Source organism: Myodes glareolus, chromosome 8 (assembly GCF_982192425.1).
Source record: "Myodes glareolus chromosome 8, mMyoGla1.1, whole genome shotgun sequence".
In the NCBI taxonomy this organism is placed as follows: Eukaryota; Metazoa; Chordata; class Mammalia; order Rodentia; family Cricetidae; genus Myodes; species Myodes glareolus.
The window spans coordinates 47,832,751-47,904,839 of NC_142033.1; the positions used below are offsets into that span (position 1 = coordinate 47,832,751).

Below are 72,089 nucleotides of genomic sequence, written 5' to 3' on the forward strand. Positions count from 1 at the left end.
TCTCTCTATATATCTACCTACCTACCTACCTGCCTATCTATCTTTACTTCTCTCTCCTCCGTTAAGAATTTTATAATCCTATGTGCCATTTTACTCAGTTTTATTATCCACTTTCCTATTGTCCAAAAACATTTAGAACCCAAAAATTATAAAAAAAAAAATTTATAGTGAATGTATACTTGCTTTTTCTCACTTTTTAAAAGCAGATGATGAGTTTTATTAGTTGTTTTTATGCATGGAATATACCTTATCATGTATCCAGAATGGTATAGATACAGAAAGTTTGGAAATGATAGTAACAAATAAATTATAGTTGGTGTTGGGCATAAGAAAGGGGAATTGTTTAGCATTTAGAGAATGTGAACTGATGGCAATTTGACAGCAACAAATCTTGCTATCTTGATAAGTATGTCCAAAGTTGCCACTATGTTAGCATTCACAACCGATTTCTGACAATTAGTCATCGGTCCCTTTTACTTAAACTTATGGAATCAAAACTGACCCATCCCAAGGAATTCACTAAAGTATATGACTGGTATTTCATTGTTTAGGATAATGTACATCTGTTATCTACTATAAAATTTTGATTTTACAATTATATACATTTGAAAATGCAGACACATTTGCATATTATATATAGACAATATGCATATAAAATATAGTATTCTTCAAGTCACATATTAAGGACTTTATCACTTTCAATATTTGTACAATGGCTTTCTGTGCTCAGTGATCTTAAGGCCCAGGAAACATTCAGTGTGTAAGGTCATTCTTAAGGCTCATCTCTGTTGTACAACTGTGGAAGTACATACTGAAAACAAAAGGTTGATATTTAGTATTCAGCTGTCCTTCTTTTTGATAAATAAGCTTAAACCCAAAGAGATTAACTCCACTGATTTCACTGTGCCCTGTAGCCTTGAAAGTATACAGAAGATGCCAAACGCTTGACTATCAGATAAAAACATGCTCTTGTTTTCTATAGTGGAGCAGTAGAGTGGCAATAGTTTTTGTGATGAAATCCCTGACCTACTTCAATATTTACGTTTTATCCTGCTGAGAGAATAATTCAGCTTAGTTGAATAACTACCGTAGAGGACAGCATAATTTATAAGGATTTCTAGGTTTATATCTTTAAGTAGGTAAAACATACATGCACACACACACACACACACAAAAAGCTTCATTGAGATGATCATAATTAATACCTCAATTAAATACAAATCAAAAGAAAAGAGAAAGAAATTCAGATCAATTATAACTCCAGGAAACATTCCAAGTAGATAAAAATGTGAGAAGCTTCTTGATAAAGAAAAGGGTTAAAAATGTAATTGACTAGACTGAATTAAACCAGTCATGCACAGAAGAAAAAAGGAGGTAAGAGAAAGGTCAATATAAGATTATAATGAAAATTAAAAATAAAGCTAAGTCAGTGCAATAGTGTTAATAATTTAAGTGGAAACAATTATTTGGTCTTGCACCAAATGATGTCCTCTGATTTTAAGCATCGTCCCACTTTGGAGTTAACTGTGTGCTATAATGAAGGTGTCAACAACTAGCTGTTGGTACTTTGCTTCTCTGTTTTGATCAGATAATTTGCATTCCGTTTTTAAAACTTCAATGTTTCCTTTTACGTTTTTCTTTTTTATGTATTTTGCATCTTTTTTAACCTTCAAAGTTATTATTAGTGATAATAAAATATATTGCAATTTTCTTGTCATAAGACAATAAAAGCTGTGATTTCTTTCATATCAATAATCACACATTACAATCCCTGTTCCATATGTGAGCAATTATACTACATTAGCACCATAAATACCACTGTACAGTTAAAAAAAGGTACTACTTAAGAATAGCAAGCTCATCCCAATTCACATAAAAAATGTGAAGCCTGCCTCATTCCATGCAATTCCTTTAACCTCATCTGTTTTTGTGGCTAATGCTCATCTTTGCACTAGCTAAAACCTTATAAAACTTCACTAGGTTCTGTCTGTTTTTACCTGTTAAAGACTTAATTGTTTATTTTGTCTCTTCTTAGGGAAATGAAGCATCCACACCCTAACAATCTTCTGAAGTAAGCATGGGATGAACATGTTTTTCTCAGAAATCAAGAGAGCATATCCTCCTATAGCGTTTCTAGTGAAGGATGTAAGACGCTATAATAGAATTGGAGCGCTTGCTTAATAGTCACAGTTTGTATAAATGAGAGTCATATGTCAACTAAAAAGAAAAAAAAAGATATTTCAATGACTTTGAAGAAAATATTCAGGAGTTTATATGTGTTTCCTAAAAGAGTTTTTAGTAATCATACCAAGGTAATATCTTCATTATTTTTAATTATTTGTCAAGTATTTATAAAAATTACAGTATATTGTTTATTAGCTTAAACTCTACGTTTTTCTATGTCTACTCAATAATCACCTCAATCAGCCATAAAAGGACATACTTTGAACAGTTCACAAAATGTCAAGCAAAATGACACTGAGAGCTCTTTCGGAATTCCACACTGATAACATGGGTCCTTTAAATTAGTGTTGAAAAGATTACACAATTAACAGATTTGTAAAATGCACACTTAATTTATTCTTAAGGCAAACTTTCTCAAAATAAAGAACTTTATTTTTTTTAAATTAATAGACTCTATAAAATATCCACCCAGATTAAGATCAGATTGATCAATTTCTCACTTCAAGCCTGCCCCCACACGGTAGTGTGTAAATGGAAATAAAGAACATCCTTGAAATGCAAAAGTATAGATATTTACTAAAAGCTAAGAGTTTCGTTTAGTTAATCTTCGGTTGCTGTGATGAAGTACTAAAATCAAAGGCAAATTTCAACAAAAAAAAAGAGCTTGTTTTAATTTAAAGTTCCAGAAGAAATCAAATCCATCATGATGGGAAAGACAGGGGAATGTGCAAGGAGGGAAGAGCAACAATAGCAGGAAGCAGGCTATAACGTTTTTGGTTACACAGGAAGCAGAGAGTGAGATCAGGAAATGGTGTAAGGCCTCTATTCAAGCCACAGTAGTGCACTTCCTCCAACAAGGTTCTGCTCTAATCATATCACACACCGAGGACCTTGTGCTCTGATTTATGAACACTATGAGAACACTTCTGATCTAAACCACCACAACATATATACACTTCTCATGCATATGATCAAAATAATTTATAATTTTTTGCACTCACTGAGGGAAAGAGTTAATCACCTTAGCACATTCTAATATCATTTTTCCATGAAAGTCAACCCTTTTCAGTTACTTGTTGTTCCAAATACTTAGGGAAAACTTCAAAACAGAAAAAAATAAAAAAAATCAAAAAGCACAAACTTCTTGTTATATTGTAGACGCACAACCAATTCTTACAGTAAAATGAAGAATTTCCAATTCTTGTCTTGGTAAAATACTTTCAATATTGTTTCAGACTTATTCAATAAATCTCTAACTATGTATTCTAGGATGTCTTTAAGCATATGAATAGAGGAATCTTCCAACTATTAATATAATTTTAAATTATACATTGTTATATGCCCATATATCATAAAAATTATATTTAAAATTCAGATAGAAAAATTTGTAAAAGAATTGCCCTAATAATTAGTAAGTATATTTGCCACTGTCACTTTCCATTCCCTACATACATAAATTCATAGAACCTCAAATATTTAATAGAACACCTTTTCTATAAGAATATAAAGTATGCTCGTTCAGTCCTTGTCCAGCTGGCCTTGGTGAGCTCTCATTCGATCAGTCCCCTTGTATCAGTGGGTGAACGTATCCGTCGCGATCCTGACTTCCTTTGTCATGTTATCCTCCTTCTGCTCTTCATTTGGACCTTGGGGGCTCAGTCCAGTGCTCCAATGTGGGACTGTGTCTCTATCTCCATCCATCGTCGGTTGAAGGTTCCCTCTGGTTCTGCCTTGCTTGCTCACATTCTCCCTCCCTGTGCTTCTCATTTGGACCTTGGGAGTTAAGTCCAGTGTTCCAATATGTGTCTCTATCTCTGTCTCCATCCATCACCAGATGAAGGTTCTATGGTGACATGCAAAATATTCATCAGTATGGTTATGGACCAAGGCCAGTTCAGGCACTCTTTCCTCTGCTGCCCAGGGAACAATCTGGGAACCTCTCTTTGGGCCTGGGAACTCCTCCAGAATCAAGTCTCTTGCAAACCCTAAAATGGCTCCGTTAGTTGAGATATATACTTCCCTGCTCCCATAACCATTCTTCCTCCCTCCCCCCATCCCATTCCCCCAAGCCATCCCCAATCCTCCCCCTCTCCCCTCTCCCTAACCATCTCCCCTTACTTCCACTCCTCCAACCCCCCCAGCCCCCCACCCCCCATGCACCCAAGTTTGCCTGGCAATCTTGTCTACTTCCAATCTCCAGGAGAATAACTATATGATTTTCTTCATGTTCACCTTCTTATTTAGCTTCTCTAGGATCATGAATTATAGGCTCAAAGACCTTTAACTATGGCTAGAATCCACTTATGAGTGAGTACATACCATATTCCTCTTTTTGGGTCTGGGTTACCTCACTCAGTAAAGCGTTTTCTATTTCCATCCATTTGCATGCAAAATTCAAGGTGTCATTGTTTTTTACCGCTAAGTAAAACTCTAATGTGTATATGTTCCACACCTTCTTTAACCATTCTTCTATTGAGGGGCACCTAGGTTGTTTCCAGGTTCTGGCTATTACAAATAGTGCAGCTATGAACATAGTTGAACAAATGCTTTTGTAGTATGTTAGGACATCTCTTGGGTATATTCCCAAGAGTGGAATTGCTGGGTCCTGAGGGAGGTTGACTCCCAGTTTCCTGAGAAACCGCCACACTGATTTCCACAGTGACTGCACAAGTTTGCATTCCCACCAACAATGGATGAGTGTTCCCCTCACTCCACATCCTCTCCAGCATAGACTATCATTGGTGTTTTTGAGTTTGGCTATTCTGACAGGTGTAAGATGGTATCTCAAAGTAGTTTTGATTTGCATTTCCCTGATCGCTAAGGAGGTTGAGCATGACCTTAAGTGTCTTTTGGCCATTCGAAGTTCATCTGTTGTAATTCTCTGTTCAGTTCAGTACCCCATTTTTTAGTTGGGTTTATTAGAGTTTTAGTGTCTAGTTTCTTGAGTTCTTTGTATATTTTGGAGATCAGACCTTTGTCTGATGAGGGGTTTGTGAAGATCCTCTCCCAGTCGGAAGGTAGCCTTTTTGTCTTATTGACAGTGTCCTTTGCTTTACAGAAGCTTCTCAGTTTCAGTAGATCCCATTTATTCATTGATTCTCTTATCAGATTCTCTGAATGTGGCTGACATGGGAGCTGACTGAGAAGCCATTGACAATGGCACTGGGTCTTGTTTCGTCTGCATGGACTGGCTTTTTGGGATCCTGGTCTGTTTGGATGCTCACCTTCCTGGACCTGGAGGGAGGGGGAAGGAACTTGGACTTCCCACAGTGCAGGAAACCTTGACTGCTCTTGGGACTGGAGAGGGAGGAGGAGAGGAAGTGGGGGGAGCGGGAGGGTATCGGGAGAAGGATAGGAAGTGGAAATTCTTATAAATAAATAAATAAATAAATAAATAAATAAGAAAAAGAGAATATAAAGTATGGTTTTTTTATCACACCTAGCATGCTCATATGATTAAGATTCTGCCATTGAAATTTCAGCCAATATTTTATGTTGCTTTTATAGAAAAATGTTAAAGATAGAGACATATTTTAAAATGAACTTTTCCTAATGGTTTAATATTATAGTCATCTAACAGAATTGACAATGGCAATTTGATTTTCTAGAATGAAGTACAAAGAAAAACCTTCATATTATCTATTCAAAAGATTAAAATGCGTTTTATTCTTATGGAGAATAATACAATGGGAGTTTTGCAGTAAGGGAAATATTTGACTCTGAAAAATTAGGAAAGTAGAAATTTAAAGTCAGGAAATCACAAGGAGGTCAGTGATTGGATGATTACTAAAGGGAAACTTTTTTATGGGGTCAAAGGGGTTTATAGCTAAACATATGCGATCAAATTGTTGATGAAGGTAGGTTATAGAAGGCAAGAATGAAGAATCTCAAAAAATGGTAAGTAAGAGTAATTAGGTGTCAAAAACTATTTTACTAAATTTGTACATTCTAGAAGGTGACACAGGCACCCCAATGTCTATAAGAAGAAAGTTCAGAGGCAAATGATAGAATGTGCTCGAGGAAACAATATTCTTGAGTTATCATGTTATTTTTTGCCAATCAGCGGTTCTATAGAGAGTGAAATTTAAAAAAAAAATTAATGATCAAAACCCACAGTCTTAAGGGGCTGTGACCTAGGAAAATCATTATCAGTTCTCCAGATAGATAAAAGAGGAAGAGATATAGTATTGGTAAATTGGTACAAAATGCTACTTTTATGAAACCATAGAACATATCTGCCATAGTACCAATAATATTATTTTATGGTTTTCACCATATGTAAAAAAATCACATCATAATCAATATAGTAATTTAAATAGCTACCTTGTGTCTCCTCTGTCCTAATCTAAGGTGTTTTTTTTTTCTTTTTGTCTGGAATAGTCAGTAAAGAGATAATTATAGAGGTTTAGAGAGCAGGAAAACATCTTTGTATTTGGGGAAATTGGTAGTTAAGTGTTTAGGACTGTATGATTAAGAATAGGATGTTCTGCTGAAATGTTGTAATTTGTTCTCTACAGTAAGTTTGTTTATAACATAGGTAAATATATCAAGGAGACTAAATAACTAACAATTTTTAGACATAGCTGATGGAGTAAACATACTTAAACCAGGGTCAAAGGTTACTCAAAGATTCTTCAACTATAAGTGATTGAATCAAATTAATTTAACTTTCACTAAATCATCATCTCATATGTTTAAGTCTGGTGAGACATGTATAGAGAATTAATTACCTATATGTGAAGAAAAATGGAAATAAAATAAAAACATTCGTGAATTGACTGAGTTCTGCTGATTAATCTGTGTCCACACATCAGTACAGAGAGCAAATTACGAATGTTGAGGAAAGATCAGAATGTTTGATATCCATTTCAAAGAATTTCAAAGAAAATTCTCTTAAGGAAAATATATAATTAGCCTAGAATTTATTAGTATGTAAAAGCTGATAAAAAAGAATTTACCTCTCATGAAGATTCTTCGATATTAATGGCCTAGCAAGTGTTTTCCTTGATCTGAAACCTTACAGTGTTGTAAATTTTTTCCTTTTTTTACTTTTATTGAAAACAGCTTTCTTTTCAAATGATATATCCTAATTATGGTTTTCCCCTCAGTTTGATCCTCTCACTTTCTCCCCACCTTCTCCAATAAAGATCCACCCTTGTTCTGCCTCTCCTTATAAAACAAACATGCTTCTAAGAGGTAATGTGGCAAGAAAATATGATAAAATGAGATGAAACAAAACTAATAAGGTAGAACAGGAGGAAATAAGCAAATAGAAAGAAATGAAAAGAGCACTGCCTGAAGGAGTATGAGACATCAACAAATGGAGACGCACACATTCATACACTCAGGAAGCCAATAAAAATTTTTAAGTGAAAGCTGTAATATATATGCAAAGTTTCTGTGAATATACACACATACACAAATATATATGCATATGTATGTTATATATTTTTATATGTGCATACATGTGTTTACATATGTGCATATATACATATATATAGAGAGAGATATACATTTATTAAAGGACATGGTGTGACATTGTAAGAAACCTGCAGTGATACACTGAGTTCATTTTGTTCGTCATCTAGTGCTGGGCATGCAGTAATTCTTTAGAGTAGTTTTTTTCCCAGTGAGACTCTCTTGAAGAACACTAAGTTTTCAATTACATGCAGTTATCAATTGGAAATAGATAGTGGGTTAGGAATGTGGGAATGTGTCACCTATTCTTTCAGCTCTAGAATATCTTTGGGTTCAGACCCGTGCAATCCCTGTGTATGTGCCCCAATCTCTGTGTGTTCATGTGTGTATCAATCACGTTCAGTTATAGGACCTTGTTTCCTTTGTGTCCACCATCATCATCTCTCGCTTTTCTTTTGCCGAGTTCCCTGAGCCCTAGGAGAGGCATTTTAGGTCTGAGTGTTCCGAAGTCCAATTCTCTGAATAATATCTGACTGTAGATCTCTATATTTGTTCTCATCTGTTGCAGGAGGAAGCTGCTCTGTGAAAGCAGAGCAGGGCACTGATCTATGAATATAGATTAGGATTCTTTATTTGTTTTTATGCAAAGTCCCTGGGCTTTCTATTCTCAGACTATTGAACACGAAAGTAGCTATGGTTTCTATCTCCTAGAGTGTTTCCTAAGAAAAAGCAGATATTGATTACTCCCTAAAATTATATGACACCTTTGCATTACCATATCCTTAGTTTGGACAACAGTGTAGACATTTTGTTACTGGCTTGGTGTTTCCATTTCTTTTTTGGAACCCCACAGAGTACCTTCCTATAAAGAAGATTCTAGAACATGGAACATGGGAATAAAGGCTGTAAGTAGGACCAGATTGACTTTATCATGTTCAATGAATTGTGTAGGTGTTGTTTTCAGCAGTGGTAGCATGTCATCAGTTTGTGGAGAGCAATATTTAATCTTAGCAACAGAATGTACTGTTTGGAAGTTCCCATGGATCATTTTGGACAATTCCTCAGAGATAACTTATTCCAGGTACTGGAAATTTCATTAGTTGACTAGAGATAACCAGTTCAGATTCTGTATCCCCATTATCTGGTAATTTCTTTATATTCTCATTATTTATGTATAAGGTTTATGAAACATCTTATGTATTAGACTTTTGTACGTCAATGACCCTTAATTTTATTTCTTACTCACCATTTTTTTTTCTTTCCTCATACTACTTGATCCTCTTGTTCCAATACATTTGCCATCCAATCATAACTATCCATTCTATTTCTTGTTTCCAGGAAGATCTCTCTCCCTCATTAAAATTTCTCACACTATGCCTAAACACTGTAGTTCTACAGAGAGAGGCTTGGTTATCAGTAATAAATAGGTAATATTCACATCTAAGTGAATAATGCTCTCTTTGTCCTTCTAGGTCTGGGTTATAATAATTTAGGGTGATTTTTTTTCTAGTTCCATTCTGTCTCAGTTAGGCTTACTATAGCTGTGGTAGAAGACCATTGCCAAAGACAACTTGAGGAGGAAAGGGTATATTGTACATCCATTTTTATTCAGTTATAGAAAGTATTTAATGTCCTAACGCATTTTTGTCTAGAACCATTTTTCATTTATTAGTGGGTTTTTCAGTTTCCATTAGTTTGTAAGTTTTCTGTTGTTTCTCTGTTGTTGATATACGTCTTTCCTCAGTGGTGGTCAGAAATGATAAAGGGTGTTATTTCAACATTTTTGCAATTTTTGAGACTTGCTCTGTGATCAGAGTATATAGTCAATTGTAGCAAGTTCCATGTTGTGATGAGAAGAAAGTATACTGTTTGGTGTTTGGGTGAAATGTTCTGTTAATATCTTTTAGATCCATTAATGTAGCATGAGGGCTGGCTTGTTGGGGTATCCATTCCCACCCAGTACCCCACAGCCGGCAAGTCCCAGAGAAAATAAATCACACAGAGATCTCTATAAGTTATAAAGCTGATTGGCCCATTAGGTCAGGCTTCTTGTTAACTCTTATAACTTATGCTACCCCATTATCCTTATCTACATTAGCCACATGGCTCCGTACCTTTCTCAGCTGGGCAAGTTACATGCTGCCTCTTCGATGGTCTGCTGCAAGAGTGCAGAGGGAGCTTCCTGCAGTCTCTTTGCTCCACCTCTACTTCCTGTCTGACTTTCCCGCCTATACTGCCTGCCTGGCCAATCAGCGTTTTATTAAAATATGATTGAAAGAATACAGATAATTCTCCCGCACCATTTCTCTCTTTTTTTTTTTTTAAACAAAGGAAAATACCCATAGTCCATTTGCTGGGAATGTGGGCATAGTATTTCAGACTACTTCCTGCTTGTTGGGGGCGCTGATAATCTTATGGGAACCTAAAGAAAATTTAGAGTTATAATCAAGTCCTGACTGAAGTATCCTGGGAGTCTTGATCATCTCAGGCAGGAGTCTTGAATCTGTTCTGGATGTAGAACTCTGTCATCTGGGCCATCTGTTCCTATCGGAGATTTCTCAGGTGGTCTTCCTTTTTCGAACCTGATTTTTCTTACCTCAGAATGAATCCACAGCCTCTCATTTTCTGTGGAAACAAAAGCAATATCTCTTCTCCAAAGTAATATACCTTTTGACTTCAGTTTTGAAGCTAAAGTATTTTCAAAATACCTATCTTAGGTTAGTTCAGCAGCATTTATAAACAAGAGTCTTTTAGCAGCTGTTGCTCCTTCCTCAGCCTTAAAACAATTCTAAGAGAGCATAATAGCATACAGTATTAAGATTCTCTGTGTATTTTTCATCTTTATGTGACTTTATTTTAACTTCTATTTCTTTTATTTTTACTTTTAACTTTTGGCTTTTTGAGACAGGTTCTCTGTATATATCTTTGTCCTGGAATAACTCTGTAGACCAGGCTGTCCTTGAACTCACAGAGATCCACTGTCTCTGCCTCCCCAGTGCTGGGATTAAAGGCACGTGCTACCACACCACACCTTGAACTCAGAGATCTGTCTGTCTCTACCTCCCAGGAATTGGGTTTAAAGGTGTGTGCTACCACACCTTAAAGTCACAGAGGTCAATCTACCTCTGCCCCTTGAAGTCACAGAGGTCAACATACCTCTGACTCTCAGGCATTGGGATTAAAGGTGTGTACCACCACACCCTATTTCTCCCTTTTTTTCTTTTTTATTTTTAATGACTTTAACCTTTAGCCTGCATATATTTTTAACACACTGTAAACCATTTAGAGGTTTTCTTCGTCTTTGAATCTCTCTTTACTGTATATCTCTCTTTTTCTGACCACATGAGTCTTTAAAAGGTAGGACTAAAGCCATGGCTTTGTCAGTTAGACCTAGCCCATTCCTTAGTTTTCCAGGCTCATGGCTGAGATACCAGTCAGAGCTGTGTTCACTGCCACAACTCTATGACGTTTCAAGGTCCTTGCTAGCAAGCAAGTTGCAGCATTCTACTCACAGACCACACTCAGTCGGACTGCCTGCCTGAAAGAGTCAGAGATTGCGTTGGCAGGACAGCCCAGAAAGCCAGCATTTTAAAACAGCGCAGCTTTTTTCCTACTACGGCTGAAAACCGAAAAACATGCGTTCAACGTTTCATCAACACCGTTTAAGTGCTTCGCGGCAGGACCTCTTAAAAGAACTGCAAGGCTTTGCAGCTAAAGCTGAGTCAGGAAGCCTCTCTTAGATGAGAGTACTTGCTTGCCTCTAGCAAGCAGAGCAGACCTGAGAAATTGCTGCTATCAAGAAAATATGCTTTATTCTATTCTTTCCCAAACTTTCTCAGGCTTTCTGTGGATGCAGTTATCCACGTGGACGCCATATGTAACATGACGGCTGGCTTGTTAGGGTATCTGTCCCGCCCAGTACCCCAGAACCGGCAAGTCCCAGAGAATCAATCACACAGAGATCTCTATAAGTTATAAAGCTGATTGGCCCATTAGGTCAGGTTTCTTGTTAACTCTTATAACTTATGTTACCCCATTATCCTTATCTACATTAGCCACATGGCTCCGTACCTTTCTCAGCTGGGCAAGTTACATGCTGCCTCTTCGGTGGTCTGCACAGGAGTGCGGAGGGAGCTTCCTGCAGTCTCTTTGCTCCACCTCTACTTCCTGTCTGGCTTTCCAGCCTATACTGCTTGCCGGGCCAATCAGTGTTTTATTAAAATATGATTGAAAGAATACAGATAATTCTCCCGCACCACATTTGTTTTATAATGTGAGTTAGCTCTAGTATTTCTTTGTTTACTTTTCATTTGGATAACCCTTCTGTTGATGAAAGTGTGATATTTCCATCTCCCACTATCAATATGTGAGGAAGAATATATAATTCTATCTGTAGTATCATTTCTTTAATGAACTCTGATGCCCTTTTATTTGTTGCATAAATGGTACAAATTACAATGTGCATATGGTAGGTTATTCTTTTGATGACTGTTAAAGCCTGTCTTTCCCCATCTCTTTTGATTATGCTGAGTTTGAAGTTTAATTTGTCAGATATTAAAATTGTTCTATTATCTTGCTTCTTAGGTCCATTTTCTTCTAATACCTTTTTCCATCTTTTTACACTGGGATAATATCTATCCTTAATTCTCAGATATGTTTCTTGCACACAGTAGAAGGATGAATCCGTTTTTGCATCCTTTTTGTTGCAGAGAGCAGTGTTTATTGACTCCTGTTATTTTGCTGATGTGGTATGTGTGTACATGTGCATGCATATGTGTTTCTCCAATGATTCGTTAGTAGGGAATATATATATTTTCCGTGGACTTCTCTGGTTTTTAGGAGATTGTGGTTTTCTACCCTCTAAAAATGTCTTTTTATCTGGTAGGAAATATTTCTGATATCCTGTTAGATGTGGTCGCTGTGGATTACAGATAAAATATGTTTCTAGTTAAACTGATACATAAGAATGTGGATGAAATAGGACAGGTGTTGATGGTGTACACATGAGAGAAGAAAGCAGGTAGTCTGCCAGAATCCACTTAGTGGTCAGGAAATGGGGCTTGTAGTGAGGAGGGACTGCAGTGGGTGGTTGGTTACAGCTTTGGGGTGAGACAGAGAATTGGATTCAGAGGGATAGAGGCAGAGATAAAGATACGCAGTTATTCTACTTGTTTCACTGGCCAAAGTGACCTGTGTGTTCCCAAGGGAGATCAGCTAGAGATAAGGTTGGAATAGCGAAATAAATGGGGAGTAATGCTGGAGGAGAAGATCAGAATGGCCGGACCACTGGAAAAGAGGGTAGAGAGGAGGGAGAGAACACAGCAGGTAGTCTGTTACAGAGATGAGGATGATACTAGGGAACTAGAAATGAAAGAAAGGAGGGAGAATTGAACATCTGCATTAGACTACATGTTTCCCTGGCAAAAGAGGTCTGTGGGTTCATGGGTGTAATGTAGCCTCATTGCTTGAGAACCATTACTATAACATAAGAACCGGGGTTCTGGCAGTATGAATGCTTGAAAAACCCGAAAACCAATAATGGAGTATAATAATTTAGCAGTTTTGTAAAAAAGTTTTGTAAATTTTATAAAAATTTAGCAGCTTTGTAAAAATCTTTTATTTTTCTAGTTGGCACAAGAGATCACTAGTTTTTTGTTAGAGATAACATATTTTCTGATCTGATCATTTTCTAAATCATCATCCTCAGAAACAGTGAGATAGCTCAAGAATAAATGAAGATCCTACCAAGTCTGAAGGCCTAAGTTTGATCTCTGTGATGTACACTGCAGAGAGAACTGACTCCTGTCATTGTCCTGTATTTTCCATGTGGATGAATCTATATTCACCAGTATAAAAACAAAAACACTCTCACCACATCTCTTAAACATAGTGCTTGAAGTTCTAGCAAAAGCAATAAGATATTTATTTTTAAATGAAGAAAAGGTTAGGATGTTCCATTAACAGACCAGGATTTAGGGCTGTACCGACCAACATGGGTCTGTTCAGATGTTTATGACCAGTGTTTATAATACTCCAAATTTTTAAACGTGAGCTTTAACCTTCTGCATTAAAGATTTTAAGACATACTCTAATGGAAGTCTGTTAGAGATTCTTTATGACCAGACTCTCACTCAGACAAGTCCAAATAAGTCTTCTTAACTGCTTGTTTATCAAAATGTCCAAATATCTCAACTCAATGTACTTTGATAGCCTTTTATGTGCCCAGCACAATAAGTTGTAGAGAATAAACTTAAATGTTCTTCTGGCAATTTTCAGTTTTAGAATTCCAACACGTGTACAGGTGAAGCATCAGTTAATCTATTGGACAAGTGAGCCCGACTGGCAGGATAGCAGAGAAGCCTTTGAGCATGCACCCTTAGCAAGTAAATGGTATAGTTCCAGTCTGCAGAAATAGACTATTAAATGTGAGCGAGAAGAAAATAAACTAAAAGTGGACAATGGAATGAGTAAAGGAGAAGACTATTTAAGAGTGCTTTCTAGTTTTTCTTGCTGTTGTTGTTGTTCTTGTTGTTTTTTAATTTAAAGTATAGTCCGTAGTTTTAGCCAAACTGCTGTTTGAATGAAGACACAGTGTTCAAAGAATATGTGCATTGCTGATACCAAATATCAGTTGAAGAGTTTCGAAGATAGCCCCAAGGTATGCTGTTTTCCTAAAATGAAAAAAAAAGAAAACACTGAAAATTCACATATTAACCATTGCTTGTTACAAAGGCTTTCTAGCATCAAAAGCAGAGAATTTATAGGACCATATAACCAATAGTGGAAGGATTCTATACAAAAGGCTTCCATTGTTTTTAGCACATATTTGAATTGTAGACTTGATGCCTAGAGTATATACTGTATGGAAAAACAGAGGAACCATTTTATCTTGTTTGTCCAATATCTTTCCCCTGAAATTTCATGTTTTATAACTGATTCTATGGTTGCACACTTGGATGACTTCTTGCTCTAATTTTCACCTACCTGAATATTGAGGTGATATTACAGTGTCCACAAGGAATCACCCTCTCAAAATAAACTAGAACACATCGTATCATAGATTCTTTGTAGAAAGCTAAGACTCTATTATTGCCCAGGGAATATGCCATTCTCATATTTAATGTTTCAAGAACAAGGTGGACACCAAACTTTTCTCTTGACAAGATGAAATTCTTTTTCAGTGTTTAGCTAGCTCATATGCTCCTGAGAAGATTCCTCACATAGTACCTTAGATGATCCAGGGGCACTGAACTGCTGGGAAGTTTTGTTAAGAGTGAAAAAGGGAAAACTTAGAAATTCCTGGACCTAATGTTTTGAGTAAATTCAATCAAATAAGAGAAGAGTCACAGGCACATAGACTAATTACAGATAAGATTACAGTGCCTCAACCAAGTTACAGTGAAGAAAAGAACAGGCACTTATAGACATTGTGAAGGGTACTGATCGAGTAAATATGTGTATGCATTATTTTTAAGTACTGTTGTATATTTGTCAAAATGAAATTGCCATAATTTAAGGAGTATAGTAAAAGTGGTATTGGTATTCAAAAAATATTAAATATAAGCACCCCAAAAAAGATTCCTAGGCCTATTTGTAGCATAAACAGATTATTGTGATTACCTTTATTTATTAGAGTCTGTGGAAGTTTGAATATGAATGGTCTCCATGGGCTCATAGAGTTGAATGTTAAGTCACCACAGAGTTTAACTGTTTGAGAAAGATTAGATAAATTAGGAAGTTTGGCCTTGTTGGAGAAAGCATATTACTAAAATAGGAATTTTACTTTTTAAGAGGTCATACCAGGACACGTTTCTATCTCTGTCTCTGTCTCTGTCTTTCACTCCTCTCCCTCTCTTCCTCCCTCCCATTCTTCTTGTCTCTTTCCTCCCCCCACTCTCTCTGCCTTGCCTTCCAGATCAGGATGGAAAGTTCTTTCGCTAAGGTTTTAGCTCCCTGCCTCTGTTTCCCAACACATTCTAATGGATTACCAGTGTAAAACTGTTAGCAAGATCCTAGTTAAGTGCTTTTGTTTTAAAAGTTGCCTTGGTCATTGTGTCTCTTCATAACAATAAAACAGTCACAAAATGCTGCTCATTTGAATTTAGACATTATACATTTTAATGTTATCTATTTTTTTAGGTGTCATATCAAACAAATTCAAGGACATGATGTAGATTTTAGGAAAGCAGAGAAAGAAAATTGCCAAGATTGTAGGTTTTTGGAAGCATAATTTTGTCATTTGGCTTAACCTCCCTACTTTATCCTAACCCTAACACTAGAGAAACATATTATCTTTAGTTTGTCCCCAGAGAGGTTGAGTCTTAAAGGTTGCATTATTATGTGACAATTTGTAAATTGGTTTCAATTTAGTGGTCAATTAATGAATGATTCAAATAAGTGAAGGAAGGATGAGAAGTGCTGTCCTCTGCTTACATCTGTTTTGTCATACAGGTACTGTTTCTGTCAATAATCTCATCTCTGGTAAAGCATAGTTCTTTTTATTTTTATTTTTATTTGTAAAACAATCTTATTGTACATACCAATCCCAGTTCCCTCTCTCCCCCTCCCTTCCTCCCTTCCTCTCTTCCTCCCTCCCACTCCCAACCAAACTTCTCCCCACCCCATCCACTCCTCAGAGAGGAAAAAGGTCTTCCATGAAGAGTCAACATAAAAGAGTCAAATGTCTCAACACTTGAGGCAGGACAAAGGCCCTCCTCCTCTTCTGTGTCTAGGCTGAGCAAGAAATTCCTCCACAGGGAATGGTCTCCCAAAAATCCAATCATCTACTGGGGATAAATCCTGGTCCCACTGCCAGGAACCCTTTAAATAGACAAAGCCATACAACTATCACCCATATTCAAAGGGCCTAGTTTCGTCTTATAATATTTCCCCAGCTATCAGTCCTGGCTCTAGTTAGCTGTTTCTTTGGGTATTCCCATCAGGGTCTCGGCTCCTTTGTTCATAATATTGAATTGAAAAATAACTAGTTGTTACTGTTGATTTAATTTTAATAACTACCGAGTGTAGGACTGGCCATTTCACCATCTATAGTTAGGTACCTTTATTATGCAAAATATAAATTCTCCTTCTATGGAAGATTCATTTTATGTGACTCTGACAAAGATTAGCCATTTTCACTGTATTCCAAGGAAAGAGAATAGCAATTGACTAAGACATGCACCAATGGGTCACTTGTTAAATCTCCAGTATAACTGCAGATATTGGATATGAAAAGAATTTCATAAGATAACAAGAATACCTGGGAGACACATGGTGGGCAAGCAGGAGACAGAGGCATGGATAGACATGACATACAAAGTGAGGCTGAATATTTATTCGGGGGTTATGGAGAGGGAAGGGAGAAGGGGGGCAGAGAAAGAGGAAGAAGAGGAGAAAGAGACAGAGAAGGGGGAAGCAGAGAAGTGGGGAGAAAGGCAGAAGTGAAGCTGCCTCCCCAAGAGAAAGATGGAAAAAAGAGGGTGCTCAGGACAGAAACTGAAGATCAGTGGATGGGGGAGGGAGTGGGCGTGGCTTGTCTCTTAAAGAGACAGAACAACCATTGCATTCACATCCCTAAACCTTTGCAAATAGTGACCCCAGGTAGGCAAGAAATACTCAAGTGCCCAAGAATATGAATGTGGCATGAGTCATCATGCAAAAATCTATCCCAACTTAAACTATCTTAAAGATCTGTTAGGCCTACTCCACGTGGTCACTTTTAATCAAGATGGTGGTGAAACCATGTGGCATCCTTTTTTGTTTTTAATAATAAAATGACAATCCAAAATCCAAACTGGAATTCTGCCTTATGGTTTCTTTAAAATTATTCATTCATAGATTTTAAGTTACCAGTTCCCAGTGTTACTAGTTTACATTTAACCTGTTTTATTTAATTTTAATGATTTTTAGCCATATACAACAAAATAATCTCATAAATCTGAAGCTATAGAATGTGACTGTTCTGCTTGTTTTATTCTTGTTATTGTATCAGAGGTTCAGACTGACAGAGTGACAGTGGAAACTTTTAAGTAAGCATGGGTCTAGTGAAGGAAGAGCCATACTCCAACTCTAGAGCCAGCTTTTCAGTAAAGAACAGCATAAAACAGTTTTAACATTATCTATACCAAAAAGTCATCAGAATTTCTGCTAACCCAAACCCAGTACCCAGAGCTAAGTGATAAAATCTAAGTCAGTCCCTTTAAATATGGCCACAGCACTGATGGGTGGCAGAGACAGCAAGAATATCCAAACCATTTTGTCTTAGTTCCATGCTCGCAAATAATGTTGGTTAGGGTATGAAAAAAACTACTATTAGTCTCAGATGTTTCATGCTGGCACAGGATTGTATGTGATGTTATTTTTGTTATAGTATATGAATGCTTCTGTTATTGTTTAAAATATTGTAGCCATACAATATATTATATACTACTGAGGGAAACCACAAGAAAGATTCTGGTAAGAATTTTTATGTTGTCTGAAAAGTGAGAAAGACTTTGGTAAAAAAAAAAAACGCAGGAGACTGAAAGAATAAAGAGAGGAAAAATGGACTAAAGGTATATAAAACATTATAAAAGGTCAGAAAGGGGATATGAACTATGTTTGCTGTGGTTTCTCATACCTTCAAATACTGAATGTTTTTGTTATGTTGAAAAGTTTGTTTACGTAAGTTTGTCCTACAGGCTTTGAAGTCTGGGCCCTGAACTCAAGCCAGGCTTTTTTTTCAGTCCTATAGGACTTGAGGTACAGACCCTGAGATAATTTTGGCCCAACAATTGACTTTTCAGATAAGGGTGAGACCTCATATGTTCCTCTCCATTCCTTGCTGGATTTTGACAGACTTGATCTTGTGTGGTTCCTGTACATACAATCAAAGCCACTATAAGTAAATATTTTCAATGTCCTCTGTATCCTTTTAAATTGCAAAATTGGTGGAGCCATTCCATGCAAACAATCGCTAGTGCAATGTCTTTGTTCAAAATATATGCATAAGCCTTGAGGCTTTGACGAATTTTCTTCCAAAACCGTGATGAGATCTTAAAATTTACATCGTATTAAAAAAATGCATGTAAATTTCCCAATTAATAATGAGTTGTCAAGTGCAAAAAGACAATTTGAGAAAATCTCAGAAATTACAACTATCTTTCCTTTTTTCTTTTATGCAAGTACTGCTGTTATAAGGCTTCTTATTTACAAGATTTTATGATAGTATGTAATAGAAAAGTGAGTGAGATGAGCATTAAAAGTCAAGTCTAGTAGAGAGGATGAATCACTGACTTACAACTCAATTCTTTCATTCTCTGATAGGAACTAATGCTAACCTTAAATATATGTGTCAAATTCATCTTTTGTTCTATATCAAAAGCATGTGATGTATACATACAGTGGAAAATGCTTTCCATTATTAAAATATCATTCTCTTTTTGGGCATAGTAGTTCAAGCCTATATCCTCAGCACACATCACAATGGGCTAGGCAAATTGTCACATTCATCAGAGTATTCAAGCTACAGAATTATATGAAACAAAACTTTTGTTTTACAACAACCTTTGCATTTTTTATGTCAAAAGGGCTATCTCTCTGTGATGTGATTTGAATGCAAAATGCACTTAAGGCTCATGTATTTGAATACTTTGTCATGAAGCTGGTGGCAAACTATTTGTGGAGGTTATCGAATTTTTAGGAAGCAAAGTCTTGCTGGATTTAAAAGGCATTTGAGGGTTTATAACCCTACTTCTATCTGTACTTCTTTCCCTTGTTTGCTTCTCATATGTGAAATGTAATAAGCTAGCAAATTCTGACTCTTCTTAACTTACCTTGCCTTCCCTGACATGGTAGGTTGCATGTCTCTGAAGCCATAAATCAACATAAACTCCCTTTTCCTTAAGATTCTATGGTCATTGTATTTTATTACAACAATTGAAAAATAACTAATCCATCCTGATGCAGTACATATTAAATTGATAACTTTAATAAAGTCTTGAGTTATGTAAGTGTTTAAATATCTTATTATCTGCTCTGATGCATATTATAAGTAAAAGGTAGAAAAATATTTTAAAAAATACGAACTGTATGATGTGCTATTGGGAACAAGGTGAAGGAAAAGGCACAATACAATGTAGGAACACAGTTTATAACTTTAACAGATCTTTCAAATAAAGATATGTGCACATGTATCTTCATAGTTAGGTAAACTTTCACCTTGATGTACAATAATACCCAATTGTCTTTAAAAAAATTTGACTCAATAGCTGTCATGGAATAAATCACAAAAGTCTCCACAGTTTCTCATGTTGTAACACTTGATTACCACTTGATCAGAGCAGAATATCTGGGATGAGGAGTTTGTCAAAGAAAAGTGGGTGTCTGCTATGAACATATGCCACAATCCCATCTCCAAAATTGAGTCAACTCAACTGTTATGACTAACTCTGAGATCTACACACTATGACATTTAAATGTCTTTATAACATGAGACATTTTATAACAGTGAGACACATATGCTCCTGGTTTCACCAATTTACTTCAAAGAAAAATGGCAGACATCAGAGAACCTCCAGAAAGAGTTTGCTTTTATTGTGGCAAAATTAGACACTGGGAAAGAAACAACCCTTGCTTTAAATTCTGACAATTTGTTTTTAAATTGAACAAGCAGGACACAAAAGAAAATGACTGCCAAACTTTGCCAAGACATAAAGGATAGTCCTTCAAAATTTCCTGCTTCATAGAAGAACAATTTTTTTAGGTTACAGTTTTCCTTATTTATGATGGAAAGTAAATTAGGTAAAAAACTCTGTTCTTACTGAGAGAGGATAGATAGTGTAGAGTATTTCCTTGAATTTGCCAAATACAAATGGACTGGGTGTTGTGAATGTATTTCTTACATGATATTTTTTCTTATTATTTATAATCTCATTTTTTGAAATTAATGCCGTTCCATTTATGTATATAATGCCTGATAATTTTTATTGTGTAAAGTTTTACTATGTTAGAGTTAAAACCTTTCCTTTTTATTTAGGCAAAACGGGGGAAATGTTGAGGGAGATTTGTTCATGTTGTTTCTTCAAGAGTGACAATGAAGATAGACCTTTGATCACAGGACAGAGTCCACATTCAGCTGACCAGAGGGGATCATAGTTTTCTGAAGGACTCAGAGGAAGGTAGAGAAAGCCAGAGAGAAAGCAGGAGGGGATTAGAAAGATTACATGGCATTTTCTACATAGAAAAGTAGAGAAGAGGATGAGTCAATTGTTTTTCTCTATTGATATGTTTAATCAAATATATATCTTCAAAACTTCTAACATAGGTTTATATCTGTTTCCACCTGGCTTGTAGTAGACTCCCTGCCTATATGGCATATCTATGAATTGTATTTCATTTAAGAACTCTAAATATGTGACTTAATATTTTCCATGTTTCGGATGCACTCAATCCACTTCTTGCTGCTCAGACTTTGTTGAATTTACAATTTCTAAGAGATGTTTATTCAAATGGTTTGTTTAATTATTACATTTTCTTTGATTCTTTATCTTTCCCTAAGACTTCTATATTTCACTTCAATAAACTTAGTGCAATTTGTTGCTATCATACCCACATCTATAAGTTTAAAGACTTTTAGGTTATTAAACTGAGAGGGTAGAATATGTGGTCCTAAAAGCAAAATAATAAAATGAACTCAAAACAATTGTCCTGGCTCATGGGACCAACAAGCACAAAGTAGTTTTGCAGCTTCTTTTATTGGCAATCTCATTGTCCACCAAACTGTTCATCTGAGTTTAAAAGCCTTTAACTTATGATGTTTGACTTCTAGAAGGATGGTAATGGGTGGCCAGTAAACATAACTCAGTTTACAGAGAAATAACACATCCCTTCAGTTTAATTCTGGATACCACATTCAGAGAAGAGTTTAACTAAATCTGTATCAGGGACAGCATGGCCATAACAGTTCCTCATTCTGGTGTACCCTGGATATAATAAAGCAATTCTATCCACTGCCAATGTCTGGAGTAATCACTGAGACATTGGCACTAGAGAAGTAAAATTTATAGTTCAATTATTCTCATAGAAAGAGCTTTTACAGGTGTTATTCCAAACCCCCTTTTTCTATATTTAACTGTTTTAAATGGTAATAATCACAGTACACCTCATGCTACAATGACAACTTTAAATATTATGTATGCATGTGTATTAGTATATGGGAGAATAAAAATCATTCAATTTATAATATAGAAGCATTTATTTTCAAATATATAAAGATGGAAATATCTAAACAAATGTAATTGGGAAACAAAACATTTTTTCTTGTTCTAAAGCTAATGGGGAATATGGAAATATTTTGGACAGGGCAATGACGTGATCAAAATTGTAGATTTATTCAGAGATGGGCTATGAGCTACCTGTTCTTCTTGGCAGAGTATCATGCATGCTTCTTAATTCATGATCTTTGCTTAAAAATTATCAATGATTTAACACACTTTATTTTTAAAATGGTTCTTGATAATATATGCACCAAAAATTTGTGATCTTATTAGAATGAACATCTCATACTAATTTTATCATTTGATATCTGTCTATTTTATGGTTACTCTTTCTATGTTTTTATTTTCTAAGGAGTATTTCATTTTAGTCTTTTCTTTTTTATCATTTTTATTAGATAAATGGAGCTGGGAACAGTGATACATGTCTGTGATTCCAGAATAAGTCTCCTGAGTTGCTTGAGACTGCTCTATAACATCAAAAAGAGAAGAAAAAAAGAAGAAAAATGAATAAGAAACACTTTTGCTCTTTTACAGATAGCAAAGTTCTTTCTTGAATTGAATTTGAACAATTTTATCTGTTTATTGTCTGTTTATTCTTACATAGCAAACTATTCATTATTTGCTGGTTTCAAACAGCTCTTTTGCTAAAATTCTTGATTTGGGGCCCAATAAATGAGACAGAGTTTAGCAGAGCAATAATATATGGTGGTGACTGTCTCTGTTCCGCACAGTTGGAGACTAGTTTAACTGTAGATTCTTAGACACAGTCACATACAAGCCCAATAAACTGACAATGTGACTGAAGATCTAAATGTGTTCACTTTTTTAAATTATATAAGTTAATAGGATTCTCTGGTCTTTAAAGGAGGAAACTAGGTGCCATGGTAGCTGAACTTTCTATGAGTAAATTTCCAGTAATAGAAGTGTGATAATCCTCGCGTTTTGTCATTTGGGTCCAGCAACTAGAAAAATAAAATCTTCATTGCTCAAGAAAAATTGATAAAAATCAGACTCAAGAGGAAATGCTAGCAACTCTTTATCACAATAAGAGATGCAACAAAAAGCTTAGGAATTTTAAAGGTATATTGTTTGAGGGGAAAATTGATTCTTATCTTCAATAGCTAACTATTGGCAATGAGCAAACAAATTAACATTTAAAGGTTTAGTTTTTAAGCTTGAAAATTATATACATATATATATATGTGTGTGTGTGCATATACATACATAGTGTGTGTGTGTGTGTGTGTGTGTGTGTGTGTGTGTGTGTGTGATTAAATTCTGCAGGAGCTGTAGGAATGTGTGTCTATTAAAGACAATATATTTCTTAACTTTCAGTAAAACTTAACACAACACAGTGTTCTTATCTTCACTGTGCCCATTGCAAATATTATCCTTCTTTTATTGCTCAGTTTTCTACTTCTGAGATTCAAGGTATGAGTTGCTGATAATATCACATTATTCTTATAATATTATGTTTTTAAGCTCTATGCATATATAGGGTCCATGATAATTATAAAAAAGAAGTTTCTTAAGTAAGTGACAATAATAATTTCAAATAGAATAAAATATCAGAACTTTATCCTGTTGCAGGAAAATGCTCCACTACCTCAAGTTTCCCTTCACCTACCATAAGCCAAGTCTGGGGACAAGGCAATTCCCTTAAGTAATGCCGAATTGAATTATGCATTATGCCCCCTGGAAAAGAAACAATAATGATAATCAGAAATTTTTTAAGTTGAACTTATTAAAAGCCATTTAATGGAGATGAATCAGATAGGTCTATAGTAGATGTAGACCATACAAATGTATCTTGAGTTAAACAAAAATATGTACCATAAATCTTCTAAAATAAGTAATGTGATTTTATCTTTATTTCTACTAATTGTTGTGCAAATTGAAAAGTTAATATAATACAATTCCTTGAAATGAGAGCTGTTATATCACCTAGAATATTCTTCCTAACAAGCTTAGAGGAAATTAAATTTTCAAGACAAACTTTCTGTCTCTGAGTTTTTCATCCTGCTCTACAATTAACAGTGCAGATATCTCCTCTCTGCTTATTAAATCCTGTAAATGTGCCTGGAGGCTACTGTAAAGGGAACATCCACAAAAATGAGATGGAGCAATACATAAATAAGAAATGTGAGTTTAGTATTCATTACTCATGATTTCCAATTTGTGCAAGGAAAATGAGCTGAACATTTACATCCATTCTGCTTTACTAATATTGACCAAACAGAATGTTCTCAAGACAGCATTGTTCTGTCTGGGACTGTAGTCAAAAAGAAATTCAAATATCATTTTCCAAATTCTGTTCCTCCAATGTGAAACACAAATAAGTAATCTCTAAAAGACAAATAAGGAAAACACCTTCCAAAAAATCAGATATAGTAAATGACAGGAATGAACCATAAGTAGGAGTATATAACTTTCAGTTTGCAAGTGTGTTTAGTAATGAAAATGCTAAGATATTCTGAAATGGAGTATATTGGCCTGCTTTAATTTCTTTATGTAAATTGATTTTAATAAACTCTTGTTACTAAAATGATAAATTGGCAACATATATATTGACATGAGAACTTTAGTGACTATATATATTAAATGGATTGCTAAGTATGATAGTTTTCTCCAAAAATGAAAAATGATGTAAATACATTATTCAAATTACAATTTTCAACTAATTCTAAAAATAACATACTTTAACACTTAAATATTTAAAAAATAGTCGGCTAACAAAAGATTGAAACAAATAATTTGAAAAAAGAACCGCAAACTATTTTAAGATTTTATTTAGAGAAATATGACAAAAATAAAGCCATTTGCACGATATTATAATGTACTGTGGATAAAACAAATATGATCATAACATATCTTCATTTATTTAGAAAGTGATCCTGAATATTTCTGTAGTTGATTTTCAATTTCTTCATCTATATAGGAAATCTTATATACCTTACAGTATTGTATATTTTTTTGGAGTGTTTACTCTTCTTGCTCAAAACATACAGTTTTTTCAAAGAGGAGCAAATCACTTATCTAAAAGTCTATCTTTTAGTATTTTTTTGTCCTTATTATCCTTATATTATAATACATGTATATAATAATAACAGTTAATTTTTTTCAGTTGTTATGTGGTCAACATTATTGAAAAGTCCAAATGATTTATTTTATGAAGTCAACGTGGTTCTTCTTAAATAGTGGTGAAATTTGAAAGGATAGGTGATATATGTCCAATATCCTTCATTTGAGACACCTATCATGTCTTTCAAGTTGCCCTATGGTGATTTAGAGCCATAAAAATACTAAAATATCACAAGATATGATGATGTTGAATTTGAGAAATATTGAGAAGTATAAAGATACAGGCATGAAATAAATAGCTCATAGATGTTCTAGTCTATTTTGATTTGAACAATTTCCTGTGTTATTTTTGAAAGAAAAGCAGATGCTTTTCATCAGAACATGTTTTATTTATGGCAAAGGCTTTTCTATCACACCTCACCTTGTGAACATGTCATTTGTCTTATCCGGAGCACCTTAGCACATCTGTAAAAGAGCTTTGGCAAATGCACTTGACTTCATCAGCAGATGCAGTGATAGTCAACACTTTACCTCTTAGTCTGACATCTCCTTTTCTGCTTCTTCTACACCATGTCATATTAAACTGTTGCACAGAAACATCCGTGGAATCCCAAGTTAGTTTTAACAGTTCTTAAAAACTAATATTGGTCAATGTTAGAGTTGTATACAAGGCAATCGCTTTATAAAGATCTTATCTGCCATGGCATTTAGCTGAATATAATATATTTACTTTGCATATATAACAAGAAAAAGATCACCAAAATTAAAGATTATAATTAAAGAGTCTTTCAAATTTGAATGAACAATGTTTAGTTGCTTCATTCTCCCTCTATGTTATTTATAAAAAAGCCTTTATTTCTGACAATGATTTGACTTTGGAATCAGAACTTTGACAATAGTATAAAGGAGCTAGAGATTTATCATTCAGTGGATTTAAATCCTGAGGGAATCAATTTTTATTTGTTCATTTTAAAGAGCTGTAGCTTAGCAAGTTTTGAAAGTACCTCCAAAATAAGCAAAATAATGTAGCTAATCCATATGCCCTGGACAATACTAACATAATTAATGATAATTCATTTGTATGTTAAGCTATATTTTGATAATCGATGAGCTGCTATAAAAAATTAAGTAATTTCTAATATTTGGAAAATATAACAAAACTTTGTTAGCAAACCTAATTGAATTATGAAGTAATTTCTTTCCAATTGAAAGTAGATTCTGATTAAGCAAATGATTTATTTTGGACCATACAGGCATAAATACACACACACACTCACACACACAAACTCATACACACACACACACACACACACACACACACTTGAAGCTCATCTATTTTAAGACAAATAACAAACGGTTTAGTATCTTGAATAATTAATATTTATTCTTCAATAAGCAATTAAAATAAGGTGAATTGAATTCTTACTTCCAATGGAAGAATCTCTAATACATACTGAAAGTACCGAAATTTGCTCTCTTCTCTGTCTCTCTCTCTCTCTCTCCCTCTCCCTCTCTCCCTCTCTCTCTATCTCACACAAACTTGCACACACACACACACACACAAACAGAGAGAGACAGAGACAGAGAAAGAGAGATTCACACTTTATTTTTAACCTAGGATGGCTCTGAACTCACAATCCTGCCATCCTGCCTCAGATTTTTAGTGCTAGATTCCAGGCCTGAACTTTCACACATGGCTGGAGAGCAAACAAAATGTCTTCTTAGCAATCTCTGCCCAGATTCTCTTTTTGTTTCCTTCCTTCTTCAAATTTTGATGGTTTATCTATTCCTGATGCCACACTCTTTATTTTTCCCTGTCATTTTGAGAATGGATCCCCGAGTTAAACAAATGCTTCAGTTTGAGCTCAATCTCCAGCCATTATCATAGACCTGGAGGTCAAATAACATTCATTAATACACTAAATGAAATCAAACTGCTAAGGCTGTTTTAACAAAGTATTGTAATAGCCACATATAACATGTCACTAAGAATGCAGAAGATTACGGGAGAAGTGAACTTATAATGGTTTTCAGTGGACAATTTTAAACTCTGAAAAATCTAAAATAAATACTATAAAAAATAAGGAAAGGAAACTCCACAAAGTGGGAGTTTTCTATTACTAACATGTATATTGAATAACCTAGTGTATTTTGGAATCTGAATAATAGTTTTCAATGTTTGTTGCATGGTGTGAACAAAGGTCAAGAGATAAAGCCAAAATCGTAAACTATGATTAGGTGATAAAAACCTTTAAAGACTAAATAAAAGTAATATTTATCTTGAAAATGATTAGGCACACTAAATAGAGAAAACACAATAAATTTTATAAAGACAAAGAAGTAGGGCAGGAATCCATACAAAGAGACCAATTGAAAAACCTGCTCTATAAAGCTTACTCATCAATGCCTACAACTCAAGGTGTTAGAGTTGTGTTTGAGTAATAGGGAGATAGTTGTCAGCAATAATAATGTGGGAGCTCAGTCAATCCAAAAGACAATTTGATGAAAATATTAATGTGATATGCAATGCAGATTCAAGCAGATAGCTTATCAATTCAATAATTGATTACAAAATTATTTCTGAGCTGGAAGAAGAGAATTTTCAGAAGTAGGGTGTGCATGATAGACTTGCACCGCAGAAATTAAGAACAGACAGAGAATGAAAATATTCCTTCTAATTATGATGATAATAATATATGGGAAGAAATAGTGGAATCTCCTGGAATGGAAAAGTTTTCGATTTCTTAAAAGAAAGTGATGAAATTGTTTTAGATTCCCCTGATTCCTGTGCACTGCTGAGAAACATCAGTTCAGTGATCGATACATTTGATTTTCATTCAGGAAGCAATCTGCAAAGGTCCTAGTCATCAGGACTCTGTTTCAGACTCTATCATGTCTGACTGCTTTCTCTTATTCTCTTTGCTGCTTTCTTGTTATTTCTCTAATCATTAAACGATGAGTTACCCCTGAATATAGCTCTTGATTCTCATGTATGCTTAATATGAGTTCACTGACCTGAGCATTTCTTCCTTTCTCAAGCAACCAAGTACCACACAGTGATACCTGTTTCAAAGAAAAGGAAAATCTATAGTCTGACAGTCAATTCTAATATACTCTTCAGCCTGGTGACCATTTTGGCAGTTCAGGATCATTTCCTATTATCTACTAGATATTTCATACCCATATCCAATATGTTTCTCAAATTTTCTAGGTCCAAAATTGAGTTTTTCACTCTCAGAAAATGATGCTATTCTTGTATGTGTCTCAGACTAAGAATCTTCCTCTCTCTTTTCTGTGCCTGCTATAACACATATTAGATCTGTCAGTCTCTGACCCTGGCAACTGGTCTTCTGGCTTCCATAGTTTCTACACCTCTGCTGTGGTAGTAGCAGAAAAGATATTTTACTTCACTTACTCCTAAGCAAAAACTTGCTAATTGACTCACATAAGTCAGGGGAAAATATTCTTTATCTATACACAAAGAATCCTATATCGCATTGAACACTATTTTTAACTTATAATGTGGAGGTCATGTTTCCTCTCCTTTTCTGCTTCTCACACAGTTGCAGCTGTGTACAATTATGCATTATGCTATTCAATATATACCTCACAAAATTCCTTAGTCACTTATCAAATCTAAAATATTCGAATAATTTTTAATTGCGTCATTTGTTATAAATTTCAGATTTGCAGTAGATTTATTTTTTGCTCTTTTTGTGTACAAAATCAATGTATACTCTGAATATAACTCTTATCAGTAATCTGATGTAAATCACTTGTATTTCTTTTATCCTCCAGCACATTCCCATGTGTCAGCAAACTATTTCTACTCTATTTTCTTCTTTCCATACTTCTACTGACATCATCCTTTTTGCAATAACATCTATCTTATAATTCAGTCAGAAGTTTCACTAGTTGTTACTGACACTATTATATATTAGTACTGGAACTAGTGGAACTAAAGAGATTGCTCAGAAGTTAAGCTCTTACCCCACAAACTGAGGACTTGAGTTTAAATCCACAAAACACACATAAAACTCAATATGGTAGTAACATTCCTCTGACATACCAGAAGTTGGAGGAGTAAGAGTCGATGAACATTCCTTGGCTAGTTAGCTTGAGCCATATGTGGAAATAAGAGATCATGTTTCAGACACAGTAGAAGTCAGTAACTGACACTCAAGGTGGTCCTCTGAGTCTCTCATCAGTTCACCTCTCTGTCTCTGTTACTGTCTCTCTCTTTCTCTCTCTCTCTCTCTTTCTCACACACATATACATAACACACACACATGAAGAAAATTTGAATTCAAAATAAATTATATGCAAAATTCATCACCAAAGTCTACAAATTTTGATATGATTACTGTTATTATAAATTTATCTAATTCTATATAATCCATTATCATAATGGTATTCAACCCTGCTGTTAATATTTTATGGTGTAAAAAATAATTTAAATATGTAGTGGCATTTCACTTGTATTTTAATATATAAAACATGCCTGAGGATCAGAAAAATAAAACAGCCACACTGCCCAGCCTTATAGACCATGCAACAATAACACAACCTTTCAATTCCAGTAGCCTCACTAATTTATCACAGAAACTGGGCAATGCATGTCTTTAATACCACTGGTGCAAAAGTAGTCCCAAAAATAGATTATAAAACGGGAGGAGACAGCTCACAGATACATTTTCATTCTGAGATTCCTGGAGGCAAGATAGCCATTTTCAGACTGAGATTGAGGTAAGAAAGAATGGCTGACTGATTTGCTTTTGGGGTCTTCAGGTTAAACCCCAATTTTTCTCCCTGAGTTATTTTTTTAATCATACTTCATTTGACACCCAACATGGGACTCATCTTAATACTTCCACTCTAAACCTGGACTCTCAGAAAGTCAAGGAATGGGGCAAATCCAACCACCAAAGTCATGGCTTTAATTCCAGCCATATTGCTTAGCAAGTTAAAGACTCACATGATCAGAAAAACAGAGATATACAGTAAAAACAAAATCAGACAGAAAAAAAACTCTAAATCGTTTATAGTGTATTTAAAAGTATAGATAGATTTAAAAGAGAAAAAGAAAAAGGATAGAGAAAATCCTTAAAAAAGAAAGTGGTTGAGTGTCATGGCATATGCCTTTAATCACAGTACTTGGGAGGCAGAAGCAAGCAGATCTCTGTGTGTTCCAGGACCATGTGTGGTGGCACATGCCTTTAATCCCATCATTTGGGAGGCAGAGGCAGGTGAATCTCTATGAATTTAAGGCCAGTCTCATCTACAGAATAAGATCCAGGACATCCAAAAAGAAAAACTTTGTCTCAAAAAATCAAAAATTTAAAATAAAAATGAGAGAATTAGTTTTTAAAAAGCCACGTAAAGCTTAAAATTACACAGAGTCTGGATATTATACATTGTAGTGCTGTCTTTGAATTGTTTGATTGCTGAGGACTAAGCAGCAGTTGATAAAAGACATATGACAATAAATGGAGGATTAATCCAGCCTATATATTTTGAAAATGCTTTGATTTTAAAATTTAAGTTAAATGATATGTTACTTGCGAGAAAAGGTTTCACTTTTGGTTCCACAGGAAGTGAGGGGCTGTGGGCTTCATTCTGGCTTAAGAAAAATCAGGTTTGATTGAGAAAGACCCCCTAAAAATTCTCTGATATAAGTGGATGACCCAAATGACTCAACATTTTAGAACACCTCTTTTGCAATTTCCTCTGAGTTCTATATTCAGAACATCCTCAAGACTTCTGTCTTTGATAAACCAGCCTCACAGAATACTCCAGTCAGGACTTGATCATAATTCAAAATTTTCTTTGGGTTCCCATAAGATTATCATTACCCCCAATCAGCAGGAAGTAACCTAGAAAACTGTGCTCATATTCCCCCAAAATTAACTATGGATGTTTGCCATTATTTAGAGTGTTGGTTGCATGATGGTATGGATAATGATCAGGAAAAAAGTTAAACAAAGGAAATTAGATTCAGAGATTAGTGTTGTATGATAATCCTCTTGTATCCTTTAAAGACTTGTTACTTGTACTGGTATAATACAACACTGATTGACGAGTAGCCAGGCAGGATCCAGACTAGGAAAATTCTGGGAAGAGGAGATACTCAGTATGCAGTTGCAGCACAGACACTGAGGAAGTAAGATAAAAATGCTGCACTGAGAAAAGGTACCAAGCCACATACCTTAACATAGATAAATTTATAGGTTATTTTAAGTTGTAAGAGCTAGTTAATAATAAACCTAGGCTAAAAGGCCAGTTTATAATTGTTATAATCCTCTGTTTCTTTGGGACAGAAAATCTGCAGGACCAGGCAGGACAGAAACTTCTGTCTAGATACATATTTTTAATTGTTGTATTCATATTTGATTTCTCTAATTTTGTCAGATATAGCACTTTCTGTCTTTCCTATCATGAGTTAAACACAGAATTTTGAAATAAAAAATGTTATCCAAGCTTTATCTAAACACTCTCATCCATATATATCACAAAGATCATTAATGCTTATACACGGTTACTTACATTTTAGTCAAATATCCAAAATACCAATATAAGGATCTGTTAGTACGTCACTGTTACAAATTATCAGGAAGCTGGTATCTTAAATAATGATATTTATTTATTTATTTTTTGTTAATAGGGATTTATTTATCTTTATAATATAATATAGGGAAACTGTTCATATGATTAAAGTCCAAAATTTTGCAAATTTTAAGTTATCAATTTTATTTTTATATTTTATTTTATTTTATTTCAAAGTTTATTAAAATATAAAAGTTTCCATTTTTCGCCCCTCCTCCCAACACCCTCCCACTCCCCCCACTCCCTCTCCTTCTCCCTCTCCATCCCTAAGAGCAGTCAGGGTTTCCTGCCCTGTGGGTAGTTCAAGTTCCTCCCCGCTCCCTCCAGGACCAGGAAGGTGAGTATCTAATCAGACTGGATCCCCCAAAATCCAGAATATGCAGAGGAAACAAGTCCCAGAGTCATTGTCAATGGCTTTTTAGAAAGACTTCGGGCCAGTCACATTCAGAGAATCCAGCCTCCTCCAGAGAATCTGGTTGGATCAAGCGCTCCTTCAGTCCCAGTCAACTGGCCTTGGTGAATTCTCATTAGATCAGTCGCCTTGTATCAGTGGGTGATCACTCCCCTTGCCGTTCTGATTTGCTTTTTCATGTTCTTCCTCCTTCTGCTCCTCATTTGGACCTTGGGGGGCTCAGTCCGGTGCTCCAATGTGGGTCTCCATCTGCATCGACATCCATCGCCTGATGAAGGTTCCCTCTGATCTTGCCCTCCCTGCTCACGTTCTTCTTCCTGCTGCTTCTCGGTTGGACCTAGGGAATTAAGTCCAGTGTTCCAACGTGGGACCCCATCTCTATCTCCATCTATTGCCAGATGAAGGATCTATGATGATAAGCAAAATATTCATCAGTATGGTTATGGGCCAAGGACAGTTCAGGCACCCTCTCCTCTGTCCAGAGAACAATCTGGGGATCTCTCCTTGGACTTGGGATCCCATTTACAATCAAGTCTCTAGTAAACCCTAAACTGACTTCCATAGTTGAGATATATTCTTCCCTGAACCCATATCTATCCTTCCACCCTCCCCCCCTCCCAGTCCCCCGAGCATTTCCCATTCCTCCCCTATTCCCTTCTCTCTAACCTCCTACCCTTCCAACTACCCTCCCAACCCTCCATGCACCCTTGGTTACCTGGAACTCTTGTCTATTTCCAATCTTCAGGAGGAAAACTACCTGAATTTTCTTCAGGTTCACCTTCTTATTTAGCTTCTCTAGGATCACGAATAATAGGCTCAAAGACCTTTAATTATGGCTAGAATCCACTTATGAGTGAATACATACCTTATTCCTCTTTTTGGGTCTGGCTTACCTGACTCAGTAAAGCGTTTTCTTTTTTTTTTTTATTTTTTTTTTAGTAAATTTTATTAAATTATAAAAGTTTCCATTTCCGCCCCCCCTCCCAACACCCTCCCACTCCCCCCACACCCCCCCTCCTTCCCCTCCCTCCCCCAGGGCAGTCAGGGTTTCCTGCCCTGTGGGAAGCTCCAGCTCCCTCCCCCTCCCTCCAGGTCCAGGAAGGCGAGCGTCCAAACAGACTGGATCCCCAAAATCCAGCATATGCAGAGGAAACAGGTCCCAGTGTCATAGTCAATGGCTTTTCAGAAAGACCCCGGGCCAGCCACAGTCAGAGAATCCGGCCAAATTCCGAGAATCTGGCTAGATCACGTCCTCGTTCAGTCCTAGTCCGGCTGGCCCTGGTAAACTCTCATCAGATCCGTTCCCTTGTATCAGTGGGTGATAGCATCCCTCGCAGTACTGATTTTGTTTTTCATGTTCCTCCTCCTTCCGCTCCCCCTCCGGACCTCGGGGGGCTCAATCCGGTGCTCCAATGTGGGCCTCCGACTGCATAGCCGTCCTTCGCCAGAGGAAGGATCTATGGTGATAAGCAAAATATACATCAGTATGGTCATGGGCCACGGCCGATTCAGGCACCCTCTCCTCTGTCCAGAGAGCAATCTGGGGGATTTCTCCTTGGACCTGGGATCCCATATATAATCAAGTCTCCTGTAAACCCTAAAATGGCTCCCTTAGTTGAAATATATTGTTCCCTGATCCCATATTCATCCTACCTCCCTCCCCGCCCCATCCCCTGCCACCAAGCTTTCCCCGTTCCTCCCCTACTCCCTTCTCTCTAGTCCTCTCCCCCTCCATCGACCCTCCCACCCCCCCATGCACCCGAGGTTACCTGGGACTCATGTATATTTCCTACCTCCTGGTGGATAGCTAAATAATCTTCATCAGGTTCATCTTCTTATTTAGCTTCCCTAGGATCACGAATAATAGGCTCAAAGACCTTTAACTATGGTTAGAATCCACTTATGAGTGAATACATACCGTGTTCCTCTTTTTGGGTCTGGCTTACCTCACTCAGTAAAGCGTTTTCTATTTCCATCCATTTGCATGCAAAATTCAAGATGTCATTGTTTTTTACCGCCGAGTAAAACTCTAATGTATATATGTTCCACACCTTTTTTAACCATTCTTCTATTGAGGGGCACCTAGGTTGTTTCCATGATCTGGCTATTACAAATAGTGCAGCTATGAACATAGTTGAACAAATGCTTTTGTAGTATGTTAGGGAATCTTTAGGGTATATTCCCAAGAGTGGTATTGCTGGGTCCTGAGGGAGGTTGACTCCCAGTTTCCTGAGAAACCGCCACACTGATTTCCACAGTGGCTGCACAAGTTTGCATTCCCACCAACAATGGATGAGTGTTCCCCTCACCCCACATCCTCTCCAGCATAGGCTATCGTTGGTGTTTTTGACTTTAGCTATTCTGACAGGTGTAAGATGGTATCTCAAAGTGGTTTTGATTTGCATTTCCCTGATCGCTAGGGAGGTTGAGCATGACCTTAAGTGTCTTCTGGCCATTCGAAGTTCATCTGTTGTGAATTCTCTGTTAAGTTCAGTACCCCATTTTTTAATTGGGTTAATTAGAGTTTTAGTGCCTAGTTTCTTGAGTTCTTTGTATATTTTGGAGATCAGACCTTTGTCTGATGAGGGGTTGGTGAAGATCTTCTCCCAGTCAGAAGGCGGCCTTTTTGTCCTACTGACAGTGTCCTTTGCTTTACAGAAGCTTCCCAGTTTCAGTAGATCCCATTTATTCATTGTTTCTCTTATTGTATGTGCTGCTGGGGTCCTACTTAGGAAGAGGCCTCCTGTGCCTAAATCTTGTAGACTACTTCCCACTTTCTCTTCTATCAGGTTCAAAGTGGACAGATTAATGTTGATGTCTTTAATCCATTTGGACTTGATTTTTGTGCATGGTGATAGATATGGATCTACTTTTTTTCTTTTTTTTATTTTTCTTTTTATTTATTTATTTATTTTTTTATTTTTTTTATTTAATTTTTACTGGGAACCCCTCAAGAATCAAGTCTCTTGCAATCCCTAGAATGGCTCTCTTAGTTGCGATATAAACTTCCCTGCTCCCATAACCATCCTTCCTCCCTCCCCCCTCCCATTCCCCCAAGCCATCCCCAATTCTCGCCCTCTCACCTCACTCTAACCATCTTCCCTTACTTCCATCTCCACATCCCCCATGCATCCAACTTTGTTTGGCAATCTTGCCTAGTTCTATTATCCAGGAGGATAACTATATAAATTTTCTTCAGGTTCACCTTCTTATCTATCTTCTCTAGGATCACTAATATAGACCCATAGACCTTTTAACTATGGCTAGAATCCACTTATGAGTGAGTACATACCATATTACTCTTTTTGGGTCTAGGGTACCTCACTCAGTAGAGCGTTTTCAATTTCCATCCATTTGCAGCAAAATTCAAGATGTCATTGTTCTTTACCGCTGAGTAAAACTCTAATGTATATATGTTTCACACCTTCTTTAACCATTCTTCTATTGAGGGACACCTAGGTTGTTTCCAGGTTCTGGCTATTACAAATGGTGCTGCTATGAACATAGTTGAACAAATACTTTTGTAGTATGATAGGGCATCTCTTGGGTATATTCCCAAGAGTGGAATTGCTGGGTCCTGAGGGAGGTTGACTCCCAGTTTCCTGAGTGTCTTCTGGCCATTCGAAGTTCATCTGTTGTGAATTCTCTGTTCAGATCAGTACCCCATTTTTTAATTGGGTTAATTAGAGTTTTAATGTCTAGTTTCTTGAGTTCTTTGTATATTCTGGAGATCAGACGTTTGTCTGATGAGGGGTTGGTGAAGATCTTCTCCCAGTCAGAAGGCAGCCTTTTTGTCTTACTGACAGTGTCCTTTGCTTTACAGAAGCTTCTCAGTTTCAGCAGGTCCCATTTATTCATTGTTTCTCTTATTGTCTGTGCTACTGGGGTCCGACTTAGGAAGTTGCCTCCTGTGCCTATATCTTGTAGACTACTTCCCACTTACTCTTCTATCGGGTTCAAAGTGGACAGATTGATGTTGATGTCTTTAATCCATTTGGACTAGAGTTTTGTGCATGGTGATAAATATGGATCTATTTTCATTCTTCTACAGGTTGACATCCAGTTATGCCAGCACCATTTGTTAAAGACGCTTTCCTTCTTCCATTGTATACCTTTAGCTCCCTTGTTGAAAATTAGGTGTTCATAGGTTTGAGGGTTAGTATCTGGGTCTTCTATTCGATTCCATAGGTCGACTTCTCTGTTCTTATGCCAATACCAAGCTGTTTTCAATACTGTTGCTCTGTAATAGAGTTTGAAGTCAGGGATAGTAATGCCTCCAGAAGTTCCTTTATTGTATAAGATTGTTTTGGCTATCCTGGGTTTTTTGCTTTAACATATAAAATTGATTATTGTTCTCTCAAGGTCTGTGAAGAAGTTTGATGGGATTTTGATGGGGATTGCATTGAATCTATAGATTGCTTTTGGTAGAATTGCCATTTTTACTATGTTGATCCTCCCAATCCAAGAGCAGGGGAGGTCTTTCCATTTTCTGGTATCCTCCTCAATTTCTCTTTTCAAAGGCTTAAAGTTCTTGTCAAATAGGTCTTTCACTTCCTTGGTTAGAGTAACCCCAAGATATTTTATGCTATTTGTGGCTATCGGAAAGGTGATGTTTCTCTAATTTCCCTCTCCGCTTCTTTATCCTTTGTGTATAGGAGGACCACTGATTTTTTGGAGTTGATCTTGTATCCTGCCACGTTACTAAAGGTGTTTATCAGCTGTAGGAGTTCTTTGGTAGAGTTTTTGGGGTCACTTATGTACACTATCATATCGTCACCAAATAACGAAAGTTTAACTTCATCATTTCCAATTCGAATCCCCTTGATCCCCTTATGTTGTCTTATTGCTATTGCTAGAACTTCAAGCACTATATTGAAGAGGTATGGAGAGAGTGGACAGCCTTGTCGTGTTCCTGATTTTAGTGGAAAGGCTTTGAGTTTCTCTCCATTCAATTTGATGTTAGCTGTCGGCTTGCTGTAAATTGCTTTTATTATATTTAGGTATGATCCTTGTATCCCCAGTCTCTCCAACACCTTTATCATAAATGGGTGTTGAATTTTGTCAAAGGCTTTTTCAGCATCCAATGAAATGATCATATGATTTTTTTCTTTCCGTTTATTTAAATGATGGATTACATTGATAGATTTGCGTATGTTGAACCATCCCTGCATCTCTGGGATGAAGCCTACTTGATCATAATGGATGATTTTTCTAATGTATTCTTGGATTCGGTTTGCCAGTATTTTATTGAGAATTTTCGCATCGATGTTCATGAGTGAGATTGGCCTGTAATTCTCTTTCTTGGTTGTGTCTTTGTGTGGTTTTGGTATTAGGGTGACTGTAGCTTCATAAAAGGAGTTTGGCAGTGACTTTTCTTTTTCTATATTGTGGAATACATTAAGGAGTATAGGTATTAGCTCTTCCTGGAAGTTCTGGTAGAATTCTGCATTGAAACCATCTGGTCCTGGGCTTTTTTTGGTAGGGAGATTTTTGATAACAGCTTCTAGTTCTTCACGACTAACAGGTCTATTTAGATTGTTCACCTGGTCTTGGTTCAACTTTGGTATATGGTACTTATCTAAAAAAATGTCCATTTCTTTTACATTTTCCAACTTTGTGGCATATAAACTTTCATAGTAAGATCTAATGATTCTCTGAATTTCCTCTGTGTCTGTGGTTATGTCCCCCTTTTCATTTCTGATCCTATTAATTTGCAAGTTCTCTCTCTGCCGTTTGATTAGTTTGGATAGGGGTTTGTCAATCTTGTTAGTTTTCTCCAAGAACCAGCTTTTTGCTTCATTGATTCTTTGAATTGTTTTCTGTGTTTCTATTTTGTTGATTTCAGCCCTCAGTTTGATTATTTCCAGTCTTCTACTCCTTCTGGGTAAATCAGCTTCTTTTTTTTCTAGAGCTTTCAAGTGTGTTGTTAAGTCTCCAATGTGTGCTTTCTCTGTTTTCTTTAGGTGGGCACTTAGTGCTATGAACTTTCCTCTTAGCACTGCTTTCATTGTGTCCCATAGGTTTGAATACGTTGTGTCTTTGTTTTCATTATATTCAAGGAAGACTATAATTTCTTTCTTTATTTCTTCCTTGTCCCAGGGGTGATTTAGTAGTTGACTGTTCAACTTCCATGAGTTTGTTGGCTTCCTGGGGGTAGCATTGTTGTTGAATTCTAATTTTAATCCATGGTGATCTGATAAGACACAGGTGGTTACTAATATTTTTTTGTTTCTGAGGAAGTTTGCTTTGTTACCGAGTATGTGGTCAATTTTCGAGAAGGTTCCATGGGCTGCAGAGAAGAAGGTATATTCTTTCCTATTTGGGTGGAGTGTTCTATAGATGTCTGTTAAGTCCATTTGATTCAGTACCTCCAATAAATCTCTTATTTCTCTGTTAGGTTTCTGTCTGATTGACCTGTCTATTGGTGAGAGAGGAGTGTTGAAGTCTCCTACTATTAGTGTGTGTGGTTTGATGACTGCCTTGAGTTCTAGAAGAGTTTCTTTTACATATGTGGGTGCCTTTATATTAGGGGCATAGATATTCAAGATTGAGACTTCTTCCTGATGAATTGTTCCTGTTATGAGTATGAAATGTCCATCTCCATCTCTTCTGATTGATTTTAGTTTGAAGTCGATTTTGTTAGATATTAGAATGGCCACACCCACTTGTTTCTTAGGTCCATTTGCTTGGAAAACCTTTTCCCAACCCTTTACTCTGAGTAGGTGTCTGTCTTTGTGGTTGAGGTGTGTTTCTTGTAAACAACAGAATGTTGGATCCTGTTTTCATATCCAGTCTCTAAGTCTGTGCCTCTTTATAGGTGAGTTGAGTCCATTGATATTAAGTGATATTAATGACCAGTGATCGATGACTCCGGTCATTTTTTTGGGTAGTAGAGTGTATGTGTTTTCCTTCTTTGAGTTGTGCTTGTGAAGGGTCTCTAGTTGTCTGAGTTAATGTAGGCAGTGTTGGGAATGTTGGATTCCTTGGGTTGTGATTTTCCTTCTAATATTCTCTGTAAGGCTGGATTAGTAGCTACGTACTGTTTAAATTTGTTTTTATCCTGGAATATTTTGTTTTCACCATTGATAGTGAACAATAGCTTGGCTGGGTAAAGTAGTCTGGGCTTGCATCCATGGTCTCTTAGTTTCTGCAGTACCTCTATCCATGACCTTCTAGTTTTCATGGTTTCCATAGAGAAGTCTGGTGTAAGTCTGATAGGTTTACCTTTATAAGTTACTTGACCTTTTTCCTTTGCAGCTCTAATATCCTTTCTTTAGTCAGAATGCTTTGTGTTTTGATTATTATATGACGAGGAGATTTTTTTTTTGATCCAGTCTATTCGGTGTTCTGTATGCTTCTTAAACCTTCATAGGAATATTCTTCCTTAGGATGGGAAAGTTTTCTTCTATAATTTTGTTGAGTATATTTTCTGGATCTTTGAAATGCAATTCTTCTCCTTCTTCTACTCCTATTATTCTTAGATTCATTTTTTTTATTGTGTCCCACAATTCCTGAATGTTTTGTGATGAGAATTTGTTGGATTTGCTGTTTTCTTTGGTCAGAGTGTTTAATTTCTCTATGGTGTCCTTAGAGTCTGAGATTCTTTCTTCTATCTCTTGTATTCTATTGGTTATGCTAGTTTCTGAAGTCTCTGTTCGTTTACCTAGATTTTCCATAGCCAGCCGGCCCTCAGTTTGTGATTTCTTCACTGACTCCAATTCAGTTTTCAAATCTTGAACTGTTTCTATTACCTGTTTGATTGTTTTTTCTTGGTTTCCCAGAATTTCATTTACGGATTTACTCATTTCTTCAAACTTTTTGGTATATTTCTCTTCCATTTCTTTATTCATTTCCTCGATCTTTTTGTTATACTTATCTTCCATTTCTTTATGGCAGATTTTCACCTCCTGTTTAAGTTCCTCTATTATTTTCATAAAGATCCACTTAGAGTTGATTTCTTCTATTTCTTCTGGAGTAGGGTGTTCAATTCTTCTAGTTTCGAGCTCCCTGGATTCTGGAGATGTCATGTTGCCTTTCAGGTTGTTGGAGGAATTCTTGCATTGGCGCCTGCCCATCTCCTCCACTCTGGATGAAACTCCTCAGCACTTTCTTGATAGAACTCCTCACCACTCTCTGGGTAGGACTTCTCAGCACTCTCTGGATAGAGGTCCTCAGCAGTCTCTGGGAAGAGCTCCTCAGCAGTGCAACAGGGATAGCTGGTCTTCCCAGGACCCAGGAGACAAAGGGCCCACAGCAGTGTGGGGAGGGAGGGGTCCCTTGGAACACCGAAGACTCTGCCGCAGAAGCTGGGGGGGGAGGGTCTGTGCTCTCTTCCCGGACAGGCAGGCTGTCCAGGTGAGCACCCACTCACCTCTCTGGGAAGAGCTCCTCAGCAGTGCAACAGGGCTAGCTGGTCTTCCCAGGACCCGGGAGCAAATAATGATATTTAAAACAGTTTGGAGTATCACAAACCATAAGATCATATTATTGGCAAAAACATATTTCTTTTGTTCTGACTTGGTGAGAATGCTTTCCTTCTTTCTTGTATCTGTAGGCTATGTATATTTTTCATTTTGGCAGTTCTTTATCTTCAAACTTCATATGTGTGATTTTGTTACTGCTGTTCAGTTCAGTCTTGTCTCTCTAACACTGATGCCCTGTCTTCTTGTATTAGTCATCCTTCTATTGTTGCATCATAATACCAGAGAAAGTAGACTAGGAACGGAGAGTTACATTAGCATGATGGTTTTGTATATTTACAGTCCATGGACAGCTGACTGAATTTCTTTTAGGCCGCAGCAAGACAAAGCATCAGTGAAAGAAATCTGTTTTTGCCCTGGAACTGGAGAGCATAGGAAAGCATCATAAGATATGATATAACCTTCAAAAGCACAACTCTAGTGATCACTACTTTCAAATACAGCAGGTTAGCTTGACACATTTTCATCACATGAATATCTATGGTAATTATATTATAATCCATAGCACTTTCTAAGATATAAGACTGTGAGCACAATAGACCTAATCAAGAAATGTAAGAAAAATCCTTTAGAGGAGATTTTTAGATAATCACCCATAATTGCATTTTCACAATTTTTTACCCCTCCCCAGAGCAAGTGAGAAATCTTCATAGGTGTTATATGTTAAAATGTAGACATCAATTTAGTTAATATTCTGCCACTAATAGAGACAATATCATTCTTTCATTACTTTAAGAGAAATAGTCCTTGGATTTCTGTAGTTCTGCATGTAATTGCTGTATACAAATATATGTGTGGATTAATTGTAGCAGAATTATAGGGAATATAATCTTTAGCCATATCTATTAAATATAGTTCTTGAGGTCATAGCTAGGGAAATAAAACAACAAAAAAGATAAAGGGAATACAATTCAGTAAAGAAGAATTCAAACCAACTATTTGCTGATGATATGATAGTTTACATAAGCGACACCAATAATTCTACCAATGAACTTCTACAACTCATAATCACTTTCAGTAATGTAGCAGGATACAAATTAACTCAAAAAAAAGTCAGTAGCCCTTCTGTACACAGATGATTAAAGGGCTGGGAAAGAAATCAGAGAATCAACACTCTTCAAAATAGCCACAAATAGCATAAAATATCTCAGAGTAACTCTAAACAAACAAGTAGAAGATTTGTATGACTAGATCTTTAAATCTTTGAAAAAATAAATTGCAGATGACACCAGAAAGTGGAAAAGCAAAAAAAAAAAAAAAAAACCTAGGGTAGCCAAAACAATCCTGTAAATAAGAGAACTTCTGAAGGCATCACAATCCCTGACTGGTGTGGGAGAATTGTCTGTATTCTGTCAATCATGTATTTTAATAAAACGCTGATTGGCCAGGCAGGAAGTATAGGCGGGTCAACCAGACAGGAAGTAGAGGCAGGGCAATGAGGGTAGGAGAAGGCTAGGGAGGAGGAAGCTCCCTCAGCCATTTCTGCCCAGGTCACTGAAGAAGCAACATGTGAGCTGACAGCTGGAAAAGGTACTGAGCCACATGGCTAACACAGACAAGAATTATGGGTTACCATAAGATGTAAGAATTAGTTAACAAGAAGCCAGAGCTAATGGGCCAATCAGTTTATAACCTTATGGAGTCCTGTGTCTGATTTTCTTTGTGACTTGCCAGCTGTGGGGTACTGGGCGGGACAAATACCCCAACAAACCGGCCCCTCATGTTACACCTGACTTCAAACTCCACTACAGAACTACAGTACTGAAAACAGCCTGATATTGGCATAAAAACAGACAGGAGGACCAATGAAACTGAATCAAAGACCCAGATAATAATCCACACACCTTCGAACACCTGATATTTGACAAAGAATCTTTAGACATTATCAATGGTGACTTGGATTAAATGAAAGAATAAATACCTACTGTTGTATTATTTTCAATGTGCAGAAACCTACATAAGAATAAGAGTCATCTTCAATGAAGTCTCAATAAAATTCTGGAAACATGAAAAGGACACTATTAGGCAAACTAAAAGAAAACTGCAAAAGAACAATGAAAGCCAAATCCACAGTACAGAGCACAGTAAGTAAAATGTACTTAAATGATGGAGGAGGGTTAACTGTCTGTGTTACTTTCATTGGTTAATAAAGAAACTTCCTTGGCCTTTTTGATAGGCCAGTCCTTAGGTGGGTGGATTAGACAGAACAGAATTGTGGGAGAAAGAAAGCAGAGGCAGGTAGTCCCCATGACTCTCCTCTCCAAGACAGTTGCAGGTTAGAAGTCTCCTGGTAAGCCACCACCTCGAGGTGCTACACAGATTATTAGAAATGGGTTAGATCAATATGTAAGAGTTAGCTAATAAGAGGCTACAGATAATGGGCCAAGCAGTGCTTAAAAGAATACAGTTTCCGTGTAATTATTTCAAGGGTAAAGCTAGCTGGGAGGCGGGCGGCAGGAAGCGGCCCACTGCTCCTTCTACACTTAAACACTGGAAATATTTCTATGATGCTGTGATAATTTTGTGGGGGGTAAGCAGAAATAAAACAGATAAAGTAGATTTTACATTTTGAAACCAGTGAAAGAGAAAACTGTAATTTTTATTTCTTAAAGCATGGGGCTAACTGTGATGCCTAGAAAAGTAAGATTTATTTTGTACAAAAAGTCAACTGTCATTTAATGATGTTAAAACTACTTCCAAATGCCTTTTATATCTAAACCACAGCATTTCCTATTATATAAAAATTATGGTAATACAGATACTCCCTTCATTGTGATTATTCTTCATTGTGTGGAGAAAGAGAGAAAATCTAGTAGGGTTTATTGCTTCTTGGGAAATAAAATTTTCTTTAAAAGGTAAAATTTAAAATTGGCATGTAACCTCCCTCTTCCTTCTAACTAAGCATATCATGATCTGATCATAAATTTAGTTCATTATGCTTATTTTTCATATTGGCTTACCCACCACCATTACTGTGATAATTCACAAAAAAGAAGTTGAATTTGGATATTACTGACTAATTAATATATATATATATATATTAGATATTATTTTATGTGTCTCCAAACATTGTTACATTAGTAAGTTATAGAAGTCCAACATATCATTTGGATAATAAACATTCTGCAGTCAAGTCTAACATTACCATAATGAGAGAGAAACACAAATTCCAACTGGTCATTTCCAATGGTAAGATGTGAGACAGTGAATTATGTTTATTCGTAGTATCAAAATGGAAAAGATAAAATTGTCTATATAAAGGAAAAATGCTAGATTACATTCCAACAAAGTATTGTGATAAAATGATCAAATTTAATGAAAATAAAAAACAGTTCAAAAACTTTTGAGATTGGTTCAATGATAAAATTATTTCTAAGAACAAGTTAAATTTTCAAAGTCTAAACTAGCAGTTTTTTGTCCTCATTACCTAAAATAAATGTAAACTACTAAGTATTGTCTTTTGTAGTTATCACAATTTTTTTAATATACCTAAAGCCTTTCTTTATTCTTTTCATTAAACAGGAAGTCAATGGACTGTGCTAAGAATATATTTTTATTCTGCAAACTTAATTTCCTCATTGTTTCTATTCTTGAATCCTTTTGATCTCAGAGTAGATAAGCTTAAAAACCTCCCTTTCTTTTGAGGCATTGTCTGCCACCTTTAAAAACAACAGTGACAACTTTTGTGTTACTGAAGATTTGAAATTGTTGGTTAGATTTAGTACCAACTTGTAACATTTTAATTGGAAGTCTAGCTTATTTTACACTTTGGTGGTGATTTTTGCCAACTGTAGTGTTTCAAGGACATGTAAAAATTAGCTATACAGTTACAACTTCTCTTTTCTTCTTATAAAGCAAATGGATTCTCATTTGTAAAAAATAATTGTATGGATATTTAGAATAAAATAAGCATAACCATTGAAGATAATTATTTGAAATAAAATATTGATGAGACTATTGTAGTAAACTGTACTTCTCATGCATTCAAAATTAAATATATATTTTCATTTTTATCATATGAACAGAAATAAAACTAAACATTTTGCATCATTGATTTTTTTTAAAATAATTCTGATAAAATCTAAGTTATTTCAGAAATTTAATGAAATGACATTTAGTCTTCTTACTAATATGATTTAAGAACCCTGTGAAAGTAAATAGCATGCATATGATTTATGCCTTTCTAGTCTTGTTTAAGTTTTCATTTTTCACTTAATTATCTTAATTCTCTAAGATTATTTATAGTCCTTAAGAAAAGCTTTATTCCATTTTACATTTTCTTGATAAAAAACATATAAATCTATTGTCTAGAATAAGTCATTACAACAAGAAATAAAAAACTGTTCCATCTAAATTAATAGATTTTCTTCACAAACTGCATTTTATTTTCATCAAATATACCACTTGCCTCAGTTATATAATCAAAGCCTTACTTTTATTTACCTTTTACTTTTTCTACTGCCATTTTTATTTTAACTTAAAATTGCTACATAGGCAAATGTAGAATCTGTCAACTCATATATAATGGGTATTGCTGGGAAGACACAACAGAACTATTTCTACTCTTCCCAAAAAGAGAACTTGCTTCATTCCCAAATATGACTGTGATAATTTTTAATTTGGTGAACCAGTGGTTCTAAAAGTAGAATGTTGATTGGTCACGTACAAGAAGCCTGAGATAATTTATTATCCGTGGAATCACTGGAACTCAAGTGGCAACTCTAGAAAGCGGCAAACTTAGCAGGTAGGTATCCAGAACAAATATCTAACTCTTTGCATAGTTAGGCAGGCCAGAGTCACCACCTCCAGTAGTTCTTATAATTTTACTGCCCAGGATCTTCTAACTTTCTGTTCTCCTAGATATGTCTCTTTCTGTTTACTTCACCTGTCCGTCCCCTTTTCTTCGTTGGATGAAATGCTTCCATTTGGAAGGAACCTTGAAGTCCAAAGAATAATGCCATATATAATCTGAGTGTAAATATTTATATTCTGAATTTTACATTGAAATGTGAAAGCATTATGAATATGTTTGAGAAAGTGGGGTTTTTTTGGTATGATTAAGCATATTTTGGGTGCATATCCAAAAGTTGTTGGGTTGTGGTAGACTGATTCCCTGTTTTCTAAGAAGTCACTATATTGACTTCCAAAATGGCTGTAAAAATTTGCACTCCTACCACTAGTGGAGGAATATTCCCTTTGCCCCAGATCCTCCCCAGCATAAGCAGTCACTTATATTTTTGATCTTAGTCATTCTGATAGGTGTAAGATGGAATCTAAGAATCATTTTGATTTTCCTGATAACTAAGGATGCTGAACATCTTAAGTGCTTCTTGATCTTGGAGATTCTTCTGTTGAGAATTCTGTTCAGGTATGTACCCTGTTTTTTAAAGTGAATTATTTGTTTGTTGATATCTTGTTTCTTGAGTTTTTTTATGTATTTTGGAAATTAGTTCTCTGTCAGATGTAGGGTTAGTAAAGATCTTTTTCCATTCTGTAGGCCTCTGTTTTATCCTGTTGATAGTGTCTTTTGCCTTACAGAAACTTTTCAATTTCATAAGGTCCATTTATTGTTTGTTGATCTCAGTGCCTGTGCTATTGGCATTCTGTTCAGAAAGTTGTTTCCTGTGCCAATGAGTTCAAGATTATTTACCATTATCTCTTCTATCTGGTTCAGTGTATTTGGATTTATGTTGAGGTTTTCAATCCACCTTTACTTGTCTTAGGGTGATAGATCTGAATCCATTTTTTTCTTCTACATACTGACGTCAAGTTAGATCAACATCTTTTGTTGAAGATGACTTCTTTTCACCATTGTTTATTTTTGACATTGTTTATATGTTGAAAATCAGACATCTATAGGCATGTAGACTTACTTCTAGGTCTTTGATTCGATTCCATTTTTTTTCACCTGTCTGTTTTTATGACAATATTGCTCTACTTTTTTCATTGCAGCTCTATTTGCAATTTCCAGAACCTGGAAAGAGTCTCAATGACTCTCAACACAGGAATAGGTAAAGGGAAAGTGTTATATTTACACAGTGGATTATTACTCAGCTGTTAAAAACTAGGACACCAAGAAATTTAAAGGCAAATGAACTAGAAAAAAATTATACTGTGTGAGATAGCCAAGACCCAGTAAAACAAACATGGTATGTAATCGCTCACAAGTGAATATTTACTCTAAAATAAAAGATAACTATGCTATAATCCACAGACCCATAGATACTAGTTAACAAGGAGGGTTCATTAGATTGTGTGGGAGATCAAGTCTCTCCCTGGGAAGAATCAGAAGATACTTTGTGAGTAGACTGAGTCCAGGATGTAATGGGAATATGAGTGATCAGGTTGAGGAACAGGAACATAGGGGAGAGTTCTGAAAGATGCTAATAGAAAAGGGGGGAATATGAGGGGTTAGGTAAAAACGTGGCACAAGAAATCTACAAGGATGTTGCCAGCTAAGACTCCTAGAAATAGCAAGTATGTAACCCCAACTGGCCAGCTCATGTTACCAGGTTGTCTAGCCAGTTTTCATTAGAAAGACTTCATCCAGCAAATGATGGAAGTGAATGTAGAACCCACAGTCAAACATTACGTGGAATTTGGGTAATACTGCATAAGAGTTGAAGAAATGATTTTAGGAGCTGGCAAGGTTAAAGACACCACAAGAAAACTCACAGAATTAACTACCATGGCATCTAGGGTAGATATAATCTTTATACTACTTTCAATTTGACATAATTTTAGACATGTTTAATTTTTCTCTAGACTATGGGCTTTTGATCAACATTTTCTTTGAACAATTAATTTAGAAAAATATATAAAATGTTCATATTACTCTTTAAGATGTAAATCTAAAACAGCATCTACAACAAAACAAGCAAACAAACAAACAAAATAACAAGTGACACAAACGACCCTCTGGCTAGTTTTGCATTCAAAAATGGCTTCTATGAAAACCCAGAAGCTGGATCATTCCAGGAGGTAGAGGTTTCTCTTCCATGAGTTTTATAATAGCAGATACAGAATGACAATCACATTGACTAAAATCCCCTAAGCCGTTCTCTGCATTGTTTCTGATACTTCAGTCACTATGTAGGACCTTTCTTGCTAATAGCTTCTGTGGAATTTTCTTTAACACCATTATCAGGCAAAGATAATTATTGCTGAAGAAGAATCAAGATTAATTTTCAAGATTAATTTTAGGCCACTAGAAGTTTTTAGAATACATCTTAGGACTCATTTTATACATTCTATTTGATTAAACCTTATTTTCTCCACATCGTGATTATAACATCATATCCAGGACTTTTATTTAAATATTTTTAGTGATGAGATTGACTTCTTTTTTAATTTAAGAACTAATAAGATAAATAATAAAACAAACCCCTCAAAAATCTGACTAAAATGTGCTGTAAATGGGAATAATCTAAATTAAATTTTGAAGTCACTACTCAATTTATTCAGTGACCAACTCCAGTGCTGTTGATCTACTTGAAAAATACATGTCCTTCCTAATTTAATTCAGTCTCAAAAATGAAGCTTATCCATGAAAACTTTTTTTTGAAGTGCAGTTTTATGTTACTCAGGACACTTGAGTTATTTCTTAGAATGCATTAAACTGGTTCCATTTTTAAGCACCATGTATATATTTTTCTATGTAATTACCTCTCCTATGTAAATTTACCACATTTTAATTTCATAGTATCCTTTCCATCTATTGTCACTCTTTCAATCACTATTTCCACATTATATAAATTATACTATGCCTATGTTAAGGATAAAAGTCAGCTGTCACATTCATTATGAAACATTTATCTAGAATCTGAAAAATATACTCAATAAATAATAAATTTTTACACTTCTGTTTTGGTCTAATTGTTATAATTATTATATCTTATTATGTGTTATACACCATAAATGAAATGGTTTTGGAAAAAAAATCATAAAACAGATATAAACATGGACCTGAAAAAGAAATATGCAAGTGAGAGAAATATGAAGAAAATGTAAAGAGCAGTAGAAACATATTATAAAACAATATGGCATAACTGTAGGTAATTGGTTGGGGATTCCATAACTATGCTATATCTTAGGCACATGCTAGAACTTAAACTCAAAAAGAGTAAAAGTTTAACTGTGTGAAGTGTAAACTATTGGCAGAGAAGATACATGAAATCTTTAAATAACCTTTCAAGGATCTTGTTTAAAGCACAGAAACAGTGAACTGTATAACAGCAATGTATACGGAGGATGTCACCTAATAAGAGGGTCACAGCCTTTATCTCCAGTGTGGGACTTCTTCAAAGATTTGATAAGAATTTATCAAATGTCAAGCATGGGAGTTAGAACAATATTCTCACCCAGAGGGACCATTGACCTTGCTACTTATGTAACATTTTCTCAAAATAAATTGATGTTTTTCTGGTTGGTGATGTTATTCTATGATATGGCATGGTGATAGATATGGATCTGTTTTCATTCTTGAACATGTTTATATCCAGTTATACAAGCACCATTTGTTGAAGATGCTTTCTTTCTTACATTGTAAACTTTTAGCTCCTTTGTCAAAAATCAGGTGTTCATAGGTTTGTGGGTTCATATCCGGGTCTTCTATTCCATTCCATTGGTTGACTTCTCTGTTTTTTATTGCCAATATCAAGCTGTTTTTATCACTGTAGCTCTGTAATAGAGTTTGAAGTCAGGGATGGTAATGCCTCCAGAAGTTCCTTTATTGTATAGGATTGTTTTGGCTATCTGTTGTTTTTTTTTTCCATATTAAGTTGATTATTGTTCTCTCAAGGTCTGTGAAAAATTTTATTGGGATTTTAATGAGGATTGCATTGAATCTATAGATTGCCATTGGTAGAATTGCCATTTTTACTATGTTGATCCTACCCATTCAAGAGCATGGGAGTTCCTTCCATTTTCTGGTGTCCTCTTCAATTTCTTTTTTCAATGCCTTAAAGTTCCTGTGAAATAGATCTTTCACTTCTTTGGTTAGAGTTACCCCAAGATACTTTATGCTATTTTTGAACTTTATCCATAAACCAAGGTCATTAAGTCTATAGTTCACAAGCCCAGAGAAGCCAAATAACAAGGTGAATCCAAAGAAAAACATATATAGATCCTCCTGGAAATTGGAAGCAAACAAGACTGCGGGGCAAAAGTTGTGAGCGTGGGGGAGGCAGGGGTGGGGGTGAGGTTGGAGGAAAGGGTAGAGGGGGAGAGGGAATAAGAAGGAAAGGATTGGCAACAGCTTGGGGGAGTGGGAGGGTGGAGATGGAGGAAGGGCGGATATAGGAGCAGGGACGAAGATAACTACATTAAGGAATCCATTTTTGGGTTGGCAAAAGGCTTGGCTCTAGAAGTGATCCCAGGTTTCCATGCGGATGTGCCCTGCTAGGTCCTTGGACAGCAGAGGAGAGGGTGGCTGAACTGTCCTTGCCACACTATCACATTGATGATTATCTCAAATATCACCATAGAATCTTCGTCCCCTGACGGATGGAGATAGAGACAGAGACCCTCATCAGAGCAAAGGACTGGGCTCCCAAGGCCCAGTTGAAAGGCAGAAGGAGGGAGAAGACGAGCATGGAAGTCAGGACCACGAGGGGTTGGTCCACCAACTGAGGCAGTGTGCCTGTTCTAATGGGAGCTCACCAAATCCACCTGGACCAGGTCTGAATGAACATGTGATCAAACCGGACTCTGATTGTGACTGACAATAGGAAAAAGGAAGGAAGTGTAAATAATTGAATGGAAAAATAAAATAAAGAAAATAAATTAAATTAAAAAGACAGAAAAAAGACAAAAAAAAAAAAAAGGATTACAGACCTAAACAGAGAACTCTTAACAGAGGAATTTAAAATGACTGAAAGACACTTAAGAAAATGTTCAACATCTTTAGTCATCAGAGAAATGCAAATCAAAAAAACTGTAAGATTTCATCTCACACCTGTAAGAATGGCCAAGATCAAAAACACTGATGACAACTTATGCTGGAGAGGTTGTGGGGAAAAGGGAACACTTCTGCATTGCTGGTAGGAATACAAGCCCCTTGGGATGCCAGTGCGGCGATTTCTCAGAAAAGTAGGAAAAGACTTTCCTCAAGACCCACTAATACCACTTTTGGGTATATATTCAAAGGATGCTCAATTGTGCCACAACGATATGGGCTCAACTATGTTCATAGCAACATTGTCAGTCATAACCAGAACCTGGAAACAATATACATGCCCCTCAGCTGAAGAATGGATAAAGAAACTATGGTACATTTACACAATGGAGTAATACACAACAGAAAAAAATAACGACATCTTGAATTATGCAGGCAAATGGATGGAGCTAGAAAACATCATTTTGAGTGAGGTCACCCAGACCCAGAAAGACAATTTTCATATGTCCTCACTCATAGGTGGTTTTTAAACATAAATCAAAGAAAACCAGCCTATATATCACAATTCCAGAGAATTTAGGCAATAATGAGGGCACTAAGAGAGATTTATATCGTTCTAATCTACATGGGAAGTAGAAAGTAGAAAAAGACAAGATCTCGTGAGTAAATTGGGAACATGGGGACCTTGGCAGAGGGTTGAAGGTGGGAAGGGAAAGGCAGCAAGGGGAGAGTCAGGGAGGGGAGCTGAGATAAATGTAGAGCTCAATAAAAATCAAAAAAATAAAAAAAATATAATGAACACCAAACTAAATCCCTCATTTCCACTTTGAAATATATACATGTAGTGAGGAGTTGCGGGCAGGCCTGCTTTTCATCCTACCCACCTCCCACACGGCTAGCTTAGCCCCAGAAATAATGACACATAAGTTGTATTCATTTAAATACTGCCTGGCCCATTATCTCTAGAGAGTTAGTTACTGGCTAACTCTCACATCTTGATTAACCCATTTCTAATAATCTGTATAGCACCACGAGGTGTGGCTTACCGGGAAAGATTCAGCATGTCTGACCTGGTGGCTGGCTCCATTGCGTCTGCCTCATAGCCCTCTTCCCAGCATTCTGTTCTGTTTTCTCCACCTACCTAATTTTCTGTCCTATCAAGGGGCCAAGGCAGTCTCTTTATTGACTAATGAAAATAACACAATAGACAGATAACCCTCCTCCAACATATACATTAGAAAGAGTTGATGGATTGTAGAGTACCACAGTGGTCACTGCAGAGGGACTGGTGGAAATTCACTACACCCATTTTGATTCCTCACCCATATTGCTGTCATTAGAGAAAAAAAAACTGTGAGAGTCTTGGGAAGACTGAAGTTTAATGTCAATCAAACTCAATCTTTGAGTCTTAATAATTTCCCTGAGTAGAAGAAAAGTAACCACATTAAAATATTTTAAATAACTAAGAAATATAAAAACCACCAAGTGCTAGATAATATTAATGTTAACTAAATTTCACTTGGGAAAATGCTAATGCATATGAGGGATGTGGTTCTGCCTTAAATTAATGAACCAGGTTTTTTTTAACTTCCTGTGGGAGGCCTTCCTTACCTTTTGGGCAGAGTAGCAGGGATGAGCTGGTGGGGAGACAAGAAGGGACATTGTTTCAGCAAAAGTAAAGGGACTAGAGGAGAGAAAGGAAAATAGATTTTATCGATAGAAGAGAGAACAGTAGAAATTGGGGAGGTTGCAGGGGTAAAATGATGTGGCAAAAGGGAATAATTCGGTGTCTTTGCTGGCTGAGCACAATAAGCATTTTCCGTAAAGAGCATAACCATGCAGATTCTCATTTACTTCAGCTCACGATATATCCATTATTTTCAAAAGCATTTACAACTATTATTAAAACCTGAAAATTGAGATGCTTTAAATGTACCTTTTTTGTTCTCCATCAGGGATATTTATTTATAGGAGTAATTTCTATGACTCAAAATTCATTGTATAACACCAATCATTATAATGCCATATACATTTATGAGTCTATTTGGATAAATAAAATAATAGCCTATTTGTTAGGTATTTTATTGTACTCTATAAAATAAACATTTAGAATTTATGTCTCAAATAAATATTCAACTCATGTTTATTTATTTTATTGTCATATATTTATAGTAAAATATTATATTTTATTCCATATTTTATGACAGTCACTATTATAATTTGAAAAAGCACTTCAATTAACTATGAAATATTTACAACTACTCTATGGCTGAAAGAAAACTGAGAACTATATCTTATTCTTAGCACTTTCCTATTTTAAAATTGATGGGATTAATTTCAGACATTTCTTTTACATAAAAATAAATGCTTCACATATTTCTCTGTCTGCTTTCTGGGAGGTTGGATTGTAGTGAAGATTACTGCAATGTTGCAGCAAGTTAACTGGGAGTGAGAATTAATCTACAGGGAATCGCAAACACATTTAGAGTTCCTCTCTCAACCCATCTTTGTTTTCAGAGAGCTTTTTGTCTTTAATAATAAAGTCTATTTTCCATTTTCTTAAATTTTAGAATCCTGGTAATGTATTGGGAGATAATATATGGCATAAACTATCTCAAACAAACTCAAAATAAAGGTCTTCAAAGACTGTCTATGTCCTTGTAAGTCTGGTCACACCAGAAAGTCAGTGTGGTATGAATGATGTAGGACTTCTGAGAAGCAACACTGGCTTGCTCAAGTATTATCATCTCTGGTCAGCTTCCACAGTTTTACTAATGCATTTCACTGTAGCTTGGGTGTACTTTCCGATGAGTTTTAGCTTCAGTATTACTATTCCTCTTTTATGGATACTAAAATAAATAAGCATATTTTTAAAATCTTCATGTAGATCTTATCTATATTAAACCATTCTACTTTTAATACTGCCTCCATATATTGGATGAAATAATATGTTGCATACTATATATTTATTATTTTATTTACATGTTTCAGTGTATTGAGAAATACTGATATAAATGCGAGTCTTTTTAGAAAAATGTATGAAGTACCTAAGATTTTGGCTTACTAAGTTAGTGATGAAAACTAATGAACTTTCATAGACAAATGATGCTATATTATTTTTTCCAGCTCCTGTAACTCTTTCCCTTCTTAACTACCTCTTTCTTAAAAAAATGAGTGAGAAAAATATTCTGACATAGAACTAAAACATAACTAATTTTCCTTACCAGGTGGTAATCATAACTGCCTTAGTTCTAGTAAATTACAGAATTCTCACAAAGCCACGAATCTACATAAATTAGCACAAACCAGTATATTCATTAAAAAAGACTATTTAGCTTCATAAGACAACAATTCAGTAAATTAAAAATAATTTTTGTAAGAAAAGAGTAGATGAAATATAGTTTTAAAATGTTTTGTTTACATCTTAAAAATAAAAGAATATTGCTTAGATGCAAATATTGTGAGTTTAGCAAATTAATATTGATAGTTTATTAAATACCCTCAAAATCCAGTGGTTGAAGAATTAGAATTTAAGCAATTTGTCCATGATTTCTAGAGCCAGAAGATAAAGAGAAAGTTTGATTATTTACAAATTAAGGGGAAATTGTGATTAATTTTTTTGATGTCTTTTTATCATTATAGACTACAATTCTTAGCTTATCTAAAATGGCCATTCATTATTCATGTTTAGAAATAATAGAAGCAATTTTAAAAAGCTTATTTATGAATGATTTTTTTGCAAACTAATACTTTTGCTGAAAGATTTCTGCTTGACATTTTGTGTTTTGACTGGCATTTCCTTGTAACCAGCTGTCATAATAAGGACTGCAACACACGCTGTTAGCAGCATATGCCTTTTTGGGTGCTGAACAGCATTTTTATATAAAAAAAATATCAAATGATCCATAACATATTATGCTGTCATTTGAAAGCAGCATCAGGAATGAAACATTTTTATGCCTATAATATATTTTGTTCCCCAAGGCTCGGCATAGCATCTTTTCAATATTTTTGAGGATATAATGAGGTGAACATTTAATCTTTTAATTCATACTGTTAAAGTTTTCCAAACAGTAATGCTCTCCAAGGCATAGGAAAAGGTTGTAAAAATCCATTTAGAAGATTTAATATCTTTCATTTAATCCACTGTTGCTTACCTTGTTCAGTGACTTCAGGCACACTTTTCAATACTTACCCATCAGGAGTTACTAATCTCCAGGGAAAATGACATTTTAAAGACTTATGTGTTCACCGCTTTGAGTATGATCACTCAAACAAAAATGTTAAAACCAAAACTGATTAAACTATATAGTAAAAAATAAATTATATATTATTTATTTTTAATATATTATGTATATATATATTCAATATATTATGTATATTCAAGTTTAGGGTTAAAATAATAATATCTATCAAAACTTAAAATTCAACTGAAATTAGGAAAAATCTATTCCTAGTTAATTCTATTTAATCTCCAAACTTGAAACTTATTTAAATATGGCCTTTTGAAAGAACTTTTCCTCAGTTTATTTAGCTGTAACCATAAAAATACCTGAGTTGTGTTTCTCTGTATTAAATAAATTTCTATATTTAGAGTTGTAAGAAAAAGAACAGATGAGCATTTTATCAACAATTTTCTGTATGTGTACATTTTAAGAACTACAGGAATTATTAACTTATTTAAAAATTCCAGCTTTTGCATCTTAATTTCCTTTAGTTAAAAGACAAGCTCTACTTGAGAGATTTGTGTCTTATTTCTCTGTTCATTTCAGCTCCCACTTTAGGGCCTACCGCGAACTGTTGAATGTTGTTTGCAGGATTAGACGTGTGAATAACAACAACATAAGGAACACATCACTGTGTTCCATTGACTACAAACAGAAAACACGCACCATTAATGGGTCTGGGAAGAGAAAAGAGCCTGACAAGGGACATGATGTGTATTTCTCGAAACACGAACGTCCAGAATGTCAAGCCAACAGAAAAATAATCAATAAAAAAAATCATTGTTGCCAACATCTCCAACAAGTAATCCCTTCTGCAGATATTACAAACAATACCATTATAACAATAAATAAACTTTACTTATGGCAAAATGCAAGTAATAATTTATATTTTGAAGATAATAATATGATTCAAACATCCTTTCCTTCCTCCAAAATCTCCAATATACCCCTACTTGTTCTCTTTCAAATTCTTGGCATACTTTTCCCTGGTTATTATTGCATGCATACATATATATATAGTTGTACACACACATCTATAATATATATGTATATATAATATATATACATATATATTTATATGTATAAATTTAACCTCTTTATCCCATACAATGAAATGCATGTGAGTCAAAGTCAGTAGATAAAGAACAAAGTTGCTTTGTTTTGTTTTGGTTGTTTGTTTTTACCTGTATGGTCAAACATTAAATTCTACTTGGCCCAAACACAAGAAAGAATATATAAAGCATTATTCTACCTCTCTTTCATCAAACTGAGACATCTGTCTTCGATTCTTCAATTCTCAAATCTCTATTTCCAGAAGCTCAGAGATTCAGTCTCAGGATGAGTAGTAACCCTAGACTGCCTTTAGGCTGTAGTGTAGAATCACTCGAGATCTGCATCACCACCACCCCCTGGTATGGACCATGACTCTTGTATTCCAGGGTCCATGAAAAACAGCAAAAATTATCCTGATCAAGCAGAGGCCAAAAACCATAACCAATCTGTAGAGATTTACTGTAGTATTCAATTGTAAATTTAGCTTAATTTGAACAGCCATGGTATTTACAATCTGCCTTAAAAAGGCTTCCTTAGCGCACAACAGAAGTAGCTGACAGGATAAGGGAAAAAAAAACTGATAGCAAGCCGCTTCTGGTGGCCACAGCAATGACTGACAGATCATGGGGAGGGAGCTGCGACAGGGAAGGGCCCGTGGGTATGGGCCACTGCTGTCAGCTTTGGGAATCCAGCAGCTCCTTAGTCTGGCAGGTCAACTACGCCTGGATCTCTTGGTTTTGTCCCGTCTTTAGGCCTCTGGATAGAAGAATCCATAGTACGAATCAGCCGCTCCGGCACCCAAATGGGATGGTCTGCATTCTGCGGAAAAACATAGACAAAACTCCCCTGTCTCAAGATTAGTACTAGCTTTGCCTGGAACTTTTTCAGGGGCAGAAGCATTTATCTGAATCTCTTTAGATTCTAGCACGTGAGTGCCATCATACAATTAGATAAAATTATTAAAATTGTTATTTTTATACGGAGGCACAAAACCTCCTGAACAAAAATCTGTTAGCCTTTTTACAGGGTCTGTGCTCCATTGTGCGAGCTCCCTTGGCCAACGCATAGGTGCCTCAGCTGTGCCAGCTCCCCCGCATGCTCATCTTTGAGGACTTTCTAGCTGCCCCTGTGCCCGACTGGCAGCTGCTGGGCCTATGGCCGTCAGCGCCTTGTTGTCTGTCAGGTCCATCGTGCCCGCTGCGTCTGCACTGCTGCCGGCCGCTGCCATGGCCGCCCCCGCCCAGACACCACCAGAGCTCACCAGGCAGACTGTGTCCTGTCTTATTATGTGGGCGCCCTCCGGCCCGTGTGGCCAGTCTCTCTTAGCCGCTTTCTCTCTCTCTCTCTCTCTCTCTCTCTCTCTCTCTCTCTCTCTCTCTCTCTCTCTTTGGCTCTATGTGCATCTTGACAGCGGTGTGCGCCCTTGGGCAGTCCCTGTGGCCCGCCGCAGCTGTGGCCACCGTTTCAGTGACCCGCCCCCCAAACACGTACGGGAGCTTTTTTATTTCCCCATGAAAGACAGGCTCTGTAAAGCTGCCTTCTTGTTTTTCAAAAACTCTTAGTAGAACTCATAGCTACTGTTTTTTGAATCTCCTCAAGGATATGAGAGTGTAGCCCAAGGCCCGGACGGGTGCCACGGTGAAAAGAGTATTCCCATTCTGCCAGCTGCCCTGGGCCCATTGCCTTGGAAATGAACTCCTGTCAGGCGAGGCCTCGCCAGCCTGTTCTCTAGTAAATTTAAAGCCCCCAGTAGGTAAAAGCCAGGGACTAAATTCTCTCAAAAAAATTAGGCAATTAACCATCCTACATAAATTTGTGTTGTCTCAAATTTAATACTGGTGCTCATTCTCTCCAAAAGACCTAATCATTGACCTGTTTAACTGGTCTTTATCCTGGAGCAGAAGTTCTCACACCCATTGCCAATCCTGGCCAATCCATCCTCCGCAATTCACTTACCGCTGGCCAGCCTTTTGAGGGTGACCCCCATGGAGATCCTTACCCCTCAAAACTCGTAGATGGGTTTTGCAGACAAGTACTCTTCGGTTGCGGTAGCTTTCAATTGCCCACCCAGAGACACCATTTGTAGAATCACTCGAGATCTGCATCACCACCCTCCCAGTATGAGCTTGGGCAAGGGCCTAGGGATTAAACACAAGACACACACACAGAGAGTCCAGGTCATTCGCCAACAGGTGAATGCCAAGTTTATTCAGCTTTTGCCAGGTTAATATACCCTTCCCCAGTAAAGGAGATCCCCTCAGGTGCGGCCAACTTAGCGCTTGTATGAGAAATTCCTCCTAAGCAGGGAGTGCTAGCAAGAGCTCAGTAACAGACAGTTAAGAGAGGTTTGGGTGCCATGGGAACCCTCCTCTGCAGGTGAAAAATTACCATATCAAGGGTAGAACAAGCCTACAGCTAAATCACCATGCTAAAAGTGGGGCCAGCACAAAATGGGCAGGAAGTTTGGCTGGTAGTGTAAACAGTCCTTGCATTTTGCATTTTGTGCCTCAAGGAGCAGGGGAAGAACCTGGGATCTAACACTATAGATAAAGATATTGCTTTGGTAGGTCTCCCATTAAAGATAGCAAATTATGTAGTTTCTTATATTCCCTAATTATACAAACCTAATCTCACCAAATAGAACTTTAAAATATGGAGCATTATGATAACTCATTTACAAATATCTGAAATGGGAAACTATTTTGTGCACAGGTCTGACTCTCAGAGTCAACTCAAAATAATGGGAAATTCCAACCCCTAATTAGCATGACGTTAAACAAGATAAAACACACACTAAGATTCCATCTTGAGAATAGTCTTCTGACTGGTAGAGCACTGACTTAAATTTTAGTTTAATTCATGAAGTTAGATATCTCAGAAATGTGTTGTGTGTGACAATCTTCCCATACAGTGCTAAGAAATGTGGTTTTCATTTTCTTAGTAGATACATAACAAGATTTTGAAGTGAAGACTACAAATTTAAATTACATACCTCTGTGAGTCCATTGCATAGAATACCTGGCTCTATGCTCTTGTCGCTTAAGTAAAATTTCAGAACAAATTAATACTCAGAATGTGTTAAAATAAAAAAATCAATTAACAATTAATTACTTTTTAAAAGTATTGTATAAGAAACATTTAACAAAGGAATAATGATTTAATATCAAAATATTTCAAAATACACCAAAACAATTGTTTTTATTGCTGCTGGCATTATGATATGTAACAACAAGGAGGACCCTGAGAGAGACATACATGGATCTAAGTAGGAAGGAGAAAAAGACAAGATCTCCTGAATATTTGGGAGTGTTGGGTTATGGGGGAGCGTAGAAGGGTTAAAGTGAGTAAGGGAGGAAAGTAGAGGAAAATGTATAGAACAATAAAAATAGTTAAGAAAAAAAACTTAATAACAATATAATTGTTGTGTCTCTAGACAAGATTACAAGAGGGTGTTTGAATAAGTCCATCCAAAAAGCAGTATGAAATAAAACATTTTCATGATGAATAATCTACACAACGATTTAAACTGGATGTATAGAGAAGTAATTTTTTAAAACACAGCTAGGTTCTCACTTGCCAGGGTAAGCATTTAAAAACACACTATAAGTCAACCATACTGTTTGACATTAATTAAAGTGTGTATCACACATGTAAAATAGCCATTAATTACAGAAGTATATTGAAAAGCAATAAGGCTAAAAGAGCTTTAGTGTAATTACTCAAGCCACTGTCTATATTCATAAGAAATGCATTACCATAAATTAGTCATTATTTCTCTTGCTTTAACCAAATACTTTGTAAAACGAAGATAAAAAATAAATTTAAATGTTAAGTTGAAGTAACCTATCACTTTCCCCCAAAACAAATAGTTCATTTATCTTAGCCATTATCAAATGCATGACAGAGAACCTAGGTCAACTAAAGAAGAGATCATTTTTCCTGACTGTATTTTATGAGAAACTTTACAAAAATTAAGGTTAGGCAATAGCATGGCAGAAGATAACATGGACATTTGCAAAACTTAAGGTAAAAGTATTTTGTCAAGTAAGAAAAGTATAAGTGACAATTAGCCACGGTCTTTTTATTTATTTGATGTTAAATTTTAATTTAATTTTTCTAGGTCACATGGAAAAATTAGACGGTTACCATTAATTAGTGTTTTTTTAAAAACAAAATTAAACAACCACAATCAGTGTGTGGAGTTATACAATGTGTTTACTTTTTGTGATTGACACATCATACTCTGTCTCTGACCCACTTATTATGTTTTCTATAAACAGAATATACATCTATCTCATAGGTTTTCTTCTTTGTTTTTCAAGGTTGATAGGTACATACTACTTATGTATATTAGCTTTTTTTTTTTTCATATAGACACCAAGTAGTGGAAGCGTATAAGGAAAGGAAAGAAATCTCTTCTTTTGGGGGACATTTGTGAACTATTTTACTCACTGGATAACACCACTGACAGTGTATCTGGATATTAAATAGGGTCACACTTGGAGAAGTTAGCTCCTCTTTATTTAAAGTATATTCTATCTTTTGGCACACTAGGCTGAGCAGGTGTCTCTAGATGTACAGAGACATGTGGAGTCAATGTGGCAGGGCTGTCAGAGAAGATAGACTTCTCCACACACTTCCAAATTCACAGATGCTGTTGAGGAAGTTTCTGCAAGATGCCTTTCTTAAGCTCAGTATTACCTGGCACCTCAGGCTGCTTCAAGTGCTGCCACGGGTCCCACCCACCACTGACTAGGCAATATGCCATGGCAACAGATGGGCACAAATGTGGGACACCAGAAATATAAGATGGAAAGGTGAAATATACTTCGAAGGATTAACATCTCAGGAGGGGACACTGAAATAATCGCTGCTATAACTAAGTATCTTTAGCAGTAACAAATGCAAGCTCCCTTCAAAGGAAATTAAATTTAAGAACTCATTGAATTTTATAGGCACTTTCTGAATGATGCAAACTGAGCACCTCTGCTTATCCTATGTTTCCAATTATTAACAAATCCCCTCTTATGCTTCTAATGTATTTATTTTGTAAATGATCACTCTTGCTTATTAAACAGAATCTTCATCATTTCTTCATTTTTACTTTTCTTTTTATGTCTATTTTTCTCACAGATCCTTGCTCTATTTATTTTCATATACTAAATATCAACTGCTATCACATATTCACAAAACCAATACTAATTTGTTCTGTTAAGAATAGATAAATTTAAATATTTGCTATCTATCTTCAACATCTAGGGTCAGATGATAGTAACCAAAAATAAATTGGTAAATTCTAAACATAAACTAGTTATATATTTTAGCTAGTTTCTCTTTATTTACTTTCTTTTCTTTTATCACTAGTATTACTCTTCTATTATTACTATTATAACTATTAGTACTTATTACTATTATTACTGTTCAGTTATTACTGCTAATATTTATTGTTATTATTATTCTTCTGCTTATTAGTATAGTTGTTCTTATAATCATCCCCTCCATTAATACAAGTTAACTGTAATTGTTTATGCCCAGATTATTTTACTTATTTCTGTTCCTATATTATCATCAAACTTTTGTTACAGTCCAGAAATTGTGTAATTATCTTTACCTCTTCCTGTAAACATTGGTGAATCCCTTTCTTTGAGAGCTAAATGCAATTACATTATATGCAATCATTATTTGTTTCAACATTATATTTTCCTAATATTTGTAAGTCAGCATGATGGCATGAAACCTAGACTCCCAGAAGACTTTGCTACGGGATGAAATTTAATGAAAGCAGGGGAAATGTAATAATTCTATGTTAGAAACCCCAAGATTTTCAAGTATGGAATATGAAGATTTTAAAATTTTTCTAAAGCTAATATGAACACACCCATTATCATTAGCATTAAATAGGCATAGAACTAAAAAACAATAAAGACATTAAAAAGATATAAAGTTAGATTGCCAACTTAATATTTGCTTCACTTTTAACAAAGAAAAATTATTATATACTAAACATAAGGTACTAAGTAACTTTTTGTGCCTTTAGAAATTGTATCTATTAGGTTAAAAAGGAAACTTTTTCAAAGTTCTTCATAGTGGCTTTTCAAATAAAACCATGTAATAATTTCTTTTAAATTAAGCAAATATTTTTGCATTTGTCAGATTAAATTTCACATTTGGACAAAAGTATGTCCTATTCATTGTTTTATATATGTATTTTCTATACTACCTCAAAATATTTGTCAATGAATAAAGATACAGGGCTGGGGATACGGATAAGAAAATAACGTTTTTCTAGAATGTGTAATGTACTGAAGTATATGAACAACACTGCATTCAAAGGCATCTTACAAAAACATTATGCTATTTCTACATGTGAGTTTCAGCCATAGCTATCGCAAGCAGGAATGCATTCTGAATCATATGTAATGATTTTATTAATAAATGTTTTTTGGTAGTGTGTACAACTCTTATTTCACATCTGTGTTCAATTTTTGATAAAACTGACAAACTTTTCAGCTTTGCAATATTATAAAGCTTGGTTTTCACTTTGCTTCTACCTTAAATTTTTAATGAGAAAACAAGTTTATTCGTAGCCCCAAATGACTTGAAGTTCACTATACTCTCATCCAAGACATTTAGGATATAGTAAAGCAATCATTCTGAAAAATGTATACATGAAAATATATAACTTTAATTAAATATATGGCATACATGAAAACATTTTTACGTTCCTGATTGATTGCAAAACCTCTGAGTTCTTACTTATTTCTCACAAATGTAAGTTGCTGTGGGAAGAATATACCATAAAACTTATTTTTTACTGTTCTTAACATGGAAATTTCAAATGAGATGTTCAGAGCGAGAGTGATAAGAGCCATGGTGGGATATAATAATCTGTACTTCAGGACAGTTGCCAATGGTTACAGTAAGTATTGGGAATAAAATGCCTGAATACCCCTGCGACTCTATGGCTAACGCACAACAATCTCAAGCAGATTTTCAAAAATAAGGTAATAGAATATTAAAGAATACCTTGTGCTCAAGAATGATGTCATAGAAATAACAGACAGCAAGAGCACACGGTATTGTAATTAATATGGAAAAAAGTTGTTTGTTTACTCAATTTTATCGAAAGGTAACACCCAATAATAATTTCATGTATGATGCTTTATCGAAAATCATGAGTATAGAAAATGTATATATATACTATTTATGAATTATCTCAGACAAGAGCCTGTCAATTAAAACACAGCAACTTAAAGCCATTAATAAACAAGCAAAATAAACTGCTAAGAAAAATAAGCAATAAATTCTGTTAATTGCACATTGTTTACTGTGTGGTAAGCTGTATTACAGACACTAAACATACTCTAGTTTAAGATACCAATAATGCCTTCAAAGGTATTAAGTTGTATATTCAATTGGAGATAGTACATTGAAGGTTCAAAATTTTTACTCACCTTTGACGCCAGTGATGAACAGAATGACTTTTGTTTACAGAGTTATTATTAGGCTTGAAATAATGATACATTTGGAATATTCTAAAGCTTCTATAAATAATTATTAAAGGAATATTCTAGAGCTTCTATAATTGTGTTTAATTTTATCATGACAGAGAGAGAGGTGCACAAACCTGACTTTCTTGTGGAAAAGGAAAACTAATAAAAATTTGTTTGGACAATATATTTCTAAAATGTGAATTACATAATTCTAAAACATATTTTCTTTTGTTAATATACAGATATGTTAGATTGACACTCAAAAGGCATAACTTGAAGGCTAGGAATTTGCTCATGTCCAGTATACTTTAAACAGTTTCTCTTTTTGACAATCGGAACTAATGTAGGCAACTGTTGCTGTTAGTGCATTTCAAAAGAATATTGGGACAAGTAGAAAAGGAAAAGAAGATGCCACGTGACAAGCAACAGTGACAGTCATCAATGGCAGGTGCGTAAATCTGGTATTTGCTTATTGTTGACTTATTTATTATTCATTTAGAAGCAGGATGTCATAAATCTCAGTCTGGGTTCCATCATTCCACTTCTCCAGTACTGGCATAACTTACATGCAGCATTGCAGGTGTTTTCTATGTCCCTGAATTTTGAACTGAGAGCTTCATGCAATCAAAGTCAACATTGTATCTAATGATATGCATACCCAGCTTAAAAACTAGTACTTAGAGGAATTTTTTTGTTTGCTTGCTTTATTGCTTGTTTGTTTCTGGTATTAGAGAAATTTTATGAAAATAAATATAAAATACTCGTTTAAAAATATTTATAGATGAATCCTTTGTAGGATCAAACTTTTATTGCAACACTAGCACTTCCTTGTCCTAAAAATTATAATGTAATTTACCAAAAATTAATCAATGCTAGTCATCCCAATTAACTTTCCACATACTAAGTTTAATATTAACTTTGGTATTGTATGTCTCCAGCATATAAGACAATTTCTGATCTTCTTTGACTGTAAAATAAAATCTGAACACAAAGAATCAAAGTAAAAAATGGGGCTGTTAGAATTCCTTTGAAGAATGTAAAAAGACTCATTTTTTGCTGCCACAGCAGTGAGGAGAAATCTGAGGTTATCCACTGTGGGAGTTGTGAGGTTTTAGGGTGAGGCACTGAGAAAAGCTGTTCTTTGAATGCGCTTGTGCTTTTGATCCTTTCTGGGGAATAGAAAAAGGAAGAAGAGGGAGAAAAAAGGACCCTGTGCTGAATATGACTGCAACTCCAGGAAGAACCGGAATTGCACCACATTAAATCCACTGCATTAAAAGATATAAACAGCCCACACCTGAGAGTTTGACAGTAGTTGAATGGTAGTCAAGTATAAGATGCACTCACTATTTTTTTTTGCAGAAATTTCTCGAAAAATGCAGGCCGCATAGCATTCAGCACATAGGATAGGACCAACTTCAAAATTCTCTAACGAGTGAAACAGATTTGAAGAAAGATGTTTCCTGGCACAGTTCTCTGATTTGATATGCTTTCTAGAGAGCAGCCAAATGAAAGGTTTTTTTTTTCCTTCACTATTGTGATTATATTTTTAGTAGTTGTTGAAACTTAGCTTATTTAGATATTCTGCTGTTGATATTCAGAGTGAAAATCATAATCAGACTCCCTACGGCTCCAGGTTGCTTTCAGTCTCTAAATACTTGAAGCAATTTTGCTTTTTATCAAATCTATATTATAGTGTTTTCTCTCTTTCTCTGTGTCTGTCTCTCTCTCTCTCTGTCTCTCTCTCCCTCTCTCTCTCTCTCTCTCTTGTGTAATATGCAATTCAGAAATAGTACTTCAAAGGGAAAATTGGCTCAGTATAAGCTTGAAAATCTAAAAAGTTGTAAGCATCTAAATTGTCATATACCTAACTAGGCTATTTAAATAATAATAAAAAACCATTTAAAGTGAAACTTCTCAGTACTTGTTATAAGGATTCGTGAGCACTCAAGAAAGATTAGTCCCTCAGCTCTCATAGAAATTACCCTTCCACGTGGTTCAGCTCTCTTTTTCTATCACAAATATAAAGATATTGCCTTTCTTTCCCATATGAGAAGGGAAAGCCATAACTATGTTATAGATCATGATAAATCCCTTCTTACATCCTGACTGATGGGCATGTTGGTGACTTGGAAAAAAAATGATAAATGAAAATCCATTAGAGGAAGAGGAGAGAAATCGGACTATTTAGGTCTAGGCAAAACGTCATAAACAGAGATAAAGACATCATAGCAAATGTGTTTCAGGGACATGTTTTCTACTCTGGATCATTCACTGAGTTCTGGGCTCATCATGACTGCGGGGAAAGAAAGCGCATATTCTTCTTGCCAGCTAATTGTGCTGTGAGTCCTCAGTGCGGTCATGCACCTACTAGAACAGCTTCAAGTGACGGTATTCCCTCTTCTCATTGAATTGAAACATTTGAAAAATTTCCTTTGGGGGTAATTGTAAGATAAGTAACAGAATGGGAACTAGGAAATGGAGAGATGGATAATCTAGGCAAAGGTTAGGTAGTTAGAGCAGTGGAGAACTGACCTCAATCAGAATATGTAGATATTCTGTCCTTCATCCTATAGAACAAGTTAGTGAACTAGGAATACTGAGGCAGGACTGAATTGATTTTTCTGCTGCTGTTACTGTAAATCAAAAGATATTAGAACTAGATAATTACCAAAATATTGTCCATATGCTGCAATATTATTATCATCACATAAAAGAAACTTCATTAGAAACTTCAAATGTGATTGCATAAAGAACAACAGATACATTTTAAATTATAAGAAACAGAAAACCATTCTATAAAATAGTGTTCTCAAAAATTCAATAATTTTTAGATTTTAAAATATTATTTTTTAATTTTAGGGTAGCATAAGAACAGATTAAAGGAGAGAAAACAAAACTTTCTTCAACATATTTCTGTTTTCATACTACTGTTAGGTCATTTATTAAAATGTCAAAGTAAACCATGACCAGTAGCATATTATATTTTTAATATTCTTCCCTAAAAAGTTATGGTTCACTAAACTTTACTTAAAGTTTTATATGTGCAGTTTAGAGCTACTTCGAAAATATCCCTGCATTTCAACTTTAAATGTGTGTTCTTTTTATTCAGTATTAAGTTATGAACACCTTTTAAGAATACATACATCTCTATTTTCTTATTGCTTCTTTCATAAAGCAGTTTATTTTTCACTACACATATAAATGAATCATTTATATCAATGAAATCCACATGTGTTCACAGTGTTACTACAAACTCCAGAAGAAAACACACCCCATGCTGAGAAATAAACATAAAAATATAGTAACTGAATGTTATTAAAATGCTATTTCTTCAAAGCAATATTTTTCTCTTATAATTACCTTTACTTCTTCAATAGACAAATGCTGAGTCTCAAACTTTATGAGAAAAATAAAATAAAGCATTAATCCTTGTAAATTGAACATTATAATAAAATATATTACAATCTAATTTTCTCTACTATGGAGTTATGACTAGGATGAAGCATTGAAGATGAATATTATTAACTAGAACCAAAGACTTGAAAATAAGTTATTGAGTTTAATTATTTGGTAATAAGATCAATAATAAAACTAATATCCTGCCAAGTAAAGGTGGAAATGTTGAGTTATAGCTATTTTTAACTTGCTTCCAGTATCTCTGGAGTGGAAAGCCACATGAAAATAGAAAAATGAAAATGTTAGTAAGACAAAAATTTGTTTCTGATTGCTCAATGCTTTCTAATATGAATATCAAAAGAAGATAGAACAGGGAATTGTAGCTACCACTTAAAGCTATCTGGTAATCTCTCTCTCTCTCTCTCTCTATATATATATATATGTATATATATATATATGTATATATATAATTTATTTATATATATTAAAATTATAAAATTAAAATTATTTAATATATAATTTTATTAAATATGTCACTAATATGAATAAAACAAAAAGTGTTCAAGATGTTTGGTGTTTGTAAGCAATACATCTAACTCACTCAAGAGTTGAAACATATTCCGGCATCAAGAATCTTCAGATTTGGGTTTTAGATACTTGATTGACTTTGAGAGAGTAGAATGATTTAGCTTCTGTTTATAGTGGAGATCGGAGAAACTTGAAAGGGGTAGCAGCTCAGAAGTCTGGACTCTTCTTTGCTGTAAGGTTAGATAAAATTTGTCTAATATTAAAAAAAATCAAAAGAATAAAACCAAGCAATAATGTCCTAGGTCTCAGCCATATTCTTGGGCTAGCATTATTTTACCTAGCATTATTTTTCAAAAGAGATAAAAAGATCACATACCCCAAAACCCCTGAGTATTTACAGAACATCCAACTATAGCCACTTTCCAAAAAGCAAATCCAGTCTTTCCCAGCCTATAACATCATTCAGGGACTTTCAAGAGTACTTTCCCATTTCCATCTTTTCAATATAGGGCCAAGACAGAAGGAAGTAGATGGTTATTTCCAAGTCTCAGAAATGGTGATTGATGTAGTTTGATACCTGTGTTGTACTGCCTTGTGCTCTACAAAATTTTGCAGGTCCTTATTCATATTAATCCCAACTGATGGATAAGAAAAAAAAGGAGAGACTGTCGACCAGAGCCCTCACTTGCCTCTGAATGCAGTCACACATATTGGGTAATACATATAGCAGGTTAGGTTCAGGTTCTAACCTAAATAATAAATAGAATAAATAGATAACAATAGAAATTTGTGGTAAGATTTTGACGAACACAAAGATAGAAAGTATAATTATGTAAAAGCTTGATCAAGCAATTATGACTACATATTACTGTTCTGACAGTGCTTTAAAAATATGGGAGAAAAGAAACACATAGAAGCAAACACTCCGTCACCTCAGGATTTGAACATGAGCACTGTTTCTGCTTTGACATTGAGGATCTCAGAGGAAATAGTAAACTTAGCAAAGTGGTCATGTTTTGCTGCCTTGCATACTAAGTGGTGAAGAAAATTCTGACCCCCATACTTTGTGAAGGTCATTGGGGTGAACTGTAAATATTCAAATAAGAGAAAAGGTATCATTGTATTACAAGAGTGGAGAGAATTATTGCACTGAAGATGATTATGCTATAATTCAAAATTATTCAAGAGCATCATATTTATTTTCAATACACTAGTGGTAGATTTGAGAATGTTAGGAGAGGTGTAAGTGACTTTTAGGGAAAGTCTGTGAATTTAGAGAATACACACTGGACAACATCTTTTGGGGCATACTTACTGGTATGTATACATACAAACATACACACATACATACAGACAGACAGACAAACACACAAATATGATTATAGGTTCTCTATGGCTAACTAGAGAACAAAAGTATGTGACATACATATGCTTAAAAGTTCAGTTTTCCTTCTAGTGTCATGAACTTTGTTAATGGATGCTTAGAGAAAATACAAGAGAAAATCTCTTCCTCCTTTGAGGTTCCAGACATCAAACAGACCCAGATGCTATGTGCTATGACACGGCAAGAAGCAGATTTTCTGGGGCTTCTTCTTAATATATGTTTTTTTTTTTAATTTCTATAAGTAAAGATGTTTCAGGAAGTTTTATGCTGTTTTCTAGTGTTACTGAAAGAGACAGTTTTCTGGTAGAGGGGTTTAGTCTTCAGGTATTTAAGAGAAATGACTGGATTATCTCATAAAAATGTCTCTGTTTTCACCAAACACTTCATCTATATAGTAATCTTAAGAATTTTATTTTTATCCATTTAAATATCATATTTATGTCCAGGACCAGAGTTATAATTTAAAACCAGAATTTTTAATCAAATGTTGTGTAGTATAGCAAACTAGAAAGAGCTCAAGAAAGAAAGATGAAAAATAAACTTTAAAATAACATTTTCTCTAGCCAAAAAAAAAATCTCTACCTTGGCGAGGCTCAAAAAAATCCTGGCTATCACAGTGTGCATTTTTTTCCTTCACATTGCCTAATCTTATATTATATTTTAAAATTGAAGGACAGTAGTTATGATACATTAAAAACTTTTTTTAAATTTCATATTCAGTTAACATACATTTCCTTTTCTTAAAGTTATTGGTGTGTCAACAGAGAATGTAAAGATGGGGATGCTCTTTGTTATAAAGGAGAAGATATGATGACATAAAACATGCTAATTTCTAACTACTTGACATTATTGTGACCACAGTTCAAAATAAAACTCTTAAGATGTTTAGTCTAAAAATGTAGAGCTCATTAATGATCAATAAAAATATGCTTACTCTAAGTCTGTCTATATTACAGGACAAGAGTTTCCTTTGACGCTACAACAGTTTTGGGGAGGTAATAGGAGGATTTGATTCGCTATTGGGTTATACTCAAAAATAAAATAATTCTATAAATCTGGTGTTCCAGGAACTAAGATAAAGTAGCTATGATGTATCATGGAAGAAAATAAGCAGAGGTTTAGGGGGCATATTAAATAGGCATTCTGGTACAGGATTTATTATTTATTTTTATGCAAAAACATATATGTTGGAAAAAACTGTTCTCAGGCAGTAGACCACGGTAAGCTGCATACACTACACATTGACCATTTTCACCATTATAGTAACTCTGTGTTTTAGAACAGCAAGCTGGAACTTACACAAGAGAGATCTGGCATCAGCCACTTCTGCCTTAGCTTCTGCTTTATAAGAGCCAAGCAAGGATGTAGCACAGAGTACTCCTTGAATACTATTAGAAGTAAATGCTTGCCAAGGATTCTAAAGTATAGTTCTATCCCCATGAAACAAAGATAAGGTTCTACTTTTAAGGTTTTTGAAAGAATGGGGGATATTGCACTGTGAAAAATTAGACATCATTGCTTTATGGCTTATGCTATATGACAAGGTAACTATCTTTTCATGTAGGGGAGGTGAACTTGGTTGGTGTGGTTTATATATTACATGGTAGTAATAAGGCTGTTTCTGACATCTGGTTGGCATACATCTAGGTATATTCCTGTCGTGTTTGCAGACATCTCTATTTAAAGCCTGGTCTCAAAATGTTCAACTTCTGTGTTTAAGTATTTTAAAAAAAGAAATAAGAAATGATTTTACAGAAAGTAGACATGGCTAAAGACTGAAGGATTAGTGGGCATTGAAATAAGTGTTGCTACTCTATGCTGAATAAAGTCATAATTGTTTGGGAGGTCTTCAAGTTCAATGATGGATATTAATGAGCTAGTCTTTAGGTCAGAGGCTTGTGTCTGAGTTCATGCACAGGGACAATATTCATTTGCTGTAAAACCAGTTGGAATAGGATTTATTTCATTATGGAAAAATTAGCTATATGAGTTTCTTAAGAGGAAGGGGATGGGTTAAGCAGTGAATAAAACCCTTCAGAGGAAGGGGAGGACATAAAACGTGCTGTGTTTAATTCTTCTTTTTCTTTCTCTAATTCCTGAATGTTTTATTTTATAATCAACTCCTTTACAATAAAAGTAGATGAGGGTACAATATCCAAAAGGAAAAAAAGCAGTTTTTAAAATTTTCTTGAATATTTTTAGAGTTAGAGATGAATTATTAAGGACATTTGGATTTCCTACCAGGAAAATCCTAATAGATTAGTAGATTCAGCAACCATTTTTTTTAATCCATAGGCCAGCATACCTATTATCGAATAGAGAAAAGGGGATTTTGTAGTATGTCTGATGTTAAATATGTGAACCATGCTCTATTTGGGAGGAAAAAGAAGTGTCTTTCAATGGTAATATGCAAGACTGTATTTTTACAAGACACTGTTTTTACTGGTTTGTTTTTTGAGTTTTGTTTTTTGTGTTTTTTTTTTTTGTTTGTTTCATTTCGAGTTCTTTTCCTGAGTAGAGATTTGTCCATGTCCAATCCTGGGCTGGCATTAGTTGCATGAACCCAGACTCTGAGTGGAGACAACCAGTAAGAAAAGTATGTGACATTAAAACAATACAAATCCAAAAAACAGGAATGATTTCCTCAGTTGTGGGTTTGTTAAACTGTTGTAATATTGAAGGAAAAGAAGAAACAGCAAAAAGAATTTAAGGTTATTCATAACATTGAAAGGCTGAGGATGTCTAAATAAGGTGGGGACTTTTATATAGAACAAGGTATTCTATACTGAAAGAAGTAAGTAAGCTTTCATATTTATAACCAACAGAAAAAAATATCTATGATACAGAACCATAAGTAATGGCTCAGAATAATCAATGTTTAAACGCACCCAAATCAATTGTCACTAATATTTTTGGCTGGCATACCCATTGAAAAGGACCTTCACATATTCCATTGGTCTAGAATACCTTATCTAAGGCAAGCTCCTGCGCACCTTTGTCACAGGAATTTCTGTCTCACGAATGTTAAGTCACAAATAAAGGTAAGCAGTAAGTAGCTATTTAATTAACTACTGGGATCTAGATGATTGGTCTCTGGAAATGTGACTTTTCAATCCCCGACAGTTGCTGATGTTCTGAACAACATTGAAATTTCAGCAAAAGAACCATTTTATTTCTTTTTGAGGAACTTTAATGTGCAGTCCTTCCTATTAGACAATTATGAATGAGGAGACTAAACATTATCTCATGTTGCTGGACAGGCTTATTCCTAGGATATGATAATGAAGAGACCAAGTAGGCATAGAGCCAGTCTTTTGGAGAGGGAAATAGTTAGCAGTGTCAGTAGGCAAGAAATCCCTGGATCATATCCCTATTAGCCATCATGATCCAATTCTGTTCTTTATTTTTAATTATATTTATTTACATTTTTATTTTTTTTCATTCCAATCACAGTTCTACCTCTCACTCCTCCTCTCACCCCCTTTACAACCTCCAGCCCACCTCTCATACACTCCTTCCAATGTGTAAGTACTACAATGGGGTATCAACAAAGTCTGTCCCATTAAGTTGAGACACCAAGGCCCTACCCCTGCATTAAGGGTGAGCATGGCATTCAACCATAGGAAATGAGCTTCAACAAACTTGTTTATGCACCAGGAATAGATCCTGGCCCTACTG

The 72,089-nt window shown here is 35.4% G+C and overlaps 1 long non-coding RNA gene across 1 annotated transcript; it reads left to right on the top strand.

Annotated features, from left to right (window-relative positions):
• The first annotated feature begins 8,520 nt into the window (after positions 1–8,520).
• LOC148121166 (uncharacterized) lies at positions 8,521–55,432 on the top strand. Its single transcript, XR_015738499.1, has 3 exons — positions 8,521–8,683; positions 42,383–42,517; positions 55,101–55,432. It is a non-coding gene; the product is annotated as an uncharacterized LOC148121166 (long non-coding RNA).
• The last annotated feature ends 16,657 nt before the right edge of the window (positions 55,433–72,089 follow it).